Genomic DNA, 72,089 nt, shown 5'->3' with positions numbered 1-72,089 from the left:
TGAACCATGGAGACGGCATAGATATTGATTCAAAGCGTAAAGGAAGTAAGAAATTTTGTTGAACATTACATACACACTATAGTTTTATCAATTAAAATAAAAACATATGTGATTGAACTCGAGATAAACTCTCTTGTTATCAATACTTACTGAAACTACTTCAGTGGTTTACCCGATTGTGGATTGGCGGTTGCCGTCATGAGAGGTAAGTTTACCCTTGTTCTATTTTCATCTTAAATAATTTTCTCACATCAATAAAATAAAAAATAATCTCGTCATAATATAATAGACGATCGAATAAAAGTCGGAAGGAAACATAAAACGCATCATAAACCAAGCCAAGCGTTTGAATCATGCCGGGATTAGCAGCGAGAAGATCCCAGGATAACCGGAGCGGGATCTCGTCCCGGGGACTAATCCCGCGTTATTATTGTAAACGATACTGTAGAGTGAAGTGCTTTTTAAGGAATTTTAATAAATTGATCAAAGTTAAATATTAACGAGCATGCTTTCTTAATACCGCACATAAAAACATTGTCGATGACTCTCAACACTTCATCGTAACACTACTATACTGTCCTTGAAGAATTTAGTTACATTATAAGAGAATAACGCCTTGAACAATGGTTTATACGTCCAAACTCTAAGGTGAGGTAAAAAATATATAAGATTCTTATGTCTATACGACTGCAGTAATAAACGTAATGGAAAATGTGTTAAACGAGTATATTTCCTTCGCTCGTTACAGCTAAATGGCGGGACCGAAACCGAATAATACATTAATATGTCGGCTGAAAAAAGATAAGACATTGGAAGGATAATAAAATAAAACACTATAAGAAGCAATCAAAAATCTTATTGATTTAAATAGTTGAACATTATAAATTTTATAAATGAAAATATTATAATTTTTATAAATGACTGATAACACTGAGTATTTGTGCTTAACAGAAGCATTTCGTTTATTTTATTAGTTCTAATACATTTGTTAAAGCGAACTATCTGTAATATAAGATCGCGTACGAAATGTTGCGACGTAGTAAGGACAGACGCAACATCTAACTGGGCAGGCTACTCGTACGTAGCGCACATGGGCAAAATCCGATAAACACGCATGCGCCTTGAATGGAGACCTCAGCAGAACAAAAGACCGCGTGGCCGCCCACCGACTAGGTGGACTGACGATATCATCAAAGTGGTTGGCTCCCAGTGGATATAGAGGCCAGTGCAGGGCGTACTGGAGGAAAATGGAGGAAGCCTAGAAATAAAGAGGCTGATGATGATGATGATAGAATTCTACTTAACTTTTAACCTATAAAATAAATTGAAAATTAATTGTTCATAGAAATACAAAGCCTTATTCGTTAAATAAGAACAAAACAAGAGTAAAACGCAATTATTTGTGATTCAATAGCGGTATTAGAAAAATCATTAAAACTTCGCAAACTTTTTCTGAGAATTAAAAAGCCATTCAGAATTCCCTGCCCATATCTCGCTTAGCCTTTATATTCGATGCGATTAAGTGATAAACATACGGAAATGAATTCTATTTCATTCGCATTGCATCTCTTACTGCGTAACGGTCTAAACCAGTGTTTAGTAGTGACAAAATAAAAGTTATCATAAATATATGTATATCATGCGTATGCGACTAACTAAATTGCGCCGTTTAACTAGCGGCCTGAAAGATATTTAGCCAGTAGTAGTTAGGCAGTTGACTTGGATGGACGACGTTACATTACTTGCCTAGCCTGTTGACTGTTAATTTAAATGTATTTCCACTTTCTGCCAAACTCAACGAAACAGAGCAATTATATTTTTAAAGAATTAACGAGGAGGAAAAGAATTTTTAATTCTGACACAAGATCTATCGTTGGAATGGCCTAAGCATTAGCCAGCCAAGTTATTAAATGTAGTTACAAACGCTACGGCCGAATTTCTTTCAGGCCGCTGGTATAACGGCGCTGTTTAGTTCAAAGTTAACCTTTAATGGAACAGCTTATTAAGCTAGTTGGCTGCGACCTGTAAGTATACGTTTATGTCATGGAAACCACTCTTGTGTTTAATTATTTGGTCAAGCGATCTGTGTGTATCAACTGACTGTTTGTGAGAAATATCTCTCTATAAAAAAAGTTTTTATAGTAAATAACATTGAAAGTTTGTTTCAAAGTTTACCAAATGATAGCTTAAAATCTTAGTACCTTATAGGTGATTTAATTTGAGCGTTTATTAATCGCGGCCTTGGACAAACGTAAATTTACACTTCATCCAGATGCACGTATAAAATATAATGGCAAAATTAAAAATTCTTTGTCATTTTTTGCCGACGTATATTTTCAGCATAACAGCTATTGTTGGTGTAACCTGCAAACGGCAGTTAGTTACAAAGACATAGATTACTTAATAGTGGTTTGGAGCAAATTTAACTTTTTATCCTGTGTAATTATAGAGCGCTCCTAATATTATAATGTATAAAGTATGTTAAAAGCTTTTACTAGAACCGTAAGTCTATTTATTCCCATTTAGTATTTTTAAAATCAGTTACCTTTTTAGGTCTAGCCTCAGATTTCTGAATCTGTTTCATGGTCATTTGTCAATCTAATACGCAAGTAGGTGATCAGCCTTCTGTGCCTGACACACACCGTCGCCTTTTTGGGTCTAAGGCAAGCCACCTAATCACGATAATTTCCTTCATCGTACGTGCGAGTGTTAAATGCGCACATAGAAAGAAATTTCATTGGTGCACAGTTTGGCTTCGAACTTTCGACCTCAGGGTGATAGTCGGATAGGTAGGATGAGAGTCGCACGCTGAAGCCACTAGGCCAACAATGCCTTTCAGGTCTATAGACATTTTAATATGCAAGTAAGTGATAAGCCTCCTGTGAGATTTAAGGTATGTAACGATATCAAGGACGTAAAGTTCACAATATCAGTATTCGTCATGCTTTAACGTCAAACTTATTATTATATCTAACAATACTTTTCTTGACTCTCAACTAAATTTATTAATATCGATATTGAGATCGAGATGCTGGCGTGTGGCAATTTATTTATTGCATCACGTAAATGTAACCAAATTATATAAATTGTATTAGTAATCACATTGCATTCAGTACTTTGAAGGTCAATAACAAAAACAAAAAACAAGTATACACATGATTTTATGGGATCTGTGGAGCTACGGTGATCGATAGTACTTTTGTAAAAGAATCTCACCCATGCACCGACAGCTGCAACAATTGATAACTATTTATAAATAATGTACTAAAATTGTGGGTTCTTGCCCGTGAGTACTTGCACGTATCATTAGTCCAAATATTATTATTGTGTGATTTTATAATATATTGGTAGGTTAGTTTTACGGTGAATATACCGTCTTCGTATCTTAAAAAAAAAACAAACAAACCAATCCACTCTGGAAGATTAAACACTGACGTTTTTTACCATTATAACATAACCCTTATTAAGCCGCTACTCGTGAGGTGATGCCGCTTTAATAGAATCTCGCCACTGCACGTCTAACGTTCAGCCTCCCGACAAACAGTTCTACGCCACTCGCGCGCAACCAACCGAACATGGCGGCGGACAATGTTGATACTGTAAAAAAAAATTACAATTTAAGAAAGCCCACAGAGTTAATGTTTATAAATTAACTTAACACTTGTATAAACGTGTTATGTTTTAATTTAATATTTCACTTCATATATAATTGATTTAAAAAAATGCTTGTATGACACTGACTGGCAATTTATTGATTAAAGCAAATTATTCGTAGATTGCAAAGACCATATAATATGCCACTTAATATTTATTTTAGCAAACATATTACGCATATGCAACATATACATGTAACACATATTTTATGGTTAAATCGTGGTTTGATGAAGTCAACGATAAATTCGAACGAAGTTACAAAATGATCTTCGTTACCCTACTTTAAAAGCAAAGTAAACCATCCTTTTGAGTGACACAGAGCAGTTTAAACAGTAGAAACGGAATCTTTACAGTTGTTACTTGTATAAATTAAAAGTCTTATTCGACAGAATAACGAGACTAATTATTATAATCCAGGCATCCCAATACCATATTTTAATATAATATATATTTTACCATAATTGTATCGGCAAATGTAAGAAAACCAATTTATCAAATCAGATTTAAAGATGAATTTATATTTGACTGACATGACATCACGTGCCGTTACGATGTCTTTGGGCGCTGTTTAAATCAATAGAGCCGCAGCTGAAGGAAAGGTGAAACATTTGCAATGTTCTCACATGAGTTATCCGATTTTGAATAAGAGACCATATTCAATTTATATTGTTGGCAACTTTTAAAAATTTTGGATTCATACAGTTGAAAGAGTGGTTAATGGAGAGCATTGGCGAGTGCACATTGATCTATCGTGTCGAGATGGCGCCCCTCCAATCCGCCACTATAACGCGAACTGAAGTCGCTTCTGACTCAACATGTCATCGCATGTCACGATCACGTCACGACACGTCAGGAGATCGATGGAAGGCATTTCAACACAATTAGTCAGAGCAATTTATACGTACATAGGAACGCAACAGTCAAAGGCATTTACAAGATCAGTAGAACTGGGACACTAGATTTACGCAATATTTCCTACTAAAACACTAGCGTAACGGCGATTTTTCTTTGTTTTTCAGAGAATTCCTACTGGTTAAACATCGCTGTTTGTTATTTATGCCTTAGTAAATAAACATCGTTTCGAGTTACATATTGAAGTTCACGACACCGTTCATAAGTTAAGCAAAGAAAGTTCTTACAGACGAATAGATCGGCATCGGTAGTCCTTAGTATATTTGTATGTGTATTTGTTGGATAGAAAAACTACATATAATAAATCAATAATAGTGTGGGGTATCTAATTTTTTTTCTATCTAGTCTGCGATATTTACGTCCAGTCTTCAGATAATTTTCACTTGTCACAATGCACAGATTATATCAACGTATATACCTACAGTAAATGATCCTTTTTATTTACTTAAGTATAAGCTTACGCGATGTTATTACATTCCAAATATAGGAGAGTTCAGTTACGAAGTATTTAATATAATATCATAAACAGTCTTTCTTTTTGATGTTTGATCTTTGTATCATTTTTAATATTTGAAATATATCTCTGAAGTATTCTTTTACATATGTGATCTTTTGATTAATAGATTCTGTATTTGAGTTTATCAATAATAATATAGTTATAGTACGTACTTTTTCATATTGATTTCTCTATAAATCGACTAGCTATAAGAAATATAAAATTTATTAAGTAATGAATTGACTGTATGGTTTTATTTATTTCATTGTGTGTTGGTTACATTGAGACTTCTATTAAATCTTATTAAATAGACAATAATAAATTACATTAAATACATACGACTAACTAATTTTGCTATATGCTAGACATATAACGGAAATTTATATGATTATATAATATGATATTTATATAATTTATACCTAAACGTCGAAGACGTGTGTCCTGTACAGAAGACCTACGTTCTTGCCTCGCAAACAGATGATGCGCCACTGTGTCTTTTATATCTCAATACATTTTCTTATTTCGAAACACTTTTTCAAAGATCTTTTGATATTTTGTCAGATTAATTTATGAATGATGATGATGACACGAGTGTGATAAGGACAAAAAATAGTTATTCTAGGATATAAATGGGGAAGTAATTATTTCCTTAACCAATTCAATTTAAATTTTAATAAAAACTGAAAATACCGCGCCAAAAGCTGAATAACGAAGCTTAAAAAACAAAAACACATCGAAACTCAAAAGACAAACGACGAATTTGAATATTAATTGTATCAGTCGGTGTAGTTGTGGAACATCAGTGCAATTAGTTGTAGAATATATTTAGCAAGAATAGCTGTGATAACGAATTTGCACAGTCGCGACAAGTCCGTTATTGTGGGTTAAGGTATGGGCGATATGGTAACATAATAAAAATTAAAATAAAATTGTTTTTAATTCAATAAACAAATGGATATTACACCAAATCATTTCGCATGTTGGACTAGAGATTTTGTTGACTTTAATAACAACCATTCAACGCGCTGTCGTTTTGTCCAAATTGTATGATTTGAAATTAGAATTGATATACACTTGATTACTTCTACTTTTTTTCCATATGAGGCTACAATATGTGTTGCTACACGAAGTTTCGTTGCCAAATCTATTTACTTCAATAATCAATTTATTATTTTAAACAGATTTTATTTGTAATAAAAATATTTAGTTAACTACAAAAATACTTGGAAGATCGAAAAATGTGCTAAAAATTGTTATTGGGATTTCAACTGGACGATAAATGCGGAAGCAAGCGTAACGTGAGATATGGGAAGTGGGAAGGAAATAAGACAGTAAACCAGATCAATGTTCCGTGTTTTTATTTCAACCATATGATTGATTTATTATGATTTTTCTAGATGTTTCTCAGGTAAAAGAACAAACTTAATATCCCTTTTTTTAATTATTTTTACGCTACTCCTTAACTCTTGCACTGCACTTCGGCCGCTACTAGCGACTGTTTAGCAAGTCTAGGAGAGTTCGTTACTCGATTAGGCGACGGTTAATCAGCGCCTGGCAGCAAACAGAATGTATTCGGAATGAATAATTCCGTGCATCTGACGTCCTTGGATCATTTGCATTATTCTAATAATTATAAAACAGCAATTAGCAGCAAATTTTTAAATTGCTTAGAGAAGCAGTAAGGTAAATATTGCCGACCTATGTCTTCCTAATAATTGAAATATTTTCATTGTTGGTTTTGAATTGTTAAATACATAAAAACAATAAGTTGTTGGAAATGTGCGTCTGTTGAACATAAAAATATTATCGAAGCCCTTTTACGTTCATTCGTTCAAACATATTTCTTTCTTATTTATTTTACAATCAAACGTTAAACGTATACAATATGTCTGGGTAGAATTTTTTTTTCAACTGTAAAATCTAATATCTAGAAGACTTCTCATGTAAGTATTACGTAATAATTATGGATATTTACTAGCGTATGTTAACTTACTCACTACACTTAACTTACAATACTAGAATCTCGGCTTTATATGTGTGCATTTAACACTCCCTCATACGGTAGGTACAAAACGCGAGGTTAGCAGAATAACTTAGACTAAACAGCGTGTGTCAGGCACTCAAATGGGGTCTTATAGTTTTTTTATTAGTTTAATTGAGTCATGGGCTTCTATACAAATAAAATAAAGTCACTAATATCAACATATTAAAACACTACAAAAATCTCCCACAACATATTAGTCTGCTCCAATAAGTTGTAACCTAGATCAGATTTTCTATTTCAGTAATAGCTTTAACCTTTAGTCTTCGCCAACTCATGATCAAATATTACGAACATATAATGTGGCTACACATATGTACAATTACAGTTTAATTGACGGGTATCTGATAAAAATACTTTCTACTAATTTTAAAGTTCAACACAATTAGTTAATAATAAACAACTCTCAATACAAAAATAAAACATATGTTTATTAAGGAATATAAGATACAGGTATTGCTAATTAAACATCATTAAATTTGTATCGGTAGACATTCCTACTCATCGGCAACGAAGACACATGTTGTGTGTAGAGGTATATATTGGGTGTAGGCCGAGAGAAAAAGCCGACGTAAAAAACTCTCGGTACTCTTTAAATGTCAGTCTCGTCTTCAAACACAGTTGTCATATGATTTTTTTATTATTGGGAATTCAATTCACAGACCCCGCACCGGACATGTAGTTAAAGATTCGCGGGGAGTGTGGGGCTCGGTCCGCGAGGTAACAAAGGACGCCTACTCACTAAAACCCAACAGCCCAATTTCCTCAGTATCGACGGGAGGCACGGTAACAGTTTTCCTTAATCCGTGATCCAAGAGCATCTACTGCGATACTGCGAGCCCAGTTTCCGAGTTGCCCAATGAAGCATTTATGAAACCTACTTCAAAAAGGACCTTAGTTTGCAAGGGCTAAAGAAAAACTTTGTTTCTGCACCTATAGTATTGAAATATTATTGTGTGCACTGAAATAGTAATTATTAATTAAAAAAACTAAACTCATAAGTTCACTCTATTAACTCTTGTCACATTCTAGAGGTCGCGTAGCCATACAGAGTGATATGAAAGCATAGTAAAGACCATGGATTATCGGAATATTTTTTCAATTTCTGTATATCTGAGATATACAAAGAGACAATAGATTAATTACACGTACGTATTAAATTTTATTGGTAAAACACGTTCGCACGCTACTCTTGTAACATAACCCTCTACATATTAAATCTATTATTATCGCAGGTTTGTCAACTTCTTGGAAAAAAATATTAACCATTAAGGTTTAAGGGTATAAAACTTATGAGATTACATTTAATGAGCTAGAACAAACTTTAAAAATACGAAATTTAAACGTGTTTATATAATATGAGAGTTTCTAGAAATAAAAGTCTTCTATATGTACCTACTACGGTTCGCTATACGTATCTGCTACTTTTAGTGGTCCAATAAAAATAAATGGATTATCTCGCTGTTACAACTGAATTACTAACATTGATGAAAATATTGATATATTTTATAACAATCTTCCAAATTACCGTAACTTTGTTTATCTTGCTCTTAATGAGGTTTAAGTTTCTATTTAGTTTAAGTTATTACTATTATTTTTTGTAGTTACTTGTTTTATAAGTTCTAATGTAATTAATGTGCATGTGTATTTGTTAAAGTTTGTTTTCTAGAGCATATGAATAAATAAATATATCATTGCTTTAAAGGAAACACACTTGGCGTTGCAGGTGTCCATGGATGGCGTTAACCACTTCGTTCTAAGTAATCCTCCAGCTCGTTTGCTCTCAAAATAACAGCTTACATTTCCTTACAATACTACACATCTAAGTTCAGTTCTGTGAAACCCACCGTGATCTTCAAGGTCAAACGAATTGAATAAACTAAACGAGACTTCTTGCCGCAGCTTTTTATTATTCTAAGCTTATACACATGTGTGTAGTACTGACATTGTCTCCATACTCGTGTGTCCTCATTATCATAACTGCGTAACTTTAATCAAAATCTCGCAAGTTCATAATGAATTTTATTGAATGTCTGGCTGAGTTGCAATTTTGTGGAGGTCGCATTCAGGCCCCCTGGGGAAATCTCGCGACGTCTGCTTCTAATTTAAGTAGTTTTTGTGTTAAGCGATTAAATTATGAACGTTGTTGTAAGTGGAAAATAAACATACAACATTATTCTTTTATTTTTTCTCATGTATTTCTTCTCTCTCTCACTGTTTCGAGAAACTCTAAGGTTGGTGAATTGCATACCCTTTTTTACGTTCGTTTTGAAATTATTTATTTATTGTAAAGTTTTTTTTTTTAATTTAATGATATATTAATTATATTTCTTATCAGACGTAAACATAAAGTATTTATGATTCCTAAAATATCATAAATAAAGTTTTGCAAGCTTGTAAAATAGTATAAAATTTAAGCGTAATTATAATATGCTAGAGTATTCCATAAAGTCCAAAATTTATTTTAAAGTTTTTTAACCTCCACTAATTTATTCGAACTCCACTTCAATTCGAACTGAGTGAAAGTGGTGATCGTATAACAAAAACGATCAAAAGCCATTTACAATTCAGATCATTGATTAAAACGAAAACATCAATCAAGATTTTTAAAATCTCACAAAATGCCAAAGAAAATTGAATTGTGTTGCTAAGAGTGTAACGTCTATTTTTGTGAACACCTCACCGTGTCCTAGATTCCTGGATTAGGATCCACTTAAGTTCTAGTGGGGATCTGGTGATAAACGAAGCGCGATAGTTAGGAGTTATGGAGACTGAGACTTATGGACCATCTGTATGTGAAGTTCAGTACCAATTCGATGATCATCATTTAAATTATGCTTGAAAAAATCATAAATTTTACCTCGACGTTACATCGTAACTTAAATAATGTATAGTTAGTACTTGGATAGAAATCTTTTAAAAAAGAGAATCGGTGCTGAACTAGTTTGGTATAGAATCTTTGTTTTAGCCCTATGATATACGCGTGGTCGAAGTAGCAGTGTAAAACACAAGTATGAAATAATATACAAGTTTTTCAGTAACTTTAGCGAAATGTTCGCAAGGAGATATTGGTAAATCCTTTTAAACTTTTCCCATTTTATAACTGAGTCACAGAATATGCACTCAGTGTGAAGTTTCCAATGATTTGTTGTTATTTTACTTTAAAAGTTATTACACTTTTATCTATACTAAATTTTTTCGAGGTTACTTTATATTTAACATTAAATATCATATATTAAAAGTATTTGATAATTCCAGAAAGTTCAACGGTAATAGCGACAACAATAGTGACAAAAAAACTAATACATAATCGCGTTAATTAGGTTACAGCAGTGCTGACCTGGTGGCATTAGCTTACTACTCATATCCCAGAGCTTACAGGTTTGACCCCCGGCTGTGCTGCATAAACAAATATTTCTATGTGCACATTTAACACTCGTTCGTACGGTAGAGGAACACATCGTGTGGAAACCGGTAATATGTATTTCTTTATTGACGTTCATGTACATTGTGTTACCTAAATGAATAAATGATTTTGAATTGAATACCTTAGGTCGATGTGTCAAGCGTGTATTAGGGACTAAAGTCTGATCACTTACTTGCCTATTAAAAAAAACAGATGGTAACGAAACGGATAAACAATATTCCTACTATATTATAATACGAAAACAGTTTTTTTACATATTGAGAAAATTATAATTGAATAAATATACGCACTGCAGGGTTGTGTTTGTGGTTCATTATAACCATTACTCATACTAAATTTCCAGCAAGCTCTTGCATTATAATTATTGTAATCTTGAGTTTGGCTCAAACTAGCCAATGTTGCAAAAAATAGTCATCGGTGCCAACAACAATTTTTCATAGTCACTTGCACGCATATAATTTGGGTCGCATAGTGAAGCTTTTTGTTGAGGACGTGTACAGCAGATGGGCGGCAACTAGGCGATAACTATTTTATTTACTAAGCGTATATAATATAAATGTTTAGTCGCCACGCTTTATATAGAAACGTAAAATTCTATTATATGTGAGAAGAGGCGAAATATTTGTAGCGACATTTACAATTAAAGACAATTAGTATATCGTGTCTTACCCTGAATATTTTTGCAAGGTTTCAACATTGGCCAGACCAGCCAGTCAATTGGACCTTCCTTCACAAATTCATAAGAAATTTTGATACGATTTTTTTAATATTTTTTTTATGTCATAGGTGGCAAACGGGCAGGAGGCTCATCTGATGTTAAGTGATACCGCCGCGCACTAACACTGCCAGAAGGCTCGCAAGTGCGTTGTCTCTTTTCTTGAAGGACCCTAAGTCGAATTGGTTCGGAAATACTTCAGTGGGAAGCTGGTTCCACATAGTGGTGGTGCGTGGCAAGAACTGCCTTAGAAAACGCTCAGTTGTGGAACGACGGACGTCGAGGTGATACGAATGGTATTTTGTATTGTGCCTTGACGTCCGATAATGAAACTCAATTGTGATGATTCATTATCAGATTTCCTTGTGTTGTTTAAATTCTAGGTATTCCAAAGTTATCCATCAACTACAGATTTACTTCAATTACCGATCTAATACAATATAAATGTCGCAGTCAACTAATTAGCCGTTCAATTAACAGCCTAGCCTTTTAACTAAACGGCACCGTTTATCTAGGGGCCTAAAAGACGTTCAGCCTGTTGATCAAACAGCTAGCCAATGACTTGGATTAATGACGTTTCGTTACTTGCCTAGCCTGTTGACTGTTAATTTAAATTTAATTCCACAGTGTGACATATACACTTATTACACTGAATACTAACTATATGTAACTGCATATTTACAAGGGTACCTTAAACTTGTTTTAAATATTATATAATTTCTAAAGGCTGATTAATATCTGCACGGAGTACAGCTGGTGTGTCGTATCTTGAGATCCTCAAGACAAAAGGCACTCACATCTCTATTTCTTTATTATTTATTATAATAATTAATTTATTATAAGAGACTGACAGAAAACATATTATAGTTATATATATATAGTTCGTTTTGGTTATTTTTTAAATATACGTACAGAGACACAAATTATTTATCAGCATTTCTATTTGAGAATTAAAGATCGTATGAAAAATACACCGGTACACCACTTTTATGAAAGCATAGAATGTTGCGTGCAAACGCTAGTACAAGTAAATTTAAACAGTTGGTTCGAGCGCTGTGGCTATATAATTTAAGTTTAATACAGATCGGAGTTGGGTTTAGACGCAGCTGCGCGGTGACCGAAACTTTACCAACTTTGAGTCTCATTGTAATTGAGTACAAGGTTTTATGCCAGTTGCAAGTAGAATCCAGACATTTGTATATTTTTATAGTCACAGAGAATATAAATTTAAAACTAAACGATGTCGAAATTCGTTTGATCCGAGACACGCGATACTACGTCATTCCGTTTCACTAATTACAATGAAACAAAACTCGCCATAGTTTTGAATATCGTTATACGAATCGTTATACAGTTTCATTCCCTGTGGATATGCTATCCAATTACTTATAAAATTGATGAAAGCATTGAAATAAAACAAAAACCCACCAAACAAACAAGTAAAAAAAGACCTATGATGGTCTTCTACTGGTCAACTCTGGCTAAAAGCAATACTCAAATAATGCATATTCTTTTTGTTAAATTCGCTTTTTATTTTCACGATATCCATACCATGCCCATCTGTCTTAATGTTGCATCGTATGTTAAAGCACAAATCCACTGGAATCTATCCAAAACTCACCGCAAATTATTCTTTAAAGATTTAAAAGAAAATTCGAGAATGAAATTGATAGTGTAATTAAGCCAACAATTTGGCGGTCAGTATTTCATTTATCGTATTTATATGAACATTAAATTAATGTATTATTTTGTGTTCTCTTTCAATCGAGTCATATAATATTTCCTATGATAATTTTATGTCGAATTTGTATTCATTAAAGTCGGCCACAACTTGTACAAGTATAAACATTTACTACCAGTTTATATCTATTGGTGTTTCATATAGAGTTACGTATGCTGGAGATGTTATTGTGAAAAGGTGTGAACGACGATATTTAACACTTAATAGATAGGACGGTCTTCCGACATAAACGAAGTATCACAAAAGCAGACGCAGGAGTACCAACACCTTCTAAAGTTAGCTACCATTGATTTTTTTGCGTAAACACATTTTAATTATTTTATGCACCATTTAAATATGTCTCTTGATCAGTCCATCATACAACTAGACCAATGAGACAATATCAGTTTAAATATGTCAAAGCATTGGCACTGCTGTCAGCTGTCATTGTCATTATATGCCACAGAGCTAATAAATTAACAACGTCCAACTCAAATCAGTTTAAAACGGTTAAAACTTGAGCTTTATTCAATTTGCCAATTTAAAGTAATAATTTGACACTGCATAGTCGAACCACAGTCATAGAAACAATCCTACGACTGCAGTTCAACTATGTACTCGGTACACGCAATATCACAAACTTGCTAGAAATACAGGCAATGGTTGGTACAGTCCTTAGCGGTCGACGAATATTCATAACGTCCTTGATATTTTATATTCAGGTTTTTGGTAATATTCAGGTCGTTATTATGATAGTTCTCCTAGTCCTCTGCCTTTTTGCCAGTCTGTCTCTTTGTTTTTCCCCGGCCGACTTTCCTGGCTAACCTCTCACTCCAATTATGGATACGATAATGTTAAAATAATATAACATTATTCTGTAAACTTTTACATTTTTTAATAAAAATAATAATGAGATCATGATATCATGTGACATTAGAAAACTCACTGTGGTTTGTATTAATGCAACACATATTTTATTGCGGTATGAATTATGAGAAGTAACAGTTATATAATTTGTTTATTATTTGACTACTACATATCTTATTACGATAATAGTAATTAAAACATTTGGATTTATATTTCAATGTGCATGTTTGTCGAACGTGTAATTTCTCACATCAAATAAATGATCAGATGCAATGATTGAGGCATAAAACTATTATTTATTATATTGAAAACACATATTAATAAATTTTCTATATAACGTTGGGCAATAATCAGTGCTAAGGAAACGCTTCATTTAGTTTAAGACAATCATAATAATACTAAATAATATATGCCCATTGGAATTCAGTTGGTTTACTTTAACGCAGCGAATATAAAATAAATGAACAATGCTGAAGGACAGCTCAATATTTGGAGGAGGACTTTGTCGAGAGAGAGTGATAGTAGATCATGAATAAAAGAAATAAACAGCATTAAGGCAAAATGTTTAAATTGCTAATTTTAAATATTTGCAAATACATAAAATATTTTAAATCTTTGTTTTTCGTTGCAACTCTTTCTTTCTCTAGGGTGTTTTTACTACACTTTGTAAATATTTCCCTTTATTTTATTACCATGGGTCTCACCTATTTCTATTTCAGTCTGTCCCATGATGGGATTTTGCATGCAAGTTGGATAAGGAGCGTCAAACCTCAATCTTGTTTGTTTGTTTGTATTAGATGGAAAAAATATACAGTAAAAATTTTCATCGAAACAAGAATCGTCTCTTGATTCAATATTCTTCAGAACGTTTGAGCATCTCGAGTCACAATCTGGTCTTAAACTCTGCTTAAATTGCTAAAGTATCACCAAAAAGAGTTATATGATATGAAAGATACGAAACTAAGGCCCGTATGTCAAATTGCAAAAAAAGTTTGACAGGTCTTCCAACTATATTTAAATTCTCTTGACTGCATAAGACGGACCTAATAGTATAAAGATCATGTATATGCTCACAAAAAGTACCTTCAAATATTATAGATAGACTTTATAGATCTACCTACGGTCATACAGGCCGTTCTTTTTGCTGACGTAGCGCAATTAGCCGGAGCCCTGTCCTAGGTTTAATTAAGCACTGATTGCAGCCCGACTTTGGCGTTAATATGAATTACCTTCTCATCGTTTTCGTATGCATTCATAAAGGCTAAACTTTTTATCAAAGGAAATATTCGAAAAATACAAGGAGCTTTATCGGAACCAAATAATGAACTTGCAAAACGTTTATACGTATCAAATCAAAAATAATTAAAAACATAACTGCTTATAAAAACAAATAATTTCTAAAGCATTTAGTTGTATTATGTAATGCTTATGTTATACTTAAAAAATATTTACTCAATTATAATGTTTTTATGATCTCAGAGTCTATGTGATGTTTAAGTTATTACGTGGTCGTGTCAAATAAGAGATTACATTAGAGTCAGATTGATTGATTGATTAGATTAGAGTTACAAATATACAGTATATACAATCATCTTAGCCGACATAGTATGTATGGGTGTTAAAAAATAAATAAATCAGTGGCACTACAACCTTTTTAGTTCTGGGCCTCAGACTTCTGTATCGGTTTGATGATAATTTATTAATCTAATATGAACAGAATAAAATAATAGGGTATGTAATGTGCCAGACCAGACAGACGACAGGTCGTGGAGGAGTATATAGGCAGGATGTGGGATAGTATCCATAGAATTATAAGAAGATCGGAAAAGAAAAAACAAGACATACCCCTCATTCATGGTGGCAGCATCTACCTTACGGAAGAGGAGTCGGCCAACCTATTAGCGCAGGCGTACTTTCCGGACGACACTACTGAGGAGGATAATGACGACCATAGAGCTACCAGGGCGCTAGCCAAAGAGCTCGGTGAAGGAGGAAGTAAAGCCATTCTTGATCCTCCGTTTACTCAAATCGAACTAGAAGATGCGGTCGTCAGCTTTAACCCTAAAAAGGCACCCGGAGAATACGGAATTACTGCAGACATATGTCAGCAGGCCGTCAGTGCACCTTCCGACATGACTGCGACTACTCAATAAAAGCGCGGTCTTAGGTTACTCTCCGGCCCGGAAGAGGGCCTCTGTAGTGGTACTACGAAAGCCGGGAAAACCTGACTACACTACCCCGAAAGCCTATAGGCCAAAAGGCCTATTGCCAGTTATGGGAAGAGGGAGTCCGTCGGGGAGACGGGGACGCGAATAAGGTACTATGCGTATTCGCTTTCCTACTTACGACGACTGACAAAACTCAAGACTTTAGACACCTGGAACCAGTGGGGCGAACCAGCCTCAGTCACAAAAATATTTTTTAAGATGCAAAACCGGCATACAAACAAATCAAATCGTTTCGCACTTCACATGGTGCAGATCCTGACTGGCCACGGGGACACTATTTACACAGACTCAAACTGGAGACGAGCCCCGTGTGTGACTGTGACGACAGAATCGACCAAACGGTGGATCATTTACTTGTTGACTGTGCAACATTTGAAAGGGCCAGGTGTGATCTGGAGCTCGAGACTGGCATGAGGGTATCCCGAGATTGGCTATCCGATATGTTGCTTAAGCACAGATCGTAGCTGGAAAAATTCTGCGGGAAGATTGTCAAACATGTCACTGACATTAATAGCACGAGAGGTAACGCCCGTGACGCCGGTCAGCGGACTGCGACTTGCCCACAAATATCATGACGATATTTCCGGAGTACTACTAACTAGGCCCGGCGAGAGACGCCAACCCTCTAAGTTAATAATGTCCCTTTTTAAGAACGGGGAGACCTCGACACTGCGTGCCCGATAGGCTAGTATGTAGGGTTCTTTATTTAAAAAAAATTATGTTTGTACACAAAAGTCTCAGGAACTTAAAGCCATAACAGGCATGATCCCGTTTGTTTTAAATCCTTATAGTTACAATTATTATATCAGGAACGAACTAAATCTTCTATACATAATAATATAAAGCAGTAGAGATTGTTTTAGAATTTCAAAATACTTATTGTGTTAGAAACTATTTCTTTTATAAAAGCTGCATCACAGTTTATTGTGTAGCTGTGCAAAATCAATGCAAAAATTATGTGAATATCGTTATGTGTGTTCTAGTTGAAGTGAAATGAAGACGTAACGAATAGCAATAAAGAATGCATGCTGGTTTGCAATTTCAATATCAAAGGAACTATTGATAGTAAAATAAATGTGATTTTTTTATATGCAACGTTGATACGTTACAATAATAAATAATTGAACATATGTGATGGTTTCATGGAGATATTTTAAAGTATGAATTGTAATTCACTTCGTTTTGTATTGTGTAACGTTACAAACCCTTATTACTATGAAATGTTTTATAACAAATTTATGTACCCTATATTACATATACATAATTTTGATGAGAATTAGAATATTTGAGTGGAATAAAATAGTGATTTACGCGTCACAAATTGCAGCACAATCTTAATAATAATCGAATCGATACTCTTAATTAGTGACCTTTACAACACATACGGAAGGAGACCAATAAGTTCTTTATATTAACAAGACTGACTACGGTTATTATTTTATGTGATACTGTTGACATTGGATAATATATATTTTTTTTATTCATAAAAGTTTGCCAACGCTCGTCACACCGATATATTGGTAAAAGAACTGAAATATACAAGATTTATTGTAACGAGCACTTATAGCCAAAAATGACATAAACGATAATACAAAATTGTTAAACAAAAACTAAACGAAAATCGATTTTAAAGTGTGAGGGAAGCAACAATGGATATCCAGACCTACGAGTAGCTCATTTATCAGAATGCTCGATCTCGATATCGGTGACCAAAACTTTCTTAGGAAAGGAGGGACAAATGGAATGATGAGATGCCTGGGGTACTCGAAATTTAAATATTACATTTGAGTATGATGATCTACTTAAGAATAAGAGCGCTAAAATTCTTTACGAATATGTTTGGCCATAAAATTCTTAGAAACTAAAAGTCATAACAATAGGATCCCATTTGAATCCGGTAGATCTATTGCAACTTAGTGAGCCCTAGTTTCATCAAAATCCATGTTTTATTTTGAGATATTGGTCCAGGTATTTCTCAGGGCACATGTATAATTTTAGTACCTACCTATGGGAATAATATTTAATATTAATTGGTTTTGAAGAACAAAGGATATTGTAAAAGGGATAAAATGAAAGTCATATGTAAGTTATTTCTTAGATTAAAAGCACTTACATAGGAAACTAGTAAAAAATCCAATTTTATTTGAAAGCGACAATTTTCTTTAGCAATTCTTTTTATCTCCGTTTTGCCTTTTCAAGAATAGCAATATGAATCGTTCATTTCTTTTAGAATAAATAGAAATGAGGAAGAGTAACGATCTGCGTCCTTTTAGAATTATTTTTAATATTAAGAATTTGCAATAGAAATGCTGAGCTTAATCAAAAACTATAATTGATTTGTCTTCACTTGTTTCTATTCCATTAAAGCGGTTTAAATTGTTAATTAGGATAGAATTTCGAAAGTATTTTATAAAAATCTCTAGAACACTCTTGGTGAGAAGGTAAGACGAAATACAAAACGATGGACCGTTTTCTAAAATAACCTATCGAGCAGGGTACACATGACACAATGTATGAAATTATTAATGAACTGCATAGATTAACAGACTTTTACCTCATGTCAGTTTCTATACTGCACTAATAATTAGTAAAAATAAAAATAAACAAATCAGAGGCGCTACAACCTTTTTAGATCTAGATCTAAAAAGGTTGAGGCCTAGGCCTCAGATTTCTGTTTTTGGTTTCACGATCATTTTCCAAGTAGATGAGTAGCCCCTGTGCCTGACACACCGTCGACTTTTTGGGTCTAAGGTAAGCCGGTTTCCTTACGATTTTTTCGTTAAACGTTCCAGCTACTGCTAAATGCGCACATAGCAAGTAACTCCATTGGGGCAAAGCTGGGGCTCGAACCTAAGACCACAGGGATGAGAGTCGCGCGCAGACGTCACTAGGCTAACACTGCTCTAAGAAAATAGATAGTATTTTGTTAATATATTTTTCTATGTGTATGTATTGTATTATATATATATGTGATGTAAATAAAAATAGTTACCGCATAGAAGTAAGCTATAGCAAGTTTTATAACTAAATAAATAAACATCTCTAGCACAAGACGTTTTCGTGTCGTAAGCCACGATATCATGTTCGTTTGTCCAATCACACTCAGACACAGTTACGTCTTCCGGTGTACTGTCCCCTTATCGGTCACACAATCACCAACCGGTTATAAAAAAATAAAAGGCTGTGTTAGCTTAGTGGCATTCGGCACCCAACTCCCGTGTTGATGCTGTCCCAGCAGCACAGTAAGGCGTTTTTGTTTATCATACATATACACACGTAGATAAATTGCGCAGAAATGACAAAAACCCAACATATATACAGAAATCTTAGGCTATCATGGCCACATTTTTTATAGAATAGGGCTAAACGGGCAGGAGGTTCATCCGATGCTAAGTAATTCCGCCACCAATGGTCACACTTAATGCCAAAGGGTTTGCGAGTACGTTTCCGGCCTTTTAAGAATGGTACGCTTGTTTAAGAAATAATTCAGTGGGTAACTGATTCCAAATAACGTTAGTGCTCAACTAAAATTTCCTTAAATAAGGCTCAGTTCTAGAAGGACGTCGAGGTCATACGGGTGACATTGGTATTCTCCGACGTCCGATAATGAATACTTTCCATGGTACAATGAGATATAAACTCTATTAACTTAAGCAATAAACTTTATTAAATTGAGATATAAAGTTATTAACTTGAGCAATAAACTTTATTAACATGAGATATAAACATTATTTATTAAACAAAAAATGAAATGTATTGTGCTTCAACACCTCATATTACATAAGCCTACAGAGTCGGTTGCACTCATACCTTTTATAACTTTTTGTGACTTCATTTATAAAAGCTATTTTCTAACCTATCATTATACATATAAGTGATAATTTCTACACATCTGGAAATCTCTACACAGAGGGAAATACGTACGACATAGCTATTTTAATATCACCTTATGTGACCTCATGAGAAGGGCTTTCAAAGTGATTGAGAGATGGTGTAATGTAAGCTATCTGTTTAGCTCGTGCTCATTGCAACATCGATAGATAGTTGACAGCAACCCATCAAATACTGAATTAATACTCTTTACAAACAGAAGAGTTCTTGCATCGCACAGAGTTCCAAAACTCTTCAACACTGAACTCAAACTTAAAAATGAAATCAAGTACTTAGGTGTGATTTTGGACAGTAAACTGCTCTTGAATAAACACCTAGAACACAAACTTAACAAAGCAACGATCGCCTTCTATCAACGCAAAAAGATGCTAGGCGTGAAATGGGGCTTATCGCCTAAAATAACTATATGGCTATACACTGCCATAATCAGGCCAATGCTCATAGCCTCCATAGGCTTATGGAGCCCTGGTTTGGTGGCAAGATCAGAACTTCAAACGGCAATCGCGCAACTTGGACGCTTCCAAAGGTTTGCCTTGTCCGCTGCTAGCGGTTGTATGAGAACAACACAAACTGCAGCAATGGAGGTAGCCCTGCAGATCGTACCACTGGACCTACATATACAGCAAGACCTAACATCAGGCGTATGGTATTGGATCTATGTGGAAAAAATCACTATAGTGCACACACAGCGATTCTCAACAGGGCAATAGAGTATCAACTTCTTATAACTGCGCCATGTGATAGAATAACTAACCAACTAATATTTAACAGGAAATATCATATACAATTGAGAGAAGAGGATATTATTTATTGTTGCAAATGTTATATGGGAGAAAATAAATAAAAAAATATATAAATAAATGAACAGTCACCCATGAATGAGCTACGTATATTTTTATTTATTTATTGTATAAATTATCTTAATATAAAGAAAGTTGGTGAGGTGGAAACACAAAAAGTCTGCACACTTTTTCTGTCCACCAGGACGTCGAATATATTTTAATCATTAAGATATATACTAAAGCCAGTACATATAAACTATAACATTATAACAATCAAACCATTAAAATTGCACGTAAAACGTCATAGACCAATTGAAACATTGACGCGCCATAGATAGCCGATGCAAGTTGTCGAGAATTCTCATTCCAATACAGGATGAGTTCTTATATTCGAATATGTATTAAATGACGATAACGTCTGATTAGCATTATTTTTATTATGCATAATTTATAATTGTTTGATTTATGTAATATGTTTAATTTAAATTTAATATACACTTATGGATCAAAAACAGGGTGTGGCTCAGGCGCTGGCATATTCTCTCTTGATCTCAACATCAACATACACCCACCCTAAGGCACACAGAGCACGATTTTTCAATGTGAATGTGTTGCTTTAACCGAAGCAGCCAGAGCCGTGCAGCGGTAAGGAATTAATTACTTTTGCATTAAGTTCATATCCGACAGAGCATCCGTGGTGATGGCGCTCGGAAACAAAAAGACAAACAACAAACTAATACTGGAGTGTCATGAAGTACTGGAGGCCATAACTCTAACCAACAGTTACCTTGCAGTGGACACAGTGGTTCTCTCGATAATGATCCTGCCGCCGAGCTTGCGTACCCACGTAGTCCTGGAATACGAGGCTGTGGCTAAACAACGTACAAGAGTCCTCGGAACAGTGAGGTCGCTCCGCGAAGCCTGTGAAGTGCCTTGGACACTTTTGTGTTTCTAGAAGTAGTTAGGCTAGTTAAATTAGCCAAGACTTAACGCACAACGGACCAATTACGAGTCTAAGTGGGGAAAATGAGTCCACCTTACCTTACCTAAGGCAATAATTTAGTAATTTGTACCAATACAAAAAAAACTCACCAAAAATCATACGAAAATTTCCTAATTATTCTACAATAAGCATAGTAAAATCACCGCAGTCATATTCTGTAATAAATTAGAGTAGTCTGTGACAAACGAGGCCGTCAACACGAGTCTGCTAAAGAAGGATTGGTTGCTAACATTCAGTGAAGATGTTTAGATGCGGTTTTTAACTTGAATAATAACTCGCTTAGCCAGAGCTGTTGTGAGCAACACACTTTTATAATATTATTATTTCTACTAAACAATATCAACAATGAGATGGCTTTCTGGAATCTACAACATTTTACGAGACGCCTGATTCTGCTTATCAATGTCTACTTGAATGGCCTGCCAAATATTCTGAGCTAAGCTTTCTGAATAGAAATACCAGGAATAAGCTTTTGTTACGTCCGGGACACGACTTCTTTAAATATCTGTTACGTTCGATGCCTTAAGGACACGCAAGACTGATCCTTTTGCAAACGTCTCCATGTATTCAAGCGTGATTGCCATTGTCCCGGCAGCGAGTAATAGGTTTTAATCAATTTGTTAGTTTCATTAAATGTATGAAATTTTAGTATTTTTATTTTATCAAGTATTTCTTTTTCTAATTGTGTAATGTGTCGCCATGTATTTCGTGCGCTATATAGATTCATATTATAACAAAATTATTTGCGAGTGCCTGATTTAAGTAAATTGTAAGTGCGTCTTATGAATAAATTGATTCTTTTAATGTAGACTTTCATTTTTTAGAATTTTTTCATATTATTAAAGGTATGTTAAATATGTATATTATATTATAAAAGACTAAAATGTAATATATAAGTTACAAATGAATGACTAATAAAGCTACTGAGATAGTAGCAGTATAAATAAACTGTGTCGTAAAAATAACAATTAAAATTTAAACTTTAGTTATTTTCCTAATATTTTTATGTTTCTTTATTCGAAATCATTGAGTGACTTAAGATATTATTTTAGTTCTTATTTAAATAGTTTTATTACTAAAACTTACGTATGTAGTAGTTATTTGAATGTTGTATTAATTGTCAAAACAATTAAAAAAGATGTATTACGACGTTATCTTGGTATGCTAAATGCCGTATCTATCACATTGTGCCGCAGATGTACTGTATTGTGTATCAGTTGAATGAGGATATGCTGGGACTCAATTTTCCATTTAGCCGACCATCATAATACAAAGGCATACATTGTCTACATGGTTTTGTTGTGAAATTCCGGTAAATGGATGCGTGTACTGTAATAATAATACTTAAATAAAATTTTGTAAAATCCATTATTCGTTCATACAATGAGTTTAAAAATAACTTTATCTTAAAAGCATTTTTGAAATTGTAAAACTGACGTTTGGCGTCTTTAGTACCTCACTCACTGCAGTAACAGCTGAAGCTGTTATCGCCACTTAATATTATCGTAACTATCTACCTTCTTATTATATATAAAATAAATCAGTGGCGCTATAACCTTTTAGGCCTGGGCCGCAGATTTCTGTATCTGTTTCATGAACGTTTGTGAATTGAATAGCAAGTAGGTGATCAGCCTTCTGTGACACACACCGTCGACTTTTTGGGCCTAAGGCAAGCTGGTTTCCTCACGATATTTTCCTTCACCGTTCGAGCTAATGTTAGATGCGCACATAGAAAGAAAATCCATTGGTGCACAGCCGGGGATCGAACCTACGACCTCAGGAATGAGAGTCGCACGCTGAGGCCACTAGGCCCACACTGCTCAATACCTTCTTATTATATATACCTAGAAAATTCTTATTTTTTCGTGTCTCCTTGCCCAATTGGGCACCAATCTGTCCTCTTAGATATGTCGAAATAATCGAAACTTGGAAGTGGATTTTTTTGGATTTAGGTTCTTACTCCGTAACTTCCGATATATACAGTAGTGATCCCGTTGTCAATAATGAATTTTTGTCCCCATGGTTGCGCCTTAAGCGCTACGGATATTGTTGGTGAGTGAACTACATCGAACTTGCGGACAAAACGTCTGCTACGGTGATACCTCTTTGAAGTTAGAGAACACGGGCGCAGATCCTTAAAGGAGTTATCACAAACTTAACGATAGTTAAGTATTCATAAACTCCATTATGACAATTCAAGGTTCAACTCAGGAAAAAATCTATAATTATTATAAAACAAGAAAAAATAAAATATAATTTAAAAAGAAGAAAGAAAACTGGCGGACGCAAAAAAAAAACATTATTCAAAAACATATAGAACGGACGAGAAGAACTGGCAAAAACCTAATTTATTTAAAAAAATGTTTGTAAATAGCTGCAACTATTACACCATGTTTCTTACTGCTACAAATGCCTCAAAAGTTGCATATAGACAACACAGGTTAAAAATTATAACACAAAAAAGTTATAGCTTACCTTTAAAACACTTTAAAACTTAAATTTAAAAACGTAACTACATTTCCATATAGCTATGTCGTGCTCTAGTGATTTATTATTGACCAAGCGTCTTAATTTAATTAAATTTATTCATAATCTAATATACTCTGGTATTAGTGAACATCTCGTAATTAACAGAGCTGGCTATTAATTCACCTCACATCAAAGACAAGGTGTTGAATATCCAATGCATTGTGGCTTCACCCGTGTTATGGTCTCCGTACACAAATCGCTTTTATCATATCAAATGTTCACTAAGACGGAGAATCTATAACTTTGTGTAATAAACAATGATAAAACAATACGTCAAATATAATGTTAATGATATTTCTACGGTAATTAGGGCAGCAAATCTATCGGTATCCAGACTTTATAAGAACTATTTCAACTTAATCCAAATCCAATACGTATATGTAAATTCAAATATTATATACAGAGTTCACTGGATATTATTTGTGGTGAGCTTCCTGTACGTTTGTCTATTTTATAAACAATAAATCATTCGGTAGTATACAAAATTAAATACTTTATTATATACTTTTTTAACCAGGTGTCACAAAGATTTTTATTTCATTTCCACCTCTACTACTAATACTACTAAGCTACACTAGTAGTAGTTTATCTGCGGTGGGCCGTCAGTTTTTAACATGTGCCTGTGATTCTCTGCATTTCTATATATAATGTGAGCAAATCGTTATTTGATATATCTAACGTGAGAACGTGTAACCTAATATGTTTTTTAATATCTAGCTATGTATCAACCATTTTTTTCAAATAAAACATTATTCATGTTTTAAGAGCTGATGTCTTCAACATATTGCACTCGTATCTGACGAATACTCAACATAAACAACATTAAAGAATAAAGGCATTGAAAGAGTGTCCACGGGCAACACTAACCATCAGGTAAGCCTTCTGCCCATTTGCCCCTTGTTTTATCTATAGTTCGTTTATAAGGACGTTTGTTCTGTCAGTTAGTTTAATGTTTTATTCTCAAATCTGTTTTTTTTAATTGAAATATTGTAGTTACTAATCGACTGTCAATAATAATACGATCTTGGTCGAGGCCTAAGTGGCAATTGTAATACACTGCAGTTTTCTTCCTTTATCATAAGCAAAACGTGAGTAAAGTAACGCGCTTTTCATATACATCTTTAAAGTTTATAAGACGAAATACTGAAATTTCAGTCATGTCGAAAGTACCGTTCATAGATCGAAAAGCCGTTAAGTGCAGGCACTCAGTGCATCTTCAAATGCTTTGGTTTCAAATAAAACATCGTTTAAAGGATCTCGTATTACAGTCTTGAGTAGAAAAACTCGAGTAGTAGAATATGAGAGAGCTAGTGACTAGTTTGAAATTTAATCAACGAATAATTTATTGAAAAATAAATTTAATATAAGGTACTGGAGGCGACGTGTAATACAACGCTCCAACTTTCCACGTTCATTGATTAGTCATTATAGTAATATACTTTAACCTAAATCGTCTGTAATAAATAATATATTTTCAATTAATTTTTCCGTTTAACCCCAACTAACTTTACTTTACTTTACTGTTATTATAAAGCAGTATCTTGGGTTGAACAATTATTTAATATCGAGAAATACTATAAAAGATTGAAGAAGGCTCACACTACGATCAAATTAACACCAGTGATATTAAAAAGAGTCATTAATTTGTTAAAATTTTACGCCACTGCCAGATCCATCACAAATTGTTGCAAAATTCAAACACCCAGCACGGTCATATTGTAAATAATTTAACGAATTCCAATTCAGATATCTGTATTCTGAAGGATCCGTTTATTAACAATTCAGCGATTTTAAATAGAATCGAAAACGTGCCAACTCGCTTCACCCCGCGACCGACTTGCGGTCTGTCATTTTATATTTATGTTAGCGGATTATTCTGACTTACGTCACAGGTTAGAGGAATGTTATTGTATCCTAAAACAGACTTATATATAAGTATAATATATATAAGTTAAATGTATCGCAAAATATATTAAGCGTAAAACTGGAAGATGCCTGGATTATACCCAGTATTTTTTTATTTATTCCTTGAACTCTGAGAATGGTTTTACGGATAACCCTAAAAGCCGTCTCTATCGTGTAGCATAGCATATTTCCAGCTACTAAAAAGGTAGGCTTAGGAAAAAAAACATATAAAGGTGAAACAAAGTTCGCCGGGGCAGCTTGTTAACAATATTATCTATAGTAAGTTTAAATCAAATTAAGGATAGGAACGTGAATTACAATACCATATATTTTTAAGTACATGTTAAAGCACTCGAAACGTCGAGTTATGTAAACAATGTATTAAGTTTTTTTCACTATTAGATACTAGCTATTGCAGTCGTCTAACATAACTCGTTTATTGAGAATAATCCCATGTCGTATGTACAAGACGTGCCGTTAGCATCTTAGCCAGTTCGCCATAAACTTAAAAATGTATGTAGATTCACCGGCAGCCTGTTTTATTGCAAACCAATATGGAGAGCCCGTTTGTTAACGTTTTTATGACTAGTGAAACTTTTATACCATATTGAGATATATAAATCCGTTCTAAATACTATCTATAAAAAACACATACCCAATGTGTTAAAGGAAAGAGAAAATATTCGTTATGAAATTAATAGAACACACAAATTTATTTGTGTAGTACTATACTGGTTCTGATTGTAATGTTAGCAGGATTTTCTCACTAAAGTGCGATACTTATTGAGTGAGGAAACCACTCTGGGGCCACTAGTTATATCTATCAAGCATCTACTAAATCTTTAATTAGCTGGGCCCTAGAATCCCATGGCCTAAGTGTTTCTAACCCAAAATGAAACAAAGTCAATATTAAAGGAAATACTTGCATATTCTAGCTATTCTTATAGGTACAATTGCTCGTGGTATTTACATGTAATACATAATGTAATTATACATAGTTATTTATAATTACGTTATATTAAATATTTTAGAAATGTCAACTGCTATATATGAAGACGAAGTATATTCCATGTTCATTTTAATAAATGTTTTTTTTATTATTTAAATATTACGTTTTTAACAACCACGCGTCAGTGTTAAATATGTTTAATAATAAAATTAGTTAAAAAAATTGACTTATTAATACGAGGGCGTACAAAAACCTATTACCAAAGGATAATGTAAGTTATGAATTGAAATAAACACGCTTTGTGCCCGTGACGTTACTCATGCATGCAATGCACCAACTTTTGTACTTGCAAATGTTTAAGCGCCGTGCACACTGTTTTATAGATTTACAGTGTTACGTTCTATGGTTGTATAAGCTTCTTTTTTATACTAGAATTCATACTATCGTGTTATATATTGTATAGAATAGAGAGAACACAATTATTTATTTACTATATCTAAAACAACATACATGCTAAAAAATATAAGAAAATATGACATTACAAATTAGTATATACACCCATCTCCATCAATTATTAGAACATAAATTACAAACAATAAATAAAAATATGGGAAAACAGCATTAATAAAAACGAAAAACTAAATAGAAACTTGAGCGTGTTTGTAATGGAATATATAATATCAACATTTTCATTAAAGTAATTAAAAGAGTGAGAAGAAAAGAGCCTATTCACAGGATTAAAATAAGCGAGCCGTACGGACGTATAAAAGAATGAGAACCTTCACTTGTTTTTATGTAGCGTTTTCAATTTTGTTGTTTAAAGGTCTCTTAGTACACATTTTTAATGGGGCATGAGACATACCAGATATCAAGGGATACGCTGCCCATATATATAATATTTTGATTTATAATTGCTTAATATATAAATGAAATAAAAGTACAGAAAACACCAACACTAAGAGGTTGGTACCTGAATGGCTTCACGACAGTAACGAGTTAAAACGGCACAATTATTACAAAAAACTAAACGAAAACATTAGAACACAGTGAGAAAAATCCCTCCACCAATCCGAACCAGTATCAATTAATAAAAAAATATTATATTGAATACAATATATGAATAGCATAGCTTTCGTCTGGAACATTCTTTATGAAATTTCATGCAATACCGATTCCACTATTCTGAATCGTCCCACTATCGTACAAGTCTTGTACAGAAGTTTGAATATACTTCTATTTTCGAAAAATGTAGGTTTATTTAAATTTTACTTATGCCTAGCAATATAATTTTATTTTATTATATTCATTAAATATTTGAATAAATAAATAAATCAATGGAGCTGCAACCTTTTTAGGTCTGTTTCATGATCATTTGTTAATCAAATAGGCAAGTAGGTAGCCTTCTGTGCCTAACGCACGCCGTCGACTTTTTGGGTCTACGGCAAGCCGGTTTCCTCACTATGTTTTCCTTCACCGTTCGAGCGAGTATTAATGAGCACATAGAAAGAAAATCCATTGTTCCACAGCCGGGGATTGAACTTACGACCTCAGGGATGAAAGTCGCACGTTGAAGCCACTAGGCCAACACTCACACTCATTAAATATTTACTAAGCTAAAATTAAATGTCGTATTTATGATTTTATTATTAAAATATGTTATCTAATCTGATGTACTCTAGACAAAGCATCTGTTTATTCTACAGGGACATAAGTATAGGAACATAAATAAAAATATATACCTATTAAAGTATATATGTAAGTAATGTACACTAAAGTTTAGCCGTCCCTTGGAGAGGGGGATGCACTCAGATATTGTCCCATCAAATGGCCGATGATGAGGCGCTGGTTTACAGCCCCCTAAGTTAGGATAGAACAGAAATGAAAACTTCAAAAGTAATAACAAAAATCACAAAAAAACACAATCAATGACGCGTTTTTTATATGCATAGATCGACACATGCCTTCGACTTCTAATACATGCCAGTTTCCTCACGAGATTTTCCTTCACTATACGAGTGTTAAATTCGCACGACCTTAGAACGCTGTACGCTGAAGCCACTAGGCTAACACTGAATCACACTAAAACAGTACTCTCAATTATGAGACGATTAATAGATTTAAGTATATAGAAGCTTTCATTTGGCCAACACGCGACCACATAGTTACGAAGATCAGATGTTATGACATGTCTTGCAACCGAGACATAATGTCCGTAATGTTTGATTACTTGTCTTGCATTTTGGCCTATTTACATAATACGCCAAAAGACAAGTTGTATGTACGTAAAGTATTAATAGTGGTATGGACTCGTGATGTACAAACTTAAATGCAAGTAAAAAAATATATGTCTACAACACCACAACAAACTCGGACTGAAAAATAATTAGCACGCAATATGCCTAGACTTACTAACGGCTTTGTATATCAGATATTTCTAAAAGGAAAAAACGGAGGAAAAAACGTTATCTTTTGCGTAATTTCCAAGTGGTGTTAGCCAACTGAAGACGTTAAAACTACAAGAGAAAAGCTCAGTGACTGACAACATAAATAGAACATTTTTAAATTGAATTTAATTAGTTTGTTTATTAAAATGTGTTGATTTTAGTGACCTCACTAAAGTCAAACCCAATCACTGTTATTACTCTTTTGCTTCTATTCGCCAAAACTGTATTTACGTTTAACAGAACATTGCTTTTAAATTGCTGCTAATTTAGTTTATGAATACGGAGGTAAGTTACTGGCAGGCCAATTAATTTATGATATATCACAAAAGTATATATTTTAAAGGCCACATTGCCATAACGACCATTTTAATTTTTTATAGTTTTCTAGCTATCCATTTTTAATTATTATTATTATGTAAGTAGAATGTACTAAATACTTTCATATGTAAAATTAGTTTCTTTAATATTACACATAATTTAATGAACATCAATATGTTTTAATACTTTTGTTGAAATTTACTGTAAATCACAAGAAGACGATCAGAGATATCATGTTCCAATAAATATCTACCTTCAATGGAATAATCCTGAGAAATTTACTAACACGGTGTTAGAAAATTAAGAAGGTATTTTGTGAATTCCACCTCTTACACTGATCAAACTATATAACCTAATTAGATATAATTATATACTTCATTGTTATAAACATATACTTACGCACCAGCGAAGCCACGGCCTACTACTACTTTCTCATATTTCGACTTGAATAACTCCAGTATAAATGGTGATTAATTAACCACTATTTAAATAATACATGTAAACTTTATAATATGTATATACATATATATGTACGTATATGAAATCTCATAATCTCCTATGAGACATGGAGTCTATGCTCTTCAGCATATGTTTAGGTTTTAAAACATATGGACTCTATCAAGTATTACTTGTACATAAGTTAATAAGAAAAAGAATAAAAATCCATTGGTTTCGCAAAGGTTCGAACACACAAAGTAATTTATAAAATAACAGGTTTAACCACAGGCCTAATCGTACTTTTGTATATTTGTATACAAAAAATGTAACAAAATTTTTAACCACACCCATTAATAATATCTTAAATTAAAGTGAAAAATTTACAACTTTTTTCATTTCTTTACAACTTTTCCTTTCACGGCATTAGCATTGTTAACTCGGATGAAAGCGCCATTGTTTTATTTCAATTATTTTCCTTAGAATTTGTATAAAAAGCTATGATGGAACGGACGGAATGGTTATCAAAAACCAGTTTCGGTACATATTTTTATATATATTTTAATCAAGTTTTTAATAATATCATAGGACAAGACTACTAATTACAATAATAACGAAAAGGATTTATAGTAACAACATATAAAATGGCATAGAAACGTGGTTTAAAAATGAATAATGAACTGAACTTCTTCAGTTCTCAGATCACACTGTGTTTTTTGCATGGTATTATAAACATCACGTTCTAATTATAAAACTTATTGAGGGAAAAAAAGGTTAAAAATAGTCAGAGATAATATGTTAAATGTTTTGTAAATAGGATAATATTAAGTAAAGGTAAATTAATTATGTTATTTTATTTAAAAAAAACAGTTTTAGCTTCTTACTTATGGTTTGTCTATTATTATGTTTACTTATTTATATGTTAAACTTTCTTGCTCAATATGCTGAGCGTATTTTGATGAAATTATACATTTATTACAAGGGTAACTTTGCTAACTACATCGAGTCAGTTAACTAACATTAACGAACGAGTTTATAACTCGTATCTATTCAGTACTAAACCGGGGTTTGGATAATAATTAAAACCACAAAATATGATTTACATTTATTCGCCACGACGACATTCAATGACAATATACATCGTATTAGTACAGCAATGATGACAACAGTGAGCGACATATCAATAAATTATTAATGCAATTAACAAATTCAACTCATTATTCAATCATTAATAAATGAAATTAATATTTTAATACGAATATGTTCGCTTTGATGTAAAATACTCATTCTAAATTACTCAATGCATGGTATTGGGAACATTCGTAATTAAATACATAAATACGTTTGGAAAGTTTTGTTTCTGCTTCGAGTCTTATTCAATTTCACATACAAGTTAAATATATGATTTAACTACGCGGTACGGTACATTTTACACTTGATGCACGCTTGCGATATCTTCTTTCCTTTTTATCTTCTATAATGTATATTCTGTTCGTAGAGAATACAAGCAAATAATAGTCGCTCAAACGTTATCATCATATAAATGAATACATGTATCACAGAGTAATTTGATAGTGCTAGGAATTGACAATAAACACCAAAGGGACAATCACAACAAATTATCGGACACATAAAATTGAACTGAGTTGCCATAGTATATAAATAGAAGTTGACTTTTAAATTGTCGGAAAATGTTGGTATCTCGTAGACAGTAGACACTGACAATGCGTTGCATTTAATTACATCTTTATAACACGAACAATATTTTTTAAACATCGTTGGACATATATTTGGAGTATATATGTCCAACGATTTCAAATATATATATATATCGACCTTATTCAAAGACACAAGCCCAGTTTAATAATGTTTTGTGAAGATTTACTCCTTGGAAAACCACAAGTATTTTATAGACAAATTATTGAAATTATGTAGTACACGGTTAGTTCGATCATATGTATTCTTATATCTCGCAAAGACAGGTCTAAATAAAAGACAGCGATTGCAATGTAATATACACTACATTTCTTTAACAGCCTTTCCATTGTTGTTCTACATACAAACCATATACTTGGATTACATTTAAGAGGCCAAAGACATTTCAAAACAACTAATAATAAAACTAACCACTAAAAGCCACTCAGTTCTATTCGAATGAAAAATATAGAATTTATACAACATTTATTAATTTATTAAACTACCTATACTAAGTCTAAACGAAATAAAAGAATTTGGCACATATCACTTAGTTTATGTACGCCCTGTTTTACATCTTTTCATAGTGCAATAAAAATTAAAGTTGTATAAGGTTCAATAAACTTGACATTCCTTTCAAGGGATTGGTAAGGAAATAAACTTTTTCGCAACAATTTTTTATTGTAAATCAGTCGACTCAAAATGTCTATTGTGTCTCTGTTCTATGTGAAACTAGAGTTCCATTCTACTACAATATAAAGTAATCAATTGCTTCATACGGCTGTAAGGCTGACAATAATACTTGTAAGTAATCCAAAAACAATTGATCTCCCAATTACTAACTAAAGATCTCGAGTTAGAGAGTCTAACTGACAGAACGAAATAGATTGGATAAAACAATTTATCACTGTTAAATATTCTAGTTTATGTGTAAGTGTCAATCACCATAGTGTATACTTGATAAACATGACCAGAGTACATTAAAGCTTCATCCACAAAGCTCTTAATTTCCTTGGAACAAAGCGCTTTATTAAAAGAAAAGGTTTTATGCTCCTTGTTTATCGTTTACGGCAAATTGAAAGTAATGGTATTAGACTAATATGCCATTCCGTACTGAGCGTAACACACCAACGGATTAAGTTGGGAAAGGCGATTGGCTCAAACAGTTCGAAGTGAATTAATGATGCTTATACAGGTAATCTTCTTAGAAGTTCTGTTTTTCGTATTTTTAAAAAGTGTTGCAGCTCCACTGTAATGTATATAAGTAAATGGATAGCTTTATGCAATTCCAATGTATCATTTTAATGGTAGGTTCAGTGCTTATTAGTTTATCATCACCTGCTGCTTAATTTCTTGGCCAGTAAGTTTTAGATCTCAAAAACATGGATCGTTGCCTCAATGACTTTATATTATAGTGTTTTGAAATAGTTTTATTTATTAATATTATGTTATATTTTCCCAAGTTACTATGGACCACTAAGCTAATTATATTCTTTTGACTTGGACTAAAGCTTTCAAGTTTTCGTTAATTTTTACATTAAACTTCATGCATAAAAAATATCTTTAGCGGCTTTACTCTGGGGGATTCGCGCTTCTAAAATTTCCATCTAGCGTGTGATTTTTTGTTTTCGCACGTGAAATTAAAAATTTTTCGTGTAATACGAGAAACATTTTCTGGTGCAAAGTTTCAGGAAAAATTAAATGTTCGCAAGCTATTCCCAAATCCATTTAGAAATGAGTCAGGCAACGCAAACACAGGAACTCACCAATTTGTATTAAAGTGCTATTAAGGCTATTCTTTAGAGACTTAAATTTTATATTTATTACCATTTTCATTGCAGATACTTACAAAGAAATACGATTTTCATAACCTAACAAGGATAGAAAATAATGCTAAGATAAAATAATTTTTAATAAGGTTTTATTTAAAAATAGAAAAGTCTAACTGGAACTTAAAATACCATAAGTCTGGGTGCTGGTGGGGCGACAGTCAGAGAATGTCTCTAATTTTTTGATGTTTTAAAGCATAAAGCTTATTTGTCTATAAAAATAATGACTTGCAGATAATCCAACACGGTATGTCATACTCACGCCACGTAATTTATGTCAAGTAAGTTTTAAAATCAGACTTGCATAAAAAAATCAGATTTATCAGAAATAACTTTTACAAGTCAGCTAAACCAGCTCCCAAATTTGGCTATATGATGCAAAGATTGGTAAACTAGTCTTACATAAACTAAGTGATTTTTAGGTTCGTAATGAAATAATAATAGATTTAATCTACTCTTACCTATAGATATAGATTAAGGAAATCCTAGGCCATTAAAACATTTCAAGACTCAAACAAAATTCGTTGCAAAACGTTATAATATTTATATATTTCATATTATGTTATTACTATATTACATTAAATTTTAATTTTGACATTTATATTTTCATAACATATGTATATTAAATAAGTGTTATAAAACATTGAAATTCAGTGCTTCCTATAATAATAATTTAAATATATTACATATTCCATCCGTAAATAGAAACAAAAACCTAAACTTAATTATGATCTCCAGATCTCAAAGGCAAGAATTAATTAAAAATAAATATAATTAATTAAAATACACTTGCACATAATAATAATTGTATAATTAAATATACAACGTGTTACTTGACATATAAGGGCATGATAGTCCATTGAGGATTTTTTTTGTTGTCAAATTCAATATAAATATGTCGACGTTGCCAACTTGACATCTCTATCATTATTTATTAACACCAATCCACAGACTGCAGAGGGTTGTGTTATAAAAAATATATTTCAAACTGTAATCTTTTTATTTATACATATACAAAATAATCATATGATGGTGGAATGACTATATTTTTTTGCCCTTAAGTCACTGAAAAAATAGTAAAATAATAAGAAATACAGGGTGACCCAAGACTATGGGACGTCAAGGGAACGTACCATAAATATAGGAGTTATGATATTTAGCTGAGAGAAGACTTTATTTTATTTATAAAAGTCAGTATTACTGCATTCAATGATTTTTTATAAAGTTACTTATGTCGTCTGTGAATTGGACTACTCTAATGTGAAAAAACACTCCTTTTTTAATACTGCGTACCAAGCCAAAAATTGAAAAAAAAATACCAGATTTAGCGTTTAAGTGCGTTAAAAACCAATTTAAGTCATTCACAGCCTTTTTTGCTAATATTTTTTGAAATCAGAAACACCGATTACAATATAAAAATCAACTTAAGTGTGCATATCAATAATGTTGGAAAAATTAACATATTGTATGTACAATGAAAATTATTAAAATATAATACTCTATGACTGTTAATTGAATATTTCTATAAATATTCAAATTAATTCCCTCAAATTTTATAAATATTGTTTTAATAAATAATTTATAAAAAAAGATTCGTATATTTCATTATTGATATGCACAATCGGATGGAATATTTTATCTAACCATAGTACAATAATAAAAATGTATTCGAGCAATCAGCTTCTGGTGATTATTATTGTACTATGGTACCCTAACTTACTTTATACAATACCGTCACTCCATATATCGACCACGTCGATTATTTATCACTCAAGGCACTGTATTTAGATAACGTATGCACTAACATACTGGCAACTACTGTGGCTGCTGTGATTGAGCTGGGATTCGAACCTGCAATAAATACATATTTCAAGAAATTAATATTATTAAAAACTGTGTCACGACTCATACGGTACAGAAAAATCATAAGAAAACCGGCATGTCTTGAACCTAAACTCGTGTGTCAGGCCGAGCGGGCAAATCATTTACTTGTCTGTCTATATTTAAAAAAAAATCACGAAACACATACAAAAATCTATGGCCAACGGTTACTGGTTGTAGCGTTTTTATTTAATTATTATATATATTTATATATAATTCACCGCCTGAGTAATGTGGTACGGTGCGCAAATGGTCAAAACTAGACAAGACGTCGTATCAATCAAGGACAATTTTAAAGTTTGGCTAGGCCCGAATTAGGTGTTTTGTATTGACACAGATCGGCGAGACACAAATACAATTTTGTTAGACTCCTTAATTTCCTATTATTATTGACAATCCAAAATCTTTCTCTATATTTTGTATTATTTTTCTCATTAGGGATATTACTTTAAATGTCATGGAGAACATGGTGTAGCAGCTCCTTACAAATGTTAAGTAAAACAAATAAAACATGGCGATTAAAAAGAGTATCTATTGCCAGTTCTCCTCTTCCGCTCTATGCCCTTGATTTGAGAACTGGCAGTAAATGTAAAATTAGAAGCATTTAATGTATATTTTTTTTATTGTTTATAATTGAACATTGTGTTACTTAAATGCATAAATGATTTTTGACTTTGACTTTATTCGACAGTCTAAACAAGATCAATTTTTTACCTAATAATCTTATAGGACTTCCGAGTCATTTCCGAGTCCGAGACATTTGCATTAGATATTATGCCTGAGATGCGGTAATATATTAGTTCATACATAATGTATAGTACTAAAGAAATAAGACAACAAAAATCACGGATGATAAATGGACGCTGAAATTACCGTGGACATGATAAATAGCCGAATCGTCCCATTGCCAACAAGGTTGGGGCTAACAGTATAACTTATTTGCAAAACTCGCTGATTTTATTAGAATACTTAATCAGGTTTTTGAGAATGAGAATTTCTCAACCTAATTTAATTTTAGTTGTTGAAATCAGTTGTTTTGATTATCTACGCTTACTACACTACACTACGAACAAACTTTAAGATGGCTACGTCAACTATGATATAATCTACATATACGTATATATATTTAAGAAGACTATGTAGCGTTGACCAATACATGGCGGTATTGAAAACAGGTATGACTAAAGTGATCATTTATTATTTGATTCAAAACGGAACATTGGTTTAATTTAGGTCAAATAATATGAATGAAAAAAAAACACTTTTTTAAAATTATTCATTTAGAAAAAGTTAGTTAGCTTAAAAGTTATGAATCACAATATGTACCCAAAATGTTAAGTTAGTTGAACAGAAGAACAATTTTTTTTTAAATTTAGCTGGTGCATTCATATAAGAATGAAACTAAAGTTTATAATAATACATAACTTCAATCCGTTGAAAAAGTGTTTTCTTTAAATGTGGAAAAGTTAGTTTAATAAAAGACAATACTAAGAATGAAACCTTTGGCACGTTTTTTTTACATTCTGCTGCTCGTAATTGGCAAAAGAGACAGTCCCATTCAAAACGGGACGTCTGGTCACGTTAGGATGACTAACATATTTGCTTACGAGAAAAAATCTACATATTTACGAAATATTCTCAATCTCATTATTTTTCGGAGTATAGTAAAGTTATCAACTTCACAGCGACAGGCTGTAGATGACAGTCGATTAAAATCTCCATACCGCTATTATTTAATATATCCCTAGTACATGTGTTGCGTATTTTTACCCGTAGTATAAAAACATCGTCAATAATTAATAAAAAAAATAGTCTTGATAGTAGATGGAATAATTTTGATATAATTGAATTGAAATAAATGGTATGTAGAAAATAATATCACATACAACGTTTGAGCCATATACTATTAAACTTGCCGGCAATGGTTAGGAATCGTGGATTTTGTCGTATGTATTTTAATTGTCTTTCATACCTGAGGCAGTAAACATAGATAGATGAGGTGATCGAGCCACTGCGAGGGTCAGGTTGGTTGATCGAGTAAACGAGGGTCTTGTAGGCTGCGTAGCCTCACACGTAAGACTTATTGCGGCCCTCACGGTGGTCACTCGAAAGCGAAGTGGCCTCCAACTCGACCGTAGCCCGTAGTCATCAGCCGTTGACACTTCGGTGTGGTCGTTCATTGACATCCATTGCTCCATCTTAGGGAATTATGCCTTCGCTTCGTAAATGTATTCATCATTCCACAACTTTTTTTACTTAATTGTAGTATTATTATAGGTAATCAGGATTTATTTAAAAACGTGCAGGCGCGTCCCTAAACAATAAGTGCTAAAAGCCGCCTATGGACCAAGAGCAAGAGGCTTGTGTTGCTGGCCTCTGAGGAGAACTATGTAATTTTTTAAGGCTTCAAGACTTACGGAAAATACGTGCCTGCTTGATATATAAAGCGGTAGTGTGCGGCAAAGAGGTTGGATAAAAAGCGCTTCTTAGACAAAGGACGTAAAAAGTTGCCAAATTTAAATGTATTACGAAATGTATTTGTATCAAGTTTTTTATATTTGCAAAATTGAAGTTTACTGGAATTTTGTTTTGAAATATAACTCGCCTCAGGTAATATTTACATAGCTTTTTCACAGTAGTAGTATTCAGAATCGTTATTAAAAACAATAATACTTTCAAAAGCAAGATGCGAGGCAAATTTTAACTTTACCTTCTCTGGCCTTCCATCGATATACCAAATAATGTTTGCTGGAGGCATAGCCGGTCCTGTCGAGCAATTCAGAAGTACATCCTCTCCAACTTGCACGCTCCCTGGTAGGCCCGATATCACTGGGTCTTCTTTTAACGTCACTAAAAGATAATTAAATTAATAAATCAACCATAATATTAACATGTGAACTTTTCTTCTAAAATAATAAAAGTAAATTTTTATGGTTAGCCAAAATAAGCGTGAGTTTTTTGCTTTAATAAACTTCGGTGAAGGGGGAGGTATTAGTAAGCCATTGAAATAGAACTTTGAAGTAGAAGATTAACAGCACAGTTAATCAATACTCGGAATAATTTATATATCAAAGGAAAAAGTAGCAAAATGCTTAACGTTATCTTTATCTGTTCAGTTGTTGAATCCTTTACGGATATCAAACCTACCAAAAATCATTGTAAATATTCTAATTAGAGAATAAAAATATCGAGAAAGAATAGTGTATGCAGAAACGCAAAATGAGCGTAATTAAGAGCGGGTCAGTAAACGAGAAAAGAATCAGGGAACTAGATAAGATTATTGTGCGCTGTAATATAACAGCATTTTATAACTGGGATTCGTAGTCATTGTTTGTTGTGTACAATAGTGAATTAGGTCTAATTATTACTGCTAAAGAAACTTCACTTCTAAAGGCTTAACAAAGGCCACAAAAGCTTCTAGTAGTAGTCCTTTTTTGATAGTATGGATCTCTCCAGAAGTTACGAGACGCTCAAAATGGCCTGTCATCGCATCCCCTGGACACCCATTTTAGTGGGTGCGTTGCCGGCTTTTAGTATTAGATATATAGTTAGTAATAATACACGTACCAGCTACCGTTAAATATTTTGTCTGATTCACAACTTCAAACCTAGGCCCTTCAGTCGATACTTCACACGTGAATGATATTCTGGTGTTAAACCGCTTCGGTAGAGCCACACTTATTGAGCACTTGTTCTCGTCACATGTTCCCCTGGTAACGCCACCAGTTGTGTTAAAGGTTCTTGTTGAGGGCTAAAGAATAAAGACAGTTTAATAAGGTTGTTTTTACATATTTAAATTAACGAAAATAAAAGAAAATGCTGTTCTGTTGTTTATTCTTAAAATTTAGCCATCACTAGAGACGATGGCAAGCTGCCGAATGCGCTGTTTTTGATCTCTTGGAGGATGAAACGGGTTTGGTTTAGGTCCGTCTCACCTCTCTCGGACAAGCACAAAAGCTGACGAGGCCACATAGCGGCAAATAATAAACGGCCCAAATATAAGTCTTTCGTTCAACTTCCATTTTGGAGTAGATACTCTTTTACCGTGGCGTTGAAGTGGACAGGCGCTGATTAAAGATTTAAGTTGGCCTATGGCAGTTAGTGCCGGTGACCTTAGAGCCGGTGCATTCCTCACTTAACAAATAAGTGACGCAATACAGCGAGAAAATGCTGCCAGCATTAAAGCTAGACAGGGACCAAACTTTTTAAATCTGTTTTATTTTCTATTCATAATTGTTTATTAATATTTATTAAACTGTAGAGTAGGCCGACTGGCAAACAGATCTGCAGAAATCAAGCAAGGTCCAAATATTAGAATAGATTTTTCCTTTCAACCTTTTAATATCTAGTTTAATGATCTATGTTTATGTGTATACCTAAGTCGATCTGAATAAGGCTATATTATTATTATTATATTATTATGACTATACGTTAATTATTATTTTTCCGTATATATTAAAATTACAACCAATAATCAAGTTTTGCATTCATTGTAAAATGCAATAAAAAAGCGTACATATCAGCAAATAGACATTCAGCTATGAGTACGATAGTTAGGATAACTTTATCAGACAGATTCACTCTCTCGATGTGAAAATCGATATTTTCCTTGAACAAAGGGGTAGAAAGAAAAAAATGTCTTTTGAAAATGGCTCGGCTCACTAGTTATGCTATAACTGAATTTTCAGTTTCATTGGCGTTGCACGGGAAAATTGTGATAAAATATTCTGTTCGCGGCATAAATTGAAGGAAAATGAATTTATAATTTATTGGACTATGTTATTGACTACCTTGCTAATACGGCTATGCGCGGTGATTTTGGCTGCAACTTGTTTCATTTTGAATTTTAATCACACTTATAGGTACAGTTTTTTGAATACGATTTTTAATCGTCAAAAACCGGTCTAAGAATAAAATTATAGAACCTACAAAATATACATTTCTGTTTCTGTTACACTTGTACTTTCTTTTAATAATTTCAAAGTCAGGTGACAGGCTTATCAAAAAATGGAATGGCTCTCAGCCGGAGTCCGAACACACGCCAGGTCGAAAACCGCATATAACGCTAATAATATGCAGATGTTATAAAACAATAATTTCAGACAGTCTTTTCATTCTAACAGGTGGTATACAAGCGTGTTTATTAACTACACTAAGAGCACTTTAAAACTTTAAGTATTCAAGTTTAAGTTTGTATCATAAAATGCAAAATAAACTGCTATTTACAAGAGAAAAACGGCATATTTTCCTGCGGAATGGAGATCTCCATTTTCTCGTCACTTAAATATTAAATTTATTCTCGCTATAGAGACGTATACTAAAAAAAGTCCCTTACTCACTATGTCTCTATTAATTAACGTTAAACATATACTCTGGAAAAAACTATCACAATGAAACAAACCTGTTGGCCAGGCATGTATCGAAAGATTTCGTTGTTATCGCGGTACCACTTCACGGAGTGGAGGGCTGGATCCCCTCTCTCCTTGACGTAGTGGCAAGCGAGGTACGCGTCCCTCCTGGGGTCACCATACTGCGGTACCTCCAGGTATGTTATGTTATGAGCGGTGGCTATCACTGTAAAGAAATAACTTCACTGTATTTAATTATTTCACTCACAAATATGTGCCAGTGGATGAAAATAAAAAAAATAAAACAATTCGTTTTAAATATATTAGGTAAAATACACATGTATCGAATAATTTAAATGTAATACGTATGAATGGCGCCAAGCTCGTCGTCACAGATTAGAACCCATAGATTATAAACTTAGAAAAATGCATGTCTCATAGAATACTTATGGAAATTTTTGACGTGCATCGTAATGTCAGCGATAAACTGTTGAATATAATGACGTCAGCAATACTGGCGTCATAAATTAGTTTGTTGGAATAAGCCATTTAACTTCGACATAAGAGTCTACTTTTTAAAGGCTTCTGCTTGGTTTGACGGCTTCATCGTACTGAGGGTCGCATTTTAATTTTTTAAATGGAATCTCGCTGTTGGCCTTAAGGGTAAAGGCGACAACTCAGCTCGGGCTATTTTGGCGAGCGTACCTCGGCCTGAAAGGGCGTTTTTCTCGCTACTAATACAAGGGCGTCTCCTGTGAGACTGGGACCTCGGCGCGGGGTGATCAATCGCCTGAAGTACGAAGTAAACGTCCACGCCTTCCCCAATTAAGGCGGTTAATTAGCATAATCTGATTTTGATTTTGATTATTATTGGACGCGCTGGCCACTTTTATTTTTTATAAACTAGCGACATTACGTGTTCTCGTTCCACGACCAAACCTGAATCAACTACAGAGTCAAACGGCAGTCATAGGAACTAGAGTCAAATATGAATTTAATATTGATTATCAAAAATTTCTAATATTAAAAAACATGGTAAAGTTTACATATTTTAATAATAATACTATGACAGTCATTATTATCATCGACCATTCGATAGTCGTCAATTTATAGATCTCGCAACATTGGCAAATTAAATAAACAATTCGTATTGACGGTTTTGAACTAATTTTACTTTGATGTTATTAAATGATAATGACAATGGCAGCTGACACTTACGCCACTGCTTCAACATAAAGAATAAAAAGATATATTTAATAAATTACGATAGACTATCAAATAGTTATTTAAATATTATTAATATTTTTGTAACAATCATTATATATTAATTTTCGCCCATAAACACTACTAGAACCGTCCGTTTCATGAAAGAAGTCTCACAGATGCGCTGTGATCGTGCGACGGAATGTTGCCAGTATCGATTAATTACAACTCGCTAAAATTCTTGTGCAATACTATTTTATTTGGTAAAAAATTAATAAAGTAATTGAATTAAAATTAATTTTTAATTATTTTAATTATAACTACTACTACTGTTATGAGTGGCTTTTAATAAACGATTCAGTACTTCATAAAGAAAATTAAATAAAAAATACGTCATGCAATTTAAGATGGAAATAAGTACATAAGTTGAAATAAAAACATATTTTAAGTTAAATATTTATGGCATAATTATGATAAATTATTTATGAGTTATTTCAGACATACTGAATGGAAGTCAGTGTCGTTCCATTTTTTCTGGAAAATAAATTAGTCCATTTCTTTTTACATAAAATTGTCTTTATTCACTTATTTTTATAAAATTCATCTTCGAGTTGTTCTACATTTTGACATTGTGTTCGTGAAAGGTAAATCTTAAATGTATCTTACATCAATTTTACTATTTTCTTTTGGGTTTATTGTAGTGAAAACTTCTTTAACATTGTTGTGATTTGAAAATCGATGAACGAAAAAGGGAAAGTAAAAAGAAGATAGAAAGAAAAGAAAGTATTATCCAGTGTATAAACTTTAAATTAGTGTATATATGATCATTTTCTCAAATAATAAAAATTATAGATGTGCAAAAAAATTAAATAAGAAATTATTAAAATATGAAATTTATCAATTTTATTAACATATCATTACTCATACTTTTTGAAGTCTTAACTTCTTACTTCTAATTTAAAGTTTATACACAACCTGACAGTAACAGACTGACTTTCCATAATACGGTTTTTGTATGAAGCTATTAAAATGGAGTTGACTTGGTGTATTGTAAAATGTACAAAATTGTCTATATCATGGCACAGATTCATAAAAATCTTTTTAATCATTATAGTTTTTGTCAAAATTAACAGTCTTAAAAATTAAATTTACATTCGTCTCATTATATTGAAACCAAATTTTTTAAAGGTTTCACTTCTACCACGTATGAATTGCACATATGTTTCTTTTTCACAAGGCTCTACATTTTTTAGTTTGATTCAGGTCACAGTCATATGGTGATTTTCATAAAATTTCAAGTCATTTTGAAATTCTTCTACTGTGTTTAATAAATTCATCGTCATCAATCACCCGTCTTTTGGACCCGCATGAGCAAAAATCTACCTACTCCTAGAAGACTCGGGACTAAAAAGTCCTAGCTCTTTTTCGTTTTGCCAACATTTCTTAGCAGGAATAAATGGATATATTTTTCATTTGAATTTATCACAGACCTTTTTTCAATAGTGCAGTCGTTTCGTATTTCTTACTCTCCATCAACATTTTTCGTTAAGAGACACATCTTTTGAATTGAAACCCACTACTATGCAATAATGCTTTCCTCAAATTTTATATCTTCCTGCACCACTGCACGTCACATATTACGAGTAGGTAGTTCTTTTTTCACAACATATAATTATTTCATATTTATGAAATTGCTCAAAGATCGTATCGTATTCGAGCGTGGGCGACTCTTACCCTAAGTGACAATTTTTTGCGAAGAATTTCCTTTTTGTATTGATACTTATATTCTAGCTACAGTTTTTAAGACATACAGTTCTTAACATATTTTTAATTCATAAATCAGACATTAGAGCAATTTTAAATATTTTATTTTAATTAGAAGTTGCTCTTTATGATTTAAATGTAATAAAAATAAAAACTCCCACATAGGTTGGTAATGGTCTCATAACTTGCAACACTGGCCTCCAATATTTACCTGTCATAATGGCGATTCTCTAACGAACATTATTTAATGGTATCAAAACGTCATGATCTTGCTTTTCTGCTTCACAAAATTCAAAAACGCTGATCTGTCAAAATTGTTGATTTTGGTTCCGCCTTAAGGCGTGGGACTTCTCCGTGTAAAATATTTAAGATTTATTTAGTGCGTCATAATATAATCGTATTGTCGTGAACACAAATATAATACATATATATTTTTTTGTTTTAAACAGTACTGGATAGACGTTTCGATATAATATCACCAGATGTTAAGTGTTATGAGGCCTATTGAAAAGCGTGCGTTTCAAGGAGATCCTTTTTAGCCGACGCTTGAATGAACTCACGTTAAACTATATAGGGAAGATTGAAGAGGGCATGGAGTTCCACTCCTTAGCTGTTTTTACAAGAAACAGCAGAATAGTGTAGTGCGTCATCTGGGGATGTTAACAACTAAGGGGTAAACCTCCAGCGTGCTTCTAGACGAGCGTTGTTTGGAAGGAGATGAAGTAATATCTATAGAAGACTACCAGTGGTACAAATAAAAACTTACTTATTCTAACCTTATACTAGGATTATACTTAGAATAAGGATATCATAATTTCTTACTAATAAACTCGTTATAACGTTGGTATAACTATTCCCACGTTATGTCGTAGGCACAAGACGGCAACGCCGCATTTCATTATTAAGTTAAGAAAAAAACAGAAATTTGTCTGTGATAACCGTATTTCTGTCAGTTTGACGTTTCCAGACGCTGTGATTTTGATTCGAGGTTGTTTATTTTGATAATAATTACCAGTTTTAAAATATTTTAAAATTTAATAATAATAAAAAAAAGGCTGGATTAATTGGAAGGAAGAAGAAAAGGTATGTAGAATTGTAAATGTCGAGTAAAACTGAAACATGAATGTTGCTTTTGTTGAATTTTAATTTGTTTCTTGTGTTCCATTACAGCAGCTTTTTAGAAATATATTACGACTCTATCGGTCCATAATTGAAAACAAAGTTTTAAGTAGGAACACAAAAAAGGAGAAAATGAAGGCTAGGAGCTAAATAACAGAGAAGTGGTTTATTTTAACCTGTATGTGTGTTTCCAGTACCTGTATCTCAAAAGCTACATTGTTTAATCAAATCATGGACAGAGCCTAAATTAATGTTCTCTTATTCGTTACAAAAAGCAAGTAAATATAGTTTTCGTTTCGGGGAAGCCTTATATGCAGATATGCATAATTTCAAGCTCTGGAAAATGAGCACCTTCAAAAACCACACTAATATAATATAAATTTAAAATTACAGAAAGACATTCTAGTGAAGACTTTAGTAATCACTTAAAAATCAATAGAATAATGTAATTTAAATATTTTAAAAATAAATATAATAATGTTTTTGTTGTTTAAATAATTTAATTGTTAAGAAAACCTAAATCTTGAAAATTAGCGCCTTCAAAAGATACAAAGATACACAGCTAAGTAAAGATAAATCTTAAGTTGCAGATAGACATTCTAGTGAAGACTTTAGTAGTCTCTTTAAAATAAATAGAATAATGTAATAAAAAGGTTTCAAAAATAAATAGAACTTAGGGTTCTGTTGGTGGTGGAGGCAGGGTCTATCATCATCATCAGAGCTGATGATTCCTCTTTCAATTCAATGTCTATATTGTGCAAGACTGTCAATGATACTATATACATCTTGGTTCTGTTCTGAATCCCCTGATTGGTTGTTCCATACGCCAAAACATCTCTCAACACTTTTGCGAGTTCTAATGTGGCCACAATTGTATGCTTCTTCTTTATGAGTAGTCGAATTTAGTACTGGTGTAAATAAATAAGGAGTGTAAGCATAGCCAGAGTCTCCATGTACCATGAACTAGTTCCCTCTCAAGACATTGTTTAAACGGCTTCATTAAAAATCCGTCAGTCATAGTTTAGGTTATGTCAGACTTAAACTAGAATGGCAGCTGGAATAACGCTAGTATGAACAGTTACACCGACGGTATACTAGGTTTCCGGGTTTATTAGTAAACATTTCGATTACTCTTAGGTTATTCTTGGTATAACATTTTATACCACGTTTATTTGTACCACTGTAAAAGGCAAGCAGATTAGATAAATTAGACGAATAGTGTTTTTTAACAATTAGTGACACGGCATCGAACATTTAGCGAGTTACCATGACAACGAAGCAACAACAATTTTGTACATTTTAAAATACACCAAGTCAACTCCATTTTAATAGCTGCATACAAAAATCGTATTATCGAAAGTCAGTCTGTTACTGTCAGATTTTCCAATTCTTAATTCCGACGCGCCCTGTCAGAGGCAGTCTCGTTAGCGCTTATCAAATCTGTTGCAACAGAATAATATAAACAGTAGGCCTGGATATAATTTAATGTAAGATTATAATTATGCTGAAATCATTCACTTTTTGTGAATGATTTCTATTAATTATATTATCATAATTATTATTATTTTTATAACAAATAGGAGACTTTCTTTTTATCTTTAGAAGGAAAGGAAAATAAGTAGGATGTTTCCTACTGTCAATTTAATCTGTAGCATCGCGTTTGAGTTGCGGAAGACCAGTTTGATGTAGCGAAATCACGCATAAGTTTCACGGTTCTTTAAACCAGAACGTGAAATTGTTGGATTGTTACACCAACATTGACATTCACATGTGTACATACTGTTTATATAATTCTGCGGCATATATAATAAATAGCACTTTTTAAGGAGTAATAAATTAAATTAACATTTACTACCAGTCCTGAGTACAAGGGTGTAGAACGGATGAGAAGAACTGACATGAACTAACAGTGAATGAAATCTATTAATTAAATTAAATATATTACTATCTGATATTTTAATTTAAACAATCGTTAAACGTTACAATTTACAAATTGATTTGGTTAACTTGTGTAAATAAAAAACTATTTTTGAAGTTACATTATTCATATTAAAGATGTATCGATTTTCTTTGAAAAAAAATTCCACCTGACGGATTATGTGGCATAAGATTGGCATTTGACGTGTTCTATCAAAATGTCGGAATTACAAATTGAGAATAACGTAACCGTAAAGAATGTGTAAAACCTTTCTAGTACTAAAATTATCGACATCACTTTAACATTATATAGTCCTAGTACTTTTCTAAAAACATGCTTCTTAAATCTTTTTATTGCCTTTTTTTATATGCGCGGAATGCGTCATCTAACTAATTAAAACATTGAAAAAAATATGTTTTTATTGGGAAATGCTCCTCAGCATTAACGAGCAGTAATTGTCGATAATTGAAGTAGTCAATTACTGCCCGTGTATCAAATCAAAACAAATGTATCAAACATTTGTTTTGTTTTGATACATGGGATTTGATATACAACAAAACTAATTGAAGTCATTGTGACGTAACCAGGATACCTTAAAGTTAATCTTATGAGTGTGTAGCTGTGTCAGGCAGAGATAGTTTATCACCTACATGGCTTTTGAAGAATTATCAAGGCTCGTTTATTCCTGCCCCATTACGATATAAGACCAGACCAAGAGAACGAGATCAAGAATAATACTGAAGATGACCGTTAATAGATAATAATAATAATAAAGCCCGTTTAATTTCCAATGTTGACATAAAAACATAATATACATCTTAGATTTTTACATTATACACATTATTTTGTTTCTCTTGTTATCCTATATTCTATATCTTAGCAACCTCAGTACCTTACCATACATTTGTCTTTTAAGTCCACCTTTTATCTTGTTATATGCCCATTGCCAATTCCCTTTTTAGGCATCTTACAATATGCTATCTATCACTTTTGTTTTTCGTTTTTTTAACAGTGTAATATGAATAAATTGTAGGTTTATAGATGATCTCCCCACTTAATCAAAATCTAATTCTCGGTCCAGTCTGCTAAGTTTAAACAGATTCCGAATTTTGATTGAAAAAAGTTAAACGTTTGATAAAATATACCCTAGTTGATGTAACATCGAAACTATAAATAAATTTAAATTCAACAATAAACAAAACAAACGGGATTTGACGCAATTGTTTTGCATTGTTTGTTTTAAATATTGTGAATAATTTATTCCGTTATTATTTTAACTTCAGTAAGTGGAATATTGACAACAAATCGGCTTAGCGCTGCCCTCGTTAGATAAGCGAATAGTTGACTATCGTACTAATTTAATTAAAATTATAAAGGGTTTGATGTTTCTCCTTCACACGCTACTGATTTTGATTAAACTCTCGATAGAACACTACTAGAACTTCAAATTCTCGAATACTTTCTTTTCTAATTGAAAGGGCACATGAACTTGCATGAAAACCATGGTTTTGACGCTAACCTGCATATTTTTAACGGTTACTATGAATCTTCCTGATGAATGTTATGTGACATTACTGAAATAAATATAGTATATAAATCATAGTTTTTTTTACTTGTGACGAGATGGATTCACGAAAAGATCGGGTTTCGATGATTATCACTAAGACGTTATGTTTTATATAATACAGTATTGACACGTGATGTTTTAGCCATTGCCAGATTAAAGGAACGAGATATAAGGACTTGTTACCGAGGAAGTATGTACTTCTTTTTATCAGGCTCACCTGGTGTTAAGTGATACAACCGCCCGTGGACACTCTAGATGCCAGGCGACTCGTGAGTGCATTGCCGTTCTTTTAAGAAGTGGTACGTTTTTTCTTAGAGGACCCTAAGTGCTGGTAAAACGGGAAACTCAGCCGCAGGTATTAATTTGAACAACGCCTCTGAACACTGTCCATGGTACGCCTTGTTATCCGAAATACACAGAATAGCAATCTAATCATCCTTTATGTACTTCGTTACAAAATTAAAGTAACTGTCACATCAGATGAGTATTTTTTGGCTAATTTAATTACATAAACAATATTTAACTATAAGTGGTTATTATTTGCACTAAATCCTTTAGTATCGCTATACCCATCAGTTTAGCGACAGGCGCAAGTGGAACTTCACTTTTGTAATGGTGTGAACTATCACCCTTACACGGTTGTAATAAAGCGTAATTTACCTTACACTACCTCAAGCCATTTACACACGGCCCACATCGCTTAGTGAACATTTATTAAACGACCTACTGAGGGAAAATATCTTAATAGAGGAAAATCTTGCCATGTATTCTGAGCTTAACTTAGATAAGCCTTAATTAAGGCTCGTATTAACGGGTTTCGTTTAGTAAAAATGTTGTTTCTTAATAGTTGCATATAAGGTGTGCATTCGTCCTGTAACATTTGAAACAATTATTTTTCTTGCCCCAAAGCAACTTCAAGAACACTTGAATCGAACCTACTAACCCTAAACATTACCACAGAGGTCCCCACGCTTTGAAGTAGTTGAAGTATTTTAACAAAGCATAACGACCTTTTTCGCTCCCGAATGGATATGTCACATAATTAAAAACATTACTTAATTGTTAAAGTAACGAACTCTAATGAACTGTGCTTCTAACCTAACGCCGAACAAAAACACCCAACAGTAAATCATAATTTTGTCGTACTGAATGCTTTTGTTATGCAAGTAAATTCACACCCCGTAATCAAGTACAAAAACCACAACTATTAAATTAGTTTCAGCAAAGTTTTTAATCAGTGCAGAGCGCGCAAAACGGCAGCTCCACTCATTAATATGCAGTTGGTATATATTAAATAGCTACGTTACTTAGATATTCAGAACGTGTCTTATGAGTTAAGTTTAACATTGATTTGTGTACTGATATTGTAATTGAGCAGTGTTGGCCTAGTGGCTTCAGCATGCGACTCTCATCCCTGTAGTTGTAGGTTCGATCCCCGGCTGTGCACCAACGGACTTTCTTTATATGTGCGCATTTAACATTCGAACGCTGGAGGAAAACATCGTGAGGAAACCGGCTGGCCTTAGACCCAAAAAGTCGACGGCGTGCGTCAGGCACAGAAGGCTGATCACCTACTTGCCTATTCGATTAACAAACGATCATGAAACAGATACAGAAATCTGAGGCCCAGACCTAAAATGGTTGTAGCGCTATTGATTTATTTTTATTGTAATTTGACCAATGCGATAGATGCCCTTTGGCTTTGACTGTTTTGAAATATGATTGTTTAATCAATATAATTGCGGCTTGCGTGCGGTTTGTATTGTGGTGCTGAGCCTTCAATACTTATCCATCATCTCTACATTTGCAAGTAATTTATTATAAATAAATTTCATTATATATATCTTTTGTTTGGTATATGTTGTATAATTGGTGAAGTTGTCACTCCACGATTGTATGAGTCCACTGAAAGTTAGTGGGGCTGGTGACAACAACGTTAAACTGATTTGAACCCGTTTTATGAGTGGTGGTTTTGTGCGGAATGGTTTTACTGGGTATTAGCTATTAGGAATTTATTGTTCAATAAGATCTGGACTGTTTTGAGGTGAGATGCACAAACATATTTCTTCTTACAAAACGCCAAATTTAGTATAAGACATTCACAGGCCATGCAGTTTCCGTTAAAAGTTGAGTACATTTATTTTAAGAACACAGTTAAGAAAACTACATCTGTATGCTATTCCAAAAGTATTAACGTAACTAATGCTGAAACTGATTTACTACTACATGTTTTTGGTCAACAAGTCATTATATAGACATATTTGATTGACATTCCCATAAAATATTTACAAGAGCGGCGTAGTGTTGACTGGCAAAATTATAATGCATGTTGTTTCCAAAATTAAAACCAATCGTATAGGTGGAATATTAAATTTACAATCATTTCCATTTAATTAATTTAAATACAATGTATTAATACATATTTTAAATGAAAAATAGTAATTTCATTAGTTTACGAATTCAATATTGTATCTATGATATTTAGTATTTCTATTGTATTTTAGATAAAATTTAACATTATACGTACAACAACCAATTGTAGTTTAACTTAAAACATTATTATTATTAGCCGTAATAATACCGTATTTGATAAGATTAAAATTTAGGTTTTTTAGGCTTACTAAGGAATTCAAAAATATTTTTAACATAAGTAACGGTAAGTACAAACATAGAAGCTGCTAAAAAGTCAGAAGTAAATGTCGTATATCACCTTTCTCAGATATATTACATTTATATATCACACAAAGCTCACCTGGGCCAAATTAAAGTTTCTGCGAGGATCGATACCCATAAGAAGATTATACTTCAAAATCAGGTCATTTATTATCAGAATTCTATAAAACTCCACTAAAAGAATCCACCCGCTCGCTCAAAAGGCTCTATTGAGACGGCAACTCAAAAGAAAGCAAAGTAGTTAAAACGATTCATTTGAAGAGTTCCTATTTTAAATTTTTCATTTACAATACCCTTTAGATTCGTTTATATTTAATTAACGATTTGTGCTGAATAAGTGAGGAATGCCATCTAATCTTCTTATTGAATGTAGGTAATCTATCGGTAATGCAATGTAGGTTACGTAAGGGGTTATGAGGTTAATAAAGTGCGTTAAATGCGCAACGCAATCTATTGACGGTCAGTTTGATTTACCATATAAAAAACATCTATGCGTCATGTATTTATTAATAAATGCCACGGTTACCGTTTTAACTCGGTCGAAGTGTAATTAAAAGTTATATAATGTTGTAGAATGATCACTGATGAAATAATAATCATAGCCGACTTTCTTGATAGGCGGAGTCATGAAATTTTATGAAATGGCGGATTTATGAAACACGGGGAATGTATCTTATAATAACTATGGTAAGGTAAGGTAGGGTGGACTCAATTTCCTCACTTAGACGCGTAGTCGGTCCGTTGTGCGTAAAAGCCCTGGCTAATTTAGCCAGCCTAACTCCTTCCAGAAGCACAGAAGTCTCCCGGGCAGTTCACAGGCTTCGCGGAGCGACCTCACTGTTCCGAGGATTTTTGTACGTTGATTAGCCACAGCCTCGCATTTCAGGACTACGTGGGTGACTGATTCCTTATAATAACTATATATCTCAATTTAAATATTTTAAATTTGTAATTCAAACTGCTGTCCGATGGCATGGAACACGCAATACTCGGCGAGCGAGTTTGCTAATCTTGCCAAAGCCGCGTACAAATAATTTTAAGAAGTCTAATAAGTATAATGGTATGCATTTAATTAATCAATTACCGTATAAAATTCTAATATTATCGCGTTTAAACAATTCAAAAGGGCATTAAAGATACATATCAGAATGAACCTAGTAGACTAAAATTTGGACGGTAAAGTTTTTGGAACGTACATAAGAAGGCAAAATAACGAATGAACTCTGTATTGGTCACTGTTGTGGGGCTATAACTCTATATGGGTAACATGTCTTCACTTACACACACGTTTCTGATTACTGTATATAACATCACTATTTGAACCATATACGTAGGCAGCACTTTAAATGTTTAGAACGGGCCAGTTAGAAATATTGCTAATGAAAACTTTTTTGAATTTCAATTTTAGAACTCTTTGGTAACCTAATGTATAATAATAATAATAAGTATATTGCATTAATTTGTCATTTGTTTCTGTGAATTGACGGAAAATCTAAAACTCTTTTTACACTTGAAATAGGACCTAACGCGAGAAAATTATCGGTCAATGATTTATTACGACTTTCGTTGTGGGCTTACTTATCAACAAAGCTATGATTAGCATTTCTTATTGAAGCCCCATCTCGTGCCACTATATACAATTGGTTTAACGAGTTTAAGCGTGGACGTAGAAATCTCAATGAATCTTTCGCAGCGACTACTGAAGAAAACATCACTGCTGTGTGACGCATGATAGAGGAAGATATGAGAGTGACCTATCAGCAGATACGGACAAGCCTAGGTATGAGTCAAGTTCAAAAAAACATTACACGAACACTTAGGCGTCAGGACTGGTGAGTATTTGACTATGGCAGGTGTCGAGATAATGAGTCATCCGCCATACAGTCCTGACCTGACGCCCTGTGACTTTCATTTTTACCCAAGAACTAAAGATAAAACTCGAGGTATTCGCTGTACTTTACCTAGATATCATATATTTTAAACAGTACATACCGTACCAATTGAACGAGTTTGTAGTATGAAAACTTTTTACCCAAACTATAAACTCATTCATCTGATAAAACAAAACAATAGGGCTGCTACAAAATTTAATTGGCTATTTAGTTAACAATGTAAACTAGTTTTAGCATTCACACTCCAGTTAGTTACATCGGGAAGTTTCAACAAGTACTTTGAGTTGTTAATTATATGTATAACGTACAGCTTTTCAAACCAATTAGTTACTTTATTATTTTTAATAGAACGAACAGGAGGCTGATGCGGTTAAATGATACCGCCGCCCATTGACACTCTCAATTCCAGAGGGCTCGCGAGTGCGTTGCCGTCCTTTCACTGCCAAAATATCCTTAAGTGAAATAGAGTCGTGCGTTAGAACCCCGATTGTGTTATTTGTCTAAAAGATTGAAGGCTTGACTGCCTTAGAAAGAAGGATGATCGCGATATCATTATCATTAGACATTAAATATACTATTGTTATGGTCTCTATATTTATTATAATACCCATTATATTTATTAACAACTCATACAGTAATCAAATGCTTATCAGTGAATGGGTTAATCAATCGTAATTAGCTAATATTAAGGAAGCAGAGTTCGAATAATATTGGATCATGAGTTATCAATTTCAGTAATAGAAGCTGAAAATACTGTAATTACTCTGTATACTGTATAGTCTCACTATTGGATCTTCAGGATTTGGAGGGTAATTCCTTAAAGCATCTTTATTGCTCTCAATTCCTCATAATCTCGTGTTTATTATGTACTATCATTTATATTATAGAATATTGGTATTATTAATTATTTATATAACAATATAGATAAAGCTGTAAATTTTTAAATATAAATATGAAACACGTGTCTTTTCTACTATTTTATTATAGAAATTATATTCACTAGCTCATGTCTGTCGTGGCCAGCAAGGACACAATCTGTTTTTAACCCTTTCTGTCCAGTGCCTCTCTTATGATATTGTACAGGTTTGAGGACAATGAGTATTTCACCTGATCGATCTATCTGGTTTGTGAACATGGTGATCTTTTGCCTTCTGTGTTCCTAACCACGATCAGTTTTTTTTCGAATTCTCATCGCCTGTGCGCATTGTATGGCCGAAATAAGATACAATTCGCTGTAGGCATATCGTAGACTGACTCCGTTTGTGGTGTTTGGTGAGGATCGATGTACTGGTGCGCTTTGCACCCCATAGTATTCTGAGCATTCACCGCCAGCACCACCTCTCAATGGCAACGATTCTTTGCCTTTTTCGAGCTAAGATAGTCCATGTCTCTACTCTATACAGGAAGAAGAAGGGAATGTTAGACCCCCTATCAGTCTTATTTTGGTTTTGAAACCAATTCCTCTTTTCTTTCAGATATTTAATAAACGTGTCCTGGCATCTTTAGCCATGACGATTCGCCTTTTTATCTCGAGGGCAGAACTGCCGTCGTTAGAAATTTAGGATCCAAGATATATAAAGCGGTCAACAATACTGATGCCAGGAATGTTGCAAGTGACACATGGAAGCTTGGGATGGAGAGATTATATAAATGGACCTTAATAAACGAGATTTTATTAATGTCCCTCACGAAGTAATTTTTTTCTCCTTTTACACGTGTCTGTATTTATTCACTAGTAAGTAACTGAACCACAGTTACTTACTAGTGCATAAATACAGGTTTTTGATGCTATTTATGCTATACAGGACACGTGACAATTGGTGCAGTAGTCATGTTTGCCTACTTGGCTGAAAATGTTCGCACTTTAAGTGGGTCCAAGTTGCCATAGCATTTTAGTTAATTTGTTTTACCTTTTAAATGTATTTTTACATAATATTATTTTAAGTACTAAAACTTCGGCAGTATGTATGGCAGTCGCGGATGATGACGCGTCGAATCAAGGTTAAAATATTTAGATCCAAGGTCGAATCTGTGCTGCGTGTGAAACGTGGAAGGTCACCAAAGACATTTTGCACCGACTCCCAAGTCTTCGTTAACCGCTGTCTTCGCCGTATTCTGGGCATCTACTGGCCTGAAAAGATCTTTAATGAGCAACTTTGATAGTGCTGCCGAGAAAACCAGATCAGCCAGCCGATCAAGCGACGCAAATGGAATTGTATAGCCCAGCCACTCCGAAGGGATCAATCAAGCAGGCGCTCGATTGGAATCCGCAAGGAAGGCGGAAGCGTGGCCATCGCAAACAACTGGCGCCGAACAGTTGCAGATGAGGCAAAGAGTACCGGAAAGACTTGGAGCGAGGTGAAACACGAGGCTCAAGACCGAACGCGATGGAGACTCACTGTGCACGCCCTCTGCCCCATCTAGGGGTTATAGGATATTAAGTCAAGTAAGTCATGGTTAAGTATAGCAAAATAGGTTTCTAACATAAGTGTAGGTAGAAGTTTTTAAAGGTTAAGTTTTGGCTATGGTGTAACGACTCAAAAACACAACACAAGTACTGTCAATTAATAAATTTAAAGAATTTGTAAAACTACCTAGGCAAAGGTTAACATACGGTTAATATTAACTGTAATTAAAACAGTTACTTTTATAAATTTCTTCTTAATTTTCTCAGACCAGGCAGCGTGAACATAACACCTACAACCTATGTATCGATGAAAACTGTGTAAATAAACTTATGTTAATTATATGAAATATAAAAGTTACACGGAGAGAGAAAAATAATGTGACCTGTAGTAAGACTATTATTAATGTGTCTATCTTTTTATCACATAATTAAATATCGATAAATAAAGAGGTAAATCAGTTCTACACAGCATACTAATACCGGTTTTTATTAATAAAGAAAGTAGATAACCCTTTACCCAAATTAAATATTGAGATGAAACAGTTATTCCTTAATTGACTCCGAAAAGCGTTTGGTGATTAATTCCGGTTATAGCAGTTTTAGCTTTGTGAAGTCAAAGCGTGATAAACAAAATTCCCTCTGCCTAGGGCGCGCCGTACCGACCTTTGAAACAGAAAATTGCTGCTATTTCAAATATTTGTGTAAATTTTGAAAAATGTATAATGAATATTTACGTTAAACAACGCATCTAAACGCAAGAGTTGTTTAGTTATGTTTAAATATGTGCCTTGAAACGTTTGTTCTACCATTATTGATGACGTCATCGGGCATTTCTACCGGGAACTAGTCTGTTATAAATTAGCTTTAAGGGTGCGAAAAATAACAACAAAATTTGACGAAAATACATGCAATTCTAGATAATAAACAACGGTTGCACTACATTTGTATGTAGTTTGCCTTACATTTCTGTATCTGTTTCGTGGTCATTCTTTTATTATCGACTTTATGGAGCCGATTCCTTCATGATCCCTTTTTACACCGCTCTCTGTTGCACCGACCGTACCGTACCGATAGTACCGATTATATTTTTTAAAGGCCGTGAACTCTCTCGTAAGCCCTCTGGCATTGAACACGGCGGCGGCGGTGGATTATCATCAGATGATCCTCCAGCCTCTGTTCTATAAAAAGTCATATTTCATACATACATATAAAAAATTTAATAGGCCGGGAATCGAACCTACGACCTCACAGATGAGAGTCACGCTCAAGCGACTAGGCCAACACTATTCAATAGATTAATACAGGCCAAAATATAACATCTTTCATTTCACTCGGTATGTTGGTTTTGATTAAGTATCAACATAAATATATTTTAATATATATTTAATTAATGCAGTTCACTCCTTTGTTTTTTGGTTATTATACATAGCCGTCGGTGGTTACATCATCTGAGCTCAGAAAAGCTCACCTCAACATTATTTTAACGAACAATAGGATAGTATTTCAAAAATAAGTCTAACTTTCAGAAAATAGGAGTCGACACCAACAAAGAATAGTCGTATATTTCACCATACAAAGGGAGAAAAGAAGACGTTTTAATCTGTTAGGTGTTCTTAGAAAAAATTAAAATTATTTCTCTTTGTTTTTCCTCAAGAAAAATAGTTATGTTTATTTTGCAGATCGTTCAATCGAAGTTAGATGCTTGTAAATATTATCTGTTTAATACTTTGTACAGCGAACTGTTTGTTAAATGCTATTTGTTTCATCTGTATTATATATTTATCTACAAATATTATGCGATTAGATTTCGAGTTTTTCTTTATATAAACTGATAAATTAAAGTCAAATTATGCACACCATAGACCAGACTTTACTGTGTTTCATTTCTTTAGTTTCCTTTATCTACTGGTGCATGTTTATTAATTGGGGAAAACTTCCATATAATACTGAATTCTGACATTAAAAGTCGTCTGCTGGGTACTTGGAATCAATAAGAAACATTGAAATCAAAGCCATGGTAAGGTAAACTTTTGGGTACTTAACTTTGGTTGAGGGCTAGACCAAGTTTTATTTTCCAGGTATTTTCTTAATAAGCTTTATTAAATCTGTATTTAGAAGTTTACAAAAGTGAGAAAATATATCAAGGCATTTTTAGAAATCCAAATTTATTTATTTACAAAATAATTTATATTTTTTCGTCGCTATGATAATTTTAGTGTTTGACAATTCAAACGTAACAACTTCACAATGTCTATCGTTTATATATTTGATTACCTATCTATTTGTCATACGATTCGACGTTCGAGCTTTGAATTATGATATTTTTTTCTATTTTACGTATCGTTCCTGTAAAGGAACGAAGGGAAAGAAAGATTATATGGTCACATTTAATATTGTTCAATAACGACATCAACAAAATGCCTTCTGCATAGTTTTTGCGCATGCCAAAAAAAATTTCGCGACTAGGTAAAATTTTTAAATTCCTTTCATCACCAGCACTTGTGTTTGCATAAAAAACATATTAAGATAGTTGTTAAAACTCGAATAAAATGCAGACAGCGTAATAATTAAAAACTTGGATACACCAAACCGCGTTTTTTATTCTCCAAATATGAATGTGGGGATTTTTTGAAAAAAAGAACACAAATAGTTTTTATTCAAATAGTTTTGTTCACAAATGAGGTCGCATAGATTTGTTACTGCTTGCATGTTTTATAAATGTAACAATTGTATTAAATTGTTATTTTAAATTTCAAACCAGTTATTATACTATGTATAGTTTTTACATAAGCGATATCTGATAATTTAATTAATTAAAATATATCCGAACTTAAACATTAATAGACCCTTCATACAAAACGCAACTAAAATGACCAGTCGTTAATTAAAAATGAATTTATCTTAGAATAGGACTTTTCTATTTCGTGAGTTTTAAACTGGTTTAGATGAAATAAGGACGGGTCGCTTAGCTTTTGACCCGTTTCTTGACCTAGTAGAGCAATTACGTTAAAACTAAGAAAACTTGTCCCTAGTCATTTCTATATAACGTTGATCTAATTTGTATGAATATTGCATAAGTTTAAATCTGGCTATATTAGGCATTTGTTTTCCATATAATTAGAAATTTCACGAAATCCCTTTTTATATTCGAATCAGTAGCCATGGTTTCTTACTGTCATATACATCTTGTATTATAAACAATTCATTCGATAGGTCAGACATTTATCAGTTCTGGACAAGTTTTCTTTATAGGTAAGTCTCATCTATCCAATTCAATTATTATATCATTAAATTTTAGGGCTGATTTGTAATCTAAATTTGATTATGACTAACATAGACATAACATTTATTACTAACAAAACACACACACATAATACACATAAAATAACAATAATCAAAAATAAAAATAAAAGAATGAGAGATAACATTTTTTTAAAGAAAAAGGTTAAATTGTGTAATGCGTGTGTGCTGTGGTTGTTATAGGGCCTGGCTCCGCATTATGCTGAGGAGCAGAGTTGTTCCACAGCGCTGGTGATTCTGCCAGAGCTAGTTTGAGCCTCACGCAAAAAAGAATAATAATCTAATACTCAATAGAAACAAATAATAATAATAGTAAAAGTAAGCAGTGTAAGTAATGAAGAAAATTTTTAAATAAAAATAAGAATAATTGTTAAGAAGTAGAAAAAAATTTTTTTTGGGTGCATTAACAAATTGAGACACACAAAATATTCCATTTAATGTTTGTTATTTATTTATTATACATACACGTCCTTTTCCGTAGGTGTAAGCATAAACGGATTTCCACTAGCTACGTTTCTGACATCTCTCGCTTCTCTTCTTTAGTGACATTAAGGAATTGGTTATGGGTACGTCAATGAGTGCATTGTAAGATACAGACATAACAATAAGAACTAAATAATATTGAATCTTGCTCATAATTATATGTTTTAGGCAATTTCTTATCGATAACGACGATCATACATCATGTATTATTTACGCAATACTAAATTTTAAGGAAAGCTTTAGTACTCGCTGAACATAATAAATTCCTGCTCCAATTCCTGCTCACAGTACCTCATGGTGTAAGCTCTAGGTAGTCTTATTGTTCACGGCTCACGTTTGTATGAAAATCCTGTGTAGAATTGAAATCGTCGCATGAAAATTAACCCCATAAGGGAAAACAAAATATATGGCGTTCCGATTGATTATAGTTAACAGCCAATGATAGTTACGCTAAACGATAAGTTTTTTTCTTCATTTCCGTTTCTATGACTATCTCATGATAGAGCTACAGTAGAAGCTACATACGCGATATAACTAAATATCAGACAATCCAATTATAAGTCAAGAACTGTAAAAAAAAACTTCTGTTGTTAGTCTTAAAATATATTATCTTGTCGTATTGATAAGCTGTTCACGTTCGAACTCGATAATATTTCCAAAGTAAAATTCGAAACACGTCCCTACAGTTCATAACGCATTACACGTAAAAATCGTGTGATTATCATAGTAACTATGCAGCATAATTCAGGCAATTCTATACGTTAATACTTTATCGTGCGCAGTAAACGATCTATACAGTACATAAGACCATTTATAAGTCTTATTTAAACTAACATTATTTTTTCTATTGAATCACGAATAAATACATAACGATCACGTGACATAATTTCAATTTCTGTGTTTTATTTTAAAAGTAAAAGACAATAAAATAAAATGCAGGTCAGCTGGTAATATTTCACACTTAAAAAGTCACAAGAAATTTCACTGATGTGCCGGGAGCTTACACTCCCGATTGTTTAAATATATTGTTTCACCGTACCTTGCCTTATAAACATAAATATTTATCTTCAAAACAAGGTCGCTATCCATTCTTTGATTTCTTTATTGAATTGATAAGTGAGTTCTTATTTATTTTCCTTTGACGATGTATTCGTAAGGGTTTACTTTCTTATATTTCATTTATATAAAAGGACAATTTAAGAATTATTCTCTACTTTATCTCGCGTAATATTCGATGTACACTTTCTCATTAGTAGAACAAACATTCTACTGTTTGTGGCCTATGTACTTAAAAATCATAATACGTTTTGCCCAGTCTATGCAAATGTATTCAAGTCTTATGTCCCATAAAGTACTCGAGACAATTATTTATATATTTTTTTTACTCAAATCAGAAGGCCATTTGAAATATATGTGTAATGTTATATGATGCAAACACATTCCTTACAGACGTAATTTTTTTTACTTATTTTCATTTACCAAAACTCTTTTAATGTATAGGCACTGTTGTCCTATCGAAACCAGGACTGATGACGCAATTAATTCGTAGGCCGGAATAGATATGTATTTTAACTGTTTTCAGTTTTAGGGAAAGCTCTCTTTCCAGAAAGGCGACGACACAACTTGTCAGAAAGAGGCAAAATAATATTTTACTTACAATTTATTGAAAAACTGATTAGGATTATAGAAATAAGTAGGTCAGTATATATTTATTTTAAATATTTATAACATATATAACGTCTCAACAAATTTGACGGTTATATTTTTAACTGTACTTGGGCCAATTATACATAAAATATTCATAACGCATCAAGTCTCCAAGAATAAACGTAGCCCCGGCGGCTTCTTGCGGAAAATAGCTGAGGAAAATTCGCAGAATTGTCATTAGGCTAACATAATGTTAAGTAATAGCAAAGTAAAACAGGAAAACCGGACGCTGAGTACAAAAGATGAAAAAATAATAGTATCTAAAAACACTTTGTGACTGTGAATGTTAACTTTAATGCTTGACTATATTTTGTATTGTTTCGTGAATTATATTTAAAAGTGTTTAGACGAGTTTGATTTATTTAATCAAAATTGTATTTATATTTATTTAGTAAAAATATATTTTATATGTAATATTGTACAGTAGAAGGAAAATACATTTAAAATAATTTTCCTTTCAAGAACCTTACAGGGCTACAAACTTTTCTGACCCGGTGTCGAGAACAGTAACTGGAGTCGCCATCTTGAATACGTCATTCTATATGTAATTGCTAAGCATGGCGTCAAGCAGGGCCTACCATGAGCTCTTATTGCGAGCCTACTGACAACTTACAACTGAGATGCATCGCTAATTCCACCATAACATCGAAAAAACGAGACAGTTTATGTTCCCACGTGACCTTAGCGGTAAACAGATTTCGTTCGTTCTATTTGTATGAAGTTTCGTACCATGACCGCTCGGCTGAACCGAAATTTGACAGTTGCGCGTTCCAACTATGACAGAATAAGCGATTCTAAAAAAGTTACTTTTTGTTCAACTTTTTTGTGTCAAACGTGTCCAAATAATAATTTAGAACATATTAAATTCTATATTTTAATAAAATTTGTTAATATAATAAACTCTCTTTAAAATAATACATACTATCTTATGTAGGCAAAAAAAATAATTTGTATATTTCGATAATTGTTCATGATGAAGGAGAAACAGGATTCGTATCGAATGCCTTACTGTCATTAAAATTACTATGATGAAATGAAGAACGAAAACTTTAAAAAGTGGGTAACCGAAAAACTTCTTCCCAATTTACGCCAGTACGTAAGTATAGTCATGGATAATGTCTCATATCACAGCATTTGCATTAACAAATGCCCTAATTCAAATACGAAAAAAGGTGATATGCAAAAGTGGTTCACTGAACACAATGTGGTATGCAATGAGGGTACACAAAACCCCAGCTATATGAATAAATAAAGAGCTTGTGCCAACATACGAAATCAATTACTCAAAAAAAAACGAACACAATGTTCTTAGATTGTTACCATACAACTGCGATGTGAACGACATACAAATGATGTGGAGTTCTATGAAACGTCATGTCGCCGACCACAATATTGGAATGACCGATCCTGAAATGCCGCAATTAATCTCAAATGGATTTAATGCAGTATCAGTAGAGGAATGGCAAAAATATTGTCGTTAAAAAATGATAACGATTATATTAAAAAGATAGCTATGTAGATGAACCGTTTATTATAACTTTGGACAGTGACAGTGAATGTGAAAGTAGCAATTCTACAGATGATGAAACTGGTGATTGTTATGGTTCGCGTTCTGGAATTTCTAGAATTCGAACTATAAATTATTTAATTCATCACAATTATAATATTAAACTATAATTGCCAAAATGTTGTGTTTATTCCTTACTTTATGCTTAAAGAGTTCTCTGAAGCACTCCTTTATTCAATCTGTGGTTACGTCTTTGTCTTGAAAAATCACAGAATAATTCATATCGAGTGTTTTAAGGAATCTTGAATAAATAAGACCGAAAGAATTTTACCCTAAAATCCGCCAACTTTCAATAATTGGTGGCAACACTGGCTTCGACTTTAGCGACGCCGTTACCGGGTCAGATAAGTTTGTACTACCCAATTGTATATTTCCACTACCCTCTATATTTCTTCAATTTAGTTTTATTGCGGGTATTATAAAGATCGATAGAGCAGCCCAAATAAATGTGCCCTTAAATTGGACGACCCGCGGTTTTTCCTCTTTTGAGGTCGTAAGGAAAGAAAAGATCCTTTACACCAAAACGAAAACGATGATTTCACGTAATATGCTTTATCAACATTAGTTGTGACTGCTTCCGTGGGTGCATGGTTATATATGGAAACCAACGTGGAGTTCGATTTTCAGGGAACTATTTTGGGTTGGCAGGATATCCATGAACAGTTCAACTTCTAGTAAAATCGTGTCATTGAAATATACGCAATACCTTGGTTTACCTAATTAGGGAGTTACAGGGCTTTATATAATAAAAAAATACAAACTTTTAAACCACTTGCATTTAGGTTCGATTCCCTACGACATAATATTTTAGGCTAATAATAGAAAACTATTCTCACATGACAAATCTCATCAACGACATAGACGCAGAAATGCCTGAACTAAACTTAACTTAAATGAACAAAATAGGCGTCATATACTTAGAATTTAATCTACCTTAACCAATAAATCCAAATTAAATTAAAAATCCAATCTTCAATATTTTACCGAATCAGTTCAGTTGAGTACGTCTTGAGAAGAATTTCTCAAAAGCCATTTAAGTAACGGTAAAGGAGCTATCGGGTACCTTTTCCACTAGTGGGATTAAAAATGTAAGAAATTTAATTCTATCTAGGATTTAATATAACTTTCCTAGGGAAGACCTCGATCTTATAGTAAATTCTTGGTCGACGCATCTTACAAACTTTAAAAAACAAACAAGTCGTGCTCCGAACCTGTGAACTATAATAATAATAACTTCGTAGAAGCCTATCACCTAACTTTTGCCTCATGTTCCGTGTAAGTATGTTCATTTGTTTTTATTGTATTAGAAATGCTGACTTGATGTTTAACAATTAGTAAGTTCTTCGTCCTAGATCGAATTAGGAATTTGGAAATATCGATATAATATGTAACACAGGTGCTGATGATTTTCAACATCGGACGTAGAGGTAGAATTTAAAATGTCACCCCATGCGTCGTTCACACGTCCGTCGTTCGTCACGTGGCACCACTATGTGAAACTAGCTGCCCGTCGAGATATTTCGAGGTAGGCCGACACAATTGAACTTCCCTTCAAGAAAATACGTACGAGTACCCATTCCTTCCAAGACCGACAACGTATGGTATGGGCGACAATACTTAATTAACGTCAGGTGAACCAAAATGGTGATCAATCACCATGTCACGAAACGGGACGTGTGAGGTTCTTGAGAAATTTTTCTTTAGTTACGATATTAAATTATGCAAGAGACGCAGATATAAACAAGGCTGACTGCGTCCATTGCGCCATATTGCGCCAATTATTCTAAACTGTTGGAAAATTATCTGCGAAAGATAGATCTGGGCAATGCAATTTTAATCCTCGAACTACTCAAAGAAAGTCTAAAGTCAAAAGTGTGATAAACCTTAATACCTCAGAGAAAACAGCGTCGCTTCGGAGTGAAATCACAAAATTAGGTCCATTTCTTCCAAATCACAGACGAAGTAATAAAGACGAAAGTTCAAGTATTCCAAGTACTTTCGTGAGATTTTTACTAACCTACGCATGGATAGATCTTTTGTTATAATTTTTCTATTCTGAAATTAAAAAATAGACACCAGAACTAATACAAAAAGACCGCGGCTTGGGGAAAAAACAACTGAACACGGATTCTAATTATTTATTGTTTTATCCATTACAGTCAAAATTAAGTATATGAGATCCCGAATTATAACACATATGTATATATTTTTAACAATCCAAAAAATATTTTCTATATTTATACGACTTTCCATTTTACACGATATCTATATAAAGTGTTTAATTGAAAATATATCATTATAATCGCGATTTAAACCTTTAAAGTGTGATCTTTCAAAAATAAACTACTAAAGCAAGAAGCATCAAGTAAGTAACAAAGAGCTGATACATAATTAGATCGTCTCATTAAATTGAAATAATGAGGAAAACACTGCTCCCTAATGAGTAAAAAAGAAAGAAAATTATAAGAGACAGTAAAATATAATAATTATTTTTCCGACATTTTGAGCGCTTAGGAATACTTGAAAATTTAAGGAGCTCGAAACATATTTCTGTGTTAAATTAGGGTTTTAATAATTTAAAATTACAATTTATCGTATTTTTTCGGCTTTCAATACCTTTGATATATGCCTTATATTAGACAGGTTTATACGTAGCAGAGTAAACAAAAGTTCCTAGCGATTATTTAATTATATATATCATAAATCGCTTTATATAACAATCCCTATAAAATAATTTTAATTCAATTTACAAGCTAATTGAACAATGAAGGCTTCCGTAAAAGGTTTTAACGTTATAATTTCCACATGAGTGGAATTCAGCGCACTAAGCGTAAAATAACCTTGCAAAGGTGTTACTCACATTTTTTCAGACTTTTCACGTGGCTAGTGTATAATTTTTATAACAAAGTAATTTTAACGATATTTCAGGAATTTTTATTTTAAATTTATTTTTTCCTTTAAAATATAGCATTATTATTAAATTCTCTCAGTCAAATAATTATCCTAACATTATATATAAGTAAATTTATTGTTATTTAGGTCAAAATTCAATCAACTACTGTCATAATAATTCATTAGATATCAAGTTTACATATTAATACCAAATAGTTTCACGTTCTTGAAAGCAGACATACCATAAACTAAAATTAAACCACAGACTACATACTTCCATATTAAATAATGAGTACCGTAACTATACAAATAAGTATAACACATATATCACTTACCGACGGAGCTCAATGACCACGATTTTCAAAAAGCATTCGAAATTTAATGTTATAAAGGATTACTTTGTTATTAAAATGTTACTATATAATTTCACTTCCTGATAATTCTAATCAATATTGTGATAGGAAACTTGTTTCTTATTCAACAACTCATTCAACCTATGAGTGCTATAGATTTTATTGTCTATTTTTATGTAAATGCAATTAGTAAATACTTCTTTACAAGAGCTTACACCGTGTCGGCTTTGTTCTTAGAAACGGAACAATAACAAAACCAGAACATTAAGAGAATAAACTATGTTCATTGCAGCCTTAATAAATTCGCGTTAATTAAAATGCTAATTAGAGTATCGTAGAGCGTGTACGGAAAAATTACTATTATGTATATATATATATATATATATATATATATATATACATATCATTCGAGGCATTGGACAGACAGCCAATAATCTTCTGGGACAACCAGACCATTATTGTTTCATTGGGAAGCGATGCTTACCACTATGCCACGGGGATGTTTAATGTATGTTAGTAGTAAAAGCCTACAGGATTAGCGGCTAATTCGTTTGGTTTAACCCATTACTGCTTATATTTCACCCACTTAATTCTCGATAGAAGTATATACATACCTATACACAGAGATCACCTATATATATATCGATTTACATTGACAAACAGGTCTACACATTTTTAATAATCGTTCCTGTAATCAATCCATAAAGGATAATATGCCTTTGTATCAGCTAATAACATGTGTTGTACTGTGTAAAAGAAATACCTTTAATTTTTACAATTAATGTATGTACAAATTCAAAACAATTAGACCATAGTGCAGTGTTCCCTATTTTTTACAGGACAAACATTTTTTTATTTATTCGAGTGGATTTTTAGTTCATTTGTTTATTAGTACAGGAGTTTATATATAGCTAGGATCTTCGAGGTCGTGCTTGTAATCACAGCTATACACCAACACAATTTTCTTCCTATGTGCTGTGCAATTAGCATTAGGTCCGACAATGAAATCATCAGCTTCTTGTCTATAAAATAAAAATAATCGAAGAAACGGATGCCAACTGAGGCCAAGACAATATAGGGCTGTAGTACCAAAGCGGATTATTATTTAATTTATACACTTTATGTTATTTATACACTTTTTATTCTCATGTGGTAGAAATGTGTTATTTTGACAAATGGTGGAATACGATAAGAAGTCTAACGGCATGTGAATCTCATTGTTGCAAAGTCACCCATGTTATTAATAGTGTGGGAAATACTCTGAGGCACATTTATATTTTGGCTTAGTCTTGACTTCTCTCTGTAAATAAAAATATCTGTATAGAAGTATTTGTGTTTATTTGCTAATTAGACACGTTGCAAATTCAATTTATTATAAATAATTTAAATGGACAGTATAAAATGGTTCAACATAATTTAATTAGCGTTATTTAATTATTACTGTACAGTTGCGAATCAATTCGAGATACACAACAGTACGTATAAAACATATTTTAATAATAATAATTGTAATTTTTTCACTTCGAAAATATTATTTTTTCTAAATAACAGAAAATAGCTTACATTATAGGCAAGGTACCGAGGTACATGAGCTCAAAATTTGTAACTTCGAATTGCTATTGGAAAATTCCACACCCAACTTTTCAAATACTTAGCTAAACTCTAAGAATTTTCTCTATTCATCAGATTTTCTAGAAAGACTTTATGAAGAGATATCAGCTGTTATTACTTGCAAAACTATGCCCCTGCTTTACTGAGGTTTCTCGTTCGAACCCCGACTTTTAAAATTGAAACAAACAAAAAATACCATGATTATTATTATGACGATCTATCTGTTTACTAAAGTTACAAATGATTCAACAAATCACTAAGCGATGAAACAAAATGAATAATTTTAATAAGTTAAAAAAGGCAACTAATTAAAGCTTCAGCTACTAAATCTATAAAGTACACTTTTTTATTTTGCTAGTATATTTACTAACCGATTACATACGCTGAAAATAGTTATTTGATATATATATGTTCAAAAAAATAATAATTGTATAACAATTCTTTTGAATATATTAACAAATCCAGACCATATCGTTACGATGTTTGGTAATTTATTGACGCCTACACCGCGGTATTTAGTTTTTTTTTTTTGAAACATTTAACGCTTTATTATTACAATATCCAAATATTTCCGTAATGCAGTTTAATTAACTAGTAAATAAATTATAAAAATAAAAATTCGAAAAACGTATTCCTTGGAATACGTTTGTACGATTGCACCAATACGTGACAGTAAAAAAGATTACTTAAATTAAATAAATTAATTAGTTATTTATGTTTTATTACTTAATTTGTGGGGCCATAAATTGAAAATCTCATCTGTCAATGTCCGTAAACACAGTGGCTCTTAAAAATGCTTTTAAAAAATTTAAAAAGTTTTGTAAATTACTGAGTAATAAATTGTAATTATGTGTAAAAGCTTAACAGAGAGAGCCTCCGAACGTATTTGTAGCTGTAATTAAACTTCATACATTTTTTTGAATTATTTTCAATACAAAACAATATTTTCTTGGTAATCGTATGATTTTATGTATTCGATTTAACCGTTCTACATAAAATATTCAAATTATTCAACCTACTTTACAGTGTATTAAACTATAACATATCATAAAACGAATAGCAAAGCTACGCTGTATTATTTTATTAAGTTTACAGTAACTAATTTGTTAAATGTCGTAAAAAAATATATTAAAACTCACCAACAAAAAGTCCGAAAACGAGTAGCACGGTCATACTGAGCACCACACTTCACATTATACACTCACTAAGCGTACACTCAAATGGAAAAGTTTCACGGCAAGCGCTACTAGGTACCGTCGCGGAGAAAGGTCGGTGGCGGACTGCGGGCTCCCCTCCCGGTTCCCGAGTCCCGAATCTCTTATCGCGATCCCGTAATGAGATAAATGCCATTTGTCTACTTTGTGATAACGCGCTTAGAATATGAAAGAAAATCTTGTGTTTTCTTTACATGCTTTTATTTTTGTTTGATCAGTAGATATAATTTTTAACACATCCGATACGTTTAACATTCAACAACATTTTTTAAGGTTATTTCCTTGTATTTGCAGGAGGACAGGTCACTTAATCAGACTCACAGACGATGAACCCTACGAATGCTGGAACGGGCCCCAAATTGGGAAAGCGTGGATGTGGCCGGCAGAGAATGGTTACACCAAACCAAAAACAAAGAACACTCGAAGGAAATGGATTTATTCTTATAACACTTAATAGCACTGTTAACAGTATTTATCAAATTTAATTCAGTTCCTACTAATAATAATCCATTATAAATTTACAGCAAATTATTTGAGATATAAAATATATCAGGTTCTTGAACGATATTTGACTGAAAGGTTCATTGAAACAGTATGCAAGGGATTTAAAGTCTAGTTTAATTATTGTAATAAAATAAGATTTTTGTTCGAAATATTATTTTCAAAATTTTACAAATGTGTTGATCCTTAGTGCCTTATGAGAAATTACTCTAGTGTAAATGGGTATAGATTCCACTTGTAAAAACGAGCCTTGCCGCTAGTAAAGGCAAAAATAAATATTAAAAAAAATTACACTCTACTCTGTACTTGTATGTGCATAATAATAAAGACCTAGATAATAAGAAATAATTGTTAACGACCGCGTCAAGTTAACACGCCGTCGACTCCACCCACAATGATTTCCTTCTCTATAGGAATGCGTACTAAATGCGCACATAGAATGTACATTGAGGCAAATTCTAAAATGAGTGTAATGGTTTAAAAAAATATTATTTTACTGATGTCCCCACGGCAAGGTTTCTATGCCCAACAACCCGAATAAAGTAATATATTGCTGGGAATCAAACACAGGAGGAGCAGATTCTCATTGAAGACGAGTAAGAATTTTATATCAGATTATTTGAAGTTTATTTTATATAACTTGATAATCAAATGCGATTTCTAAAAACATTTACAGTTTAAAAATTCTCTTTGATTGCTCATGTTGTTTGAAGGGCGCCGTTCTTTGAGTCAAGCATTCTCCGAGAGTCCCTTGTCTCAGGCCTCCCTTATATTATATCATTATGTAAATTGTACATATTCGTAACCAATCCCATTATACACGTCAACAATTACTATTTCAATTTCCAAATTTCTAATAGTAAACTGAATTATACAAATTTAATAACGAAAACTATTTGCCAATACACATTAGAATTAAATTTTCATCCTATTTCGATTAACATTTGTGTGTACAGACCAAACAATTACAATAGTCTGCGCTAAATTTCAATATTGTTACTGGCAACAAAAAAATAAATCACGTGTCGAATTCCCTCCGTGCGGTTCCATATTTCAAATTTCGCGCTACGACCTCTACTATCTATGGCCATTAATTATGGCCCTAGTTCGATGGCAATTAAAGTTTACAAATGTTTACGTATGTTATGAATTTAGGTGGTTCATATAAATTCTACGCATGGTTACTGCACGAAGGTGGACTCAAAAATTATTTATAAATATTTTTCATTTTGATTACATAAATCAGTTGTTCTGTGTCCGTATAGTAATAAATATCTATGATTTTATACTAAATACTGTACAGCCTTGTCTCGTACATAAGTAAGGTATATGTACGAGCCAAGGCTGTACAAATACCTTACTTTATGTATTTTTAATTTAAACACTTATAATGAATAGTTTCATATAATTGTTTTTTTTTATTATTCATAGTTAAAGTTAGCTCTAGGAGTAAGGAATAAATTATATATTATAAGACATCACTTTTCTTTCTTTTCAAAATCGAACGAATAATGTTGATACATTCACTTACATTGACACTTACTCAAATAAGTCGCCCATCGCTAATAACATTTATGTGTTAGCAGGAGCCAAAATATTTGTGCTATTCTTATTAGAATAGTGTATGTATGTTTGGTATCCATTGTGCTACCTGATTCTGCCTGTTACTTATTCGGCTAGATAAAGCTTTGATTGTTTATTTTTCTTGTGATACGAGACGCTTACCCGTGGATAGGATTAGCTTTTCTTAGAATAATATTAAATCCGTTACCTATTAAGCTATTTTTATATACCGTGTTTTTGTTACGTTTTAGTCAATATTTACTTTCCTAGATAACAAGTAGATTTTTTGCATAAAAACTTACATAAAAACACTTGACTTGCGTTAATGTGTATGTAAGATGATTATTAGTTATGGATTATATTAAATACTATATAAAACTCACGCACGTAAGAATAGAAATATCATACACCCAAGCTTCTGTTTCACTCTAGTACCACGTGTACTTACATTATTATTTTATTAATTACACACCTTAAACTACAAACATTTTTTCTATTTAAAAAATAAGAACCAATAAAGAAAATAATTGGTATGAAGCGGTATAGAACGTCTTTGGGTCGACTTTCTATTGGAATATTTAACACAGATAATAGTGATTTATTTAAAATAGGTTTGCACCTAAACAAACATAGGTACTTTACTAGACAACCGGTGCTTAATAATCCACAATAAGTCCTTTCGCGGACCCAATGAGCAAAACATTTACAATAGCTGTGCCCATTTAATAACGATGTTTGTAACCAACTGAGGAAGAAATCAATATGTATATAACATTGTCGAAATAGAATCATACTATGATCATCAACGCGTTTTTATAACTTAAATACTTAGACAATAATTTAAGCTATTATGTCTTTAAAGCTGTTTACGTTGTAAAAAGAATAAGAAAGATAATAATTGCTAAGCCATCCGGATGAGTACTATGATGGTAAGTTTCGTTTGATTGTGATTGGTCTACGCGTTACGATCCAAATATTTTCCGTAGACGTTAGAGTTACTATTATGTATTGACCATCAAATACGGATTTTCGAGCTGTAGTAGATATCAAACGTTGCTTGTCTGTTGGTTTTAAATCAAATTCTCTCAATCATCGTATATGCAGAACAGCCCGCATCGGTATCGAATTGAAATTACGAGAGACAGCGGTCATTGTGCAATCAAGTCGATTGTTAATACAAGTATTGTGAGTCGGAGAGCGACGGTTTAGCTTTAATTCAATGTAACGACAATATGACTCAGTAGAAGCCATCATTTATTAATGACTTTTCAATTAATATACATTTT

The 72,089-nt window shown here is 32.8% G+C and overlaps 1 protein-coding gene across 1 annotated transcript; it reads right to left on the bottom strand.

The window, feature by feature from the left end:
• Positions 1-31,420: 31,420 nt before the first annotated feature.
• LOC123708840 lies at positions 31,421-68,799 on the bottom strand. The gene is made up of 6 exons (XM_045659765.1): positions 68,665-68,799; positions 41,123-41,295; positions 39,289-39,472; positions 38,432-38,571; positions 37,694-37,919; positions 31,421-35,691 (listed from the first exon to the last, which is right to left on the bottom strand). The coding sequence occupies exons 1-6, from the start codon at positions 68,696-68,698 to the stop codon at positions 35,600-35,602; spliced, it is 849 nt and encodes a 282-aa protein (XP_045515721.1). The 5' UTR covers positions 68,699-68,799; the 3' UTR covers positions 31,421-35,599.
• Between the last annotated feature and the right edge of the window lie 3,290 nt (positions 68,800-72,089).

This window comes from Pieris brassicae, chromosome 4 (genome assembly GCF_905147105.1).
Source record: "Pieris brassicae chromosome 4, ilPieBrab1.1, whole genome shotgun sequence".
NCBI lineage: Eukaryota > Metazoa > Arthropoda > Insecta > Lepidoptera > Pieridae > Pieris > Pieris brassicae.
Note: the sequence above shows the minus strand (reverse complement) of the source record. Positions and strands in the feature narration are given on the sequence as shown.

Excerpts from the sequence above, each read along its gene's own strand:
- LOC123708840 (XM_045659765.1), bottom strand. The coding sequence starts at position 68,698 with ATGACCGTGCTACTCGTTTTCGGACTTTTTGTTG. Across the intron at positions 39,473-41,122 it reads GATACATGCCTGGCCAACAG|CCCTCAACAAGAACCTTTAA; the intron begins GTTTGTTTCATT and ends TTTATTCTTTAG. Across the intron at positions 38,572-39,288 it reads AAAATATTTAACGGTAGCTG|TGACGTTAAAAGAAGACCCA; the intron begins GTACGTGTATTA and ends ATTATCTTTTAG.